The sequence below is a fragment of the Grus americana genome, chromosome 2 (assembly GCF_028858705.1).
Source record: "Grus americana isolate bGruAme1 chromosome 2, bGruAme1.mat, whole genome shotgun sequence".
In the NCBI taxonomy this organism is placed as follows: Eukaryota; Metazoa; Chordata; class Aves; order Gruiformes; family Gruidae; genus Grus; species Grus americana.
This window is the reverse complement of record NC_072853.1, coordinates 34,719,901-34,791,989: the sequence shown is the minus strand read 5'-3', so window position 1 is coordinate 34,791,989 and position 72,089 is coordinate 34,719,901. Positions and strand designations below refer to the sequence as shown.

The following is a 72,089-nucleotide window of genomic DNA, read 5'->3' as shown; positions in this document are numbered from 1 at the left end:
ATGTGTTGTGTAGTTCCAGGTGGAGTAAGTGCTCAATAGGCTACTATATAGCAGACAATAAAACGAGCTAAGGTCCATTCCCTGGCCCAAGGACAAGTGGTATGGCACAGCTTCCATCCATGTGGCCAGCCTCTCTTCCCCCCAAAACAAGATGGTCTCACCCACACTGCCTGTTGGCTACACACGCAGGTTTGTGCTGTCCTCTCAATCATGCCCGTGCTTTGTCTGTATGAGATGTACTTGCCATAAACCAAACTAAGCCTGGGAGCATATGAACAACTGAACTGTGTGGATGAATTTTGGTCAGTGCTCAAGCCTGTGCCCAGGTCTTCTTCAATATATTAATGCAGATCTAATCATCTGCAGGATATTAATGATTAACCAGATATTGTTACTAAGACTGATGGTCAGTGCATTCATGTAATCTAGGAAGGGGGACCACATAACCATGTAAGAGAAAGCCCTTCCAGTTAAATTACAAGTATCGAGTAGATTGTAAAGTATTCCAGACTAAAATATATCTTGAAGTCAGACATGGGAAGCTAAATTAGTCATGGATAAGCATTGATATGTAATGAAAATAAAGATGTCGGGGCTCAGTGCTACAAAGTGCAAACCTTTTTTGGAAATACAAACACCTTCCAGGGTTTACCCTTCTGTTGTGGTTTAATTCCAGCTGGCAACTGAGCCTCATGCAGCTGCTCACTCACTCCCCTCCAGTGGGATGGAGGAGAGAACCAGAAATGTAAAAGTGAGAAAAATTGTGGGCTGAGATAAAGACAATTTAATAGGTAAAGGAAAAACTGCATGTGCAAGCAAAGCAAAATCAGGAATTCATTCACTACTTCCCAGATGTTCAGCCATCTCCAGGAAAGCAGGGCTCCATCATGCCTAACAGTTACTTGGGAAGATAAACACCATCACTCCATATATCTCTCCCTTCCTTCTGCTTCCCCCAGCTTTATATGCTGAGCATGATGTCATATGGTATGGAATATCCCTTTGGTCAGTTGGGGTCAGCTGTCCCGGCTGTGTCCCCTCCCAACTCCTTGTGCACCCCCAGCCTTCTCGCTGGTGGGGTGGTGTGAGGAGCAGAAAAGGCCTTGGCTCTGTGCAAGCACTGCTCAGCAGTAACGAAAACATCCCTGTGTTATCAGCACTGTTTTCAGCACAAATCCAAAACACAGCCCCATACTAGTTACTATGAAGAAAATTTACTCTGTCCCGGGCAAAACCAGTACACCTTCCTTGGCCCTGAGATGTGGTTTTATGATTTTCATAAACTTAATGTGATATATGCATGACTACAAACCAGAAGTAAAAGATGTATTGGTTTCATTAATGCTTTCAATTTGTTTAAGCCAACCCATTTTGCTACTTTTTATTTATTTACTTTTCTGCATGATTAATGTAGTCCTGAGGCTGAAGCTATGCAATGACATTTGCAGACATGGGAAAATAGAAGGTCTCACTGGTTTAATCACATTTTTGCCCAGGTTTCTGGTCATGAGACTTTAGACTCAATTATATAATCAGAACACATAACATCAAAGTTTATGAATACCTGGATAAAAGGCCCCAGTCACTAAAGGTGAGATCCATAATTCAGGTTTTTTTTTTTTTCAGAGGAATGTTCCATGTAAGGAAGGTGGAAAGGTATGCTAATATTTGATGCAAATCCAATACATAATCCAGTTTTTAAATACATTATTTCGAGTAGAGTGATTATACTCACTCCTGTGATTAGGTATGGTTTGGGTTGAAGTGATATCTTATCACTAAAATAAGTACAGAACTTGGAGAGACAGCATATAAGACAATTTGTAGGTAAAGGCCTCATTAATCACAGATAGTTTATTTAGTTATGTTTACTACAACACCCATTTACAGATTTACAGATTTGGAAGCCAAATGCACTGTAGGTGAGAATGTAGCTCAATAGGAGGCAGATTAATTCTACTTCAGTCTCCAGTATAACTAAGATGTAGGACTGAAGAGAACGTGTATCTGAAAACCAAGTGACAAACACATGCGTGAAGCCTAGATTCAACAACAACAAAACAAACCCAAAACCCAACCCAAAACAAAAGAAAAACAACGAAAAAAGCCTAAACCCAAAAGCTAATAAACAAAAAAATATTTAGCTTTCTGGTTATAAAAGATGAAAAAATGCAACCATTTTGGATATAGCTGCTCCCTGGTTCCCTGAAACTGTCAGGAACAGAACTGTGCCATGATTATTTAAAGTTGAACATCATCATATCTTATGGTGCATTCTTCCAGTCAGTTTATTCTGATTTCTATCTTATTTAAATCAAGTGCCATATAATCAGCTCCATCATACATGAAAAAAAAACCCAAACAACCACAAAAACAAAACCAAAGAAACACCTTCCCCCCCCATATTTATCTTGTTAGATAAGGTGTATAAAAAATGTTGAATAAAATCATAGAATCACAGAATGGTTTGGGTTGGAAGGGACCTCAAAGATCATCTAGTTCCAGCCCCCCTGCCATGATATTGTTTCCTTTTCTACTTAACTTCCACATAGCAAGATTAACATTAAATCTTAGATATTTAAAGATCCTATTGAAGTATTTTTCAGAGATGGGTTACAGTCTTACTGCTTTTTGAAAACACTTCCCTGCATATAACAGGGGACGCTTGATCACTAAGAGTTCATTGATGGTGAATTATTGAGAGTTCGTGATCAATAATACACAGAATTTATCATGGTGTGGTAGAAAACCTTGTTAACTGCAAAGTCAGTGGATGGAAGCCTAAAGCGGAATGGCAGCAAAAATGTGAAACAATTATTACCAACCTTAAATGTTAAAAATTTTAACTGTGGAAGGTTGAACTCATTTGCTCACCCTGGAGACACTGGAGGGGAATTATTCTAAGCGTGCATTTGGGGAGGAGGAAAAAGAAGATGGAGGAGAAAGACACTTTTTCACTTGCCTCTCTCTTTCATGAAATCATAACCTGCAACTCCAAAATGGACCCTTTGATTATATAATGTCACCTTCTGTACATTACAAAACACAAAGTTCTCTGTAGCTATGCTGTGTTCTCCTGTAAACTGTATTTTATTAATACATAACTTCTAAACCAGTATTTAAATACATCAAAGGATGCACAATTCTCCATTTTCTTTGCTTGTTCACTGTGATTTTTTAAAAAAGGGGCTTTATTGCCTTATACGAAAAGAGTTTAAATATCTTATGCTGATACAGGTATCCTGTGAGACCGTCGGGTAAAAGGTGGCTAAGAACTATGCAACATTACAATTGTTACAACTAATTTTATTTTCTTCCTACAATCTCAGTGTAGAAGACATTTAAAAGTATAAACAGAAAGCTTTGTTCCATCTCCTTCTACCCTAGAAAAGATCCAGCTCAAATTCCCTCTACTACAGCCTTGGGGTGAAAGTCCAAGTCATTTGTTATTTTGTCTGAGTATGACTGTCTGTCTCTAGTTAGCTACCACAAAAGCTGCCAGCAAATTCTGCATAGGGTAGGAAGCAAAAAGAAAAAAAAATAAATCAGTAAAACAAGTACAGAAGAATTTAAGAATAAGAAGTATCATATAAGAGGTAAGGTAGTTCCTAAGAAAACCGGCCAGCCAAACTGTAACAGGGATCTTTTAACTTGAGGTCATTTAGAAAGGTTGGGGGAAATGGACAAAACCTAATCTCAGATCAAGACCACTAACTTGGTCTGCACACTGGTACTGCTGCAATGGCAGTAGTACAGTTTGATGCAGTAGATAATGACAGAAAACCTCATGCAGCAGCTGGCAACATTTTAAAATGTAAACTACAGAATTATTACATTTCTGGTCACAAGTAATTTGAGTAGCATAGCATTTATAATTAATAGTGTTTTATAGTAACTACTGGTGACATCCTTACACAAGGGCATTTATCCTTATTGTTTACAAAATATTTACACAGTGATGCTCTTATGCAGGGATGGGAGATTAAAGGAAATGCAGATGAGGCTTTGGAGGGTTCATTTCTACTGCAGTTACACTGAGTGTCTCTGGGCAACACCCATTTGGCCAGGTAACACTCTTCGTTTCAATGGTTCTTAGCATCAGTCTAAGGCATGATAATATAACAGAATTCTCATCTTGCATCACTCTACTTTTTCAGAACTATGTATAAGTAGTCACAAAGAAGTAGCAGAATTTGGCTCTTAGGTTTAAGACCCACTGAAATATAGATTTATAGTTTGATCCTTTGAGGGCCGGCTAAAAGTATTATAGGATATTTAGATCTGGCCTGATGGCTTTCCATAGTTTTTCTGCCTTCTCACTGGAATAATTATCAGAAAATTCAACAAAAGCTTGGATAGCTTGTGTCAGAAAAGACAGATTGGAAGGGAGCAGCTATGGGAATACTTATCCTCTCCTCTGCACTTTCTCCATTATTTCTGGCTTATGATTATATGGTTTGTGTACTTCTTGCTACTCAGACAGGTTGTAGACATCTTTAATACCATGTTTATTTATATAGAGTTTCTTTCGCTACCAGATGATTATCAATCATTTACAGAGAGTATTACTTTAACTTATTTTTAAGGATTTTTTTTCACACATGTGGTAAGAATTACTAAGACATAAGTGTAAATTGCTATAAAATTCTCGTTAGAGGTCTTCAGCAAAGCTACAGACGCCACCGAAAACTTTTTTCTCCCCTCTTTATTTGGCTAGAAGGGGAGCTCTGTTTAGTTCAGTGTAAGTCATTCTCACTCAACAGCTCAACACTTTGGGGTCAGAAGTTTGCAGATTTTGTGTATGGTGCCCTGACAATAGTTTTTGATACTTGCTTATTTTATTATTATTTTTTAAATAAGCAAGGGCTATGGAATTTTGGAGCCTGTAGACTGTGTTTGCAGTAAATGGCTAATCCAGAAGCTTCTGTGAGTAAAGAGGGAGAGCCACAAAAGTATCCTGCATGTTGAATGGATCTAGTAGGGATTCTGCAAGTAGTTAGAATTTGTATTACTATAAACATGAAAAAGAATAATTAAAGCCTTAATGTAAAATTAACATAAATGTATTGATCAAGAAAAAATATTACAACATTAATGAATATGCTTCATAATTATTTATCTTTTATTTTGTGTAGCAATCTCTTAAAAAACCATGGGTTCTCATGTGGACTAAAAAATCATCCCCTTGTGATATGATTTCCAGTTAGTCCATATTAGTCATATCTAGTTTTGGAAAGAGTCCATCTTCTCTGCACTGGGTTTCCATTGCTACTAAATACACCACTATGTTCAAAGTTTGATGCTGAAACTTGATAGTAAAAGCACTCCACAGACAATGCAAGGAATTCCACTTCTGCCTAAGATTTTGACTTTCCATGACAACAGCTGCCCTCAAAACCAAGAGTGAACTGTCAGCCATAATAGTGAAACTAGACATTATATTAGCAATGATCACATTTCCAGAAGCGTCATCATGATTTAAGAGCAAAGTCTGATGGCTCAAAGTTCCTTGCTCACTTAGAAAATCCTACTCTAAAACAAAAGTGATGACATTTAAGAAAAAACCCACTTCTTCGATGTGTTTGAACATGAGAGTGGGACTCATGAAATAAAATATCAGGTATTTTCACTGATAAACTTGCATGAGAACCAGATGACAGCCTGGAATACACTTCGAATTATTGTATGCTTCCATAACTCTGATCATTTCTGTCAGGTTTCTGACACTGATTTTGCTAAATGTAAGCAGGTCAAATCATTTGATTATCCTTTCTCAGCATAGGTTTTCTGACCCATCAGCTTTTTGCATTTCTTCTGATTTAATCTTTTGTGGATGTAGATAACTAGACTTTTTTTTTGGTTTTCCATAAAAGAGGACTATATGTAACATTATTTCCCTGCTGTCTGCTGACTACTTTTACTTCCTACATCTTTTTCATGGCCACGTCTGAAAGCAGTTGGTACTTGGTATTGTTTTCAGTAACTTATTACTGGATGTTCTGTTATTAATCCCAAATGAACTTGCTTTGGACTACTGAATTTTTTCTTCTTTTCATTTTCTCCTATCTTCAAGTCGTCCAACTCTTCATCAGCAACAACACTGCATTAGCACACACTTCTTTTTTTCTGTCAAGAGCATGAATGAATCAGTCTTGTACCAACAACAAACTTTGGGAAAGTCTATAGACATTCTGCATTGTCTAATAAAGGTATTTTCAGTACTTTTAGATATTTTCACTATCTATTTTCAGTAAGTATTTTCTATCCTTGGTCTTCCCTTTAGCCAAAATCCTTACCTTCTCCAGTTGTTCAGCAACGTCATTTCAGCTCATAATTTCCCATATGACATTATATCATGTACTTTATGTTTGAGCTATGATATTTGTTTCATTAAGAACACAATTTACATCATCAGCAAAGAAAGGTAACAGGATGGTTTATCAAAACATAACTTCGTAAGTTTTTTTTAACTTTTTGACTTGAGTCTATTATTTTATTATACTTTTGCTTTTCTCTAAATTCATTGTCTAACTCCTTACAAAATATTACGGTTCAACTTACATGTAGTTGCCTCAATCACATCCTTTTTCCTCCTTTTCATATAGGTGCAACATTTTCTATTCTCCAACCTTATGCTTTCATCCACAATCTCATTCTTTTGAAATTCCTACCCTACCTGCTAATTATCTCACAATTTTTGAATGGATGATTATCCAATTATTTAATCTTGACTGCATTGAGATGTCTGAATTCTAAGTCAAGTTCCATTCTGATAATTTTTGTATCAAAATTTCTTTTATTCAGTTTACCTGTTCCATTTAATATTGAAATAATCACTCTCATTGAAAGCTGAGGCAAACCATTTAGTATAGGGGCCACATCTAGATTATCTTTAATCTTAACCTTGGCCCTTCCTTTTTTTTTTTTTTTTTTAACTTATTCTCTTTTTATTTATATTCCCAAAGTGCCTTTCTTTCCTATTTATTTTAATATTCTTTAAAGGTCTAACTCAGATTGACTTTTGGCTATTCTTACTTTATCCCTAGACTTCTTGACCTCTAAGAGATGATTTCTTGTCTGATCAGTCCTTTTTTCCATTCCATGCAGCTCTCTGCTTACTCCTAATATCCTTTGTTTATTCATCCAGCTAGGTCTGAAGCTCTTCTATGTACTTTTTTTTTCCCCAAAAAGAAAGCATGTTATAGATGCTTTATGGACCTCTGCCTAAAGCCTTCCTCTATATACAAGTCTTGAGTTCAGTCCAGATGGCTTACTTAACTAGTATTTTTCTTTTTTAATCAGATCTGTGCCATTGGAATAGAGTTGTTGGCTTTTTTAAATTTATTTTAAACTGAATCTGTCAATGAACACTCCTTGCAAGGTTATTTTCTTATTCCTCTATTCTATAATGTCTTCAGGCTAGGTCTGTAACATGATTCTTAGTTCTGTCAGTAAGTTATCACATTTTTAAGGTCTCATAATTAATAATAGCATTTGTTTTCCAATCTGTATCTGTGAAAGCAAAGTCTCCCACACTATTACAGCTCATAGAGCCATTGCTCTGTAATGGAACTGTAATGATACCTCTCCACAGCCACACTCAGTGTTGGCTTCTAAATTTCTATGAACTTGAGACCAGTACAATTCCTTCCCCCCCCCCCCCCCCCATCAGTAAATCCCAGTGATGCTTCACCTGTTTTGTCTTTATTCTTTTATGTTCTGGATGACTTAGATGTTCTCCATGTATGACTGCTGTGTTTCTGTTAGTCCATTTCCAATCCCATTCCATAATTCTGCTCTCTTCATTTTGTTTCCTGAATTGCTTGCATGTATATGTAAAATGTCTATTTATTTCTGTTCCTCCACACTATTGATCAAATCGTGTTTCCTACACAGACAACACACAGTCATTTCTTCATAAATTAGATAATTTCAACTACTGTTAGTTTTAATATTGTCTTTCTTTAGACTGCCTATCCTAGAAACAGTGAAATTCCTTTTTCCTTTGCCATATCTTTTTAAATTGATTTTATTCTCTTTTTAATAAAACTTAATGTATAGGTTTCATAAATTTCTCAATACATGTACTCTCATCATAAAGATCTTTCAGTTACCACAACTTCCATTCAAAAAAAGCTCTATCCATATACTGTCAGAAATTTCTTTTTCCTTCCTCCAGCTTTCACTTCCCTTTCCTTTGTTCCCTTCAGCTAACCATCCTGTCTACTCTATTCCTACTTACTGGTTTTCTGACCCATATTTCTTACCGTGCAGTCCAATTGTCCAAATCCTTCACTCCCTTTCACTAACAGACAGGAATGATTGTGTTTTGCTGTAGACCTGTTCCAAGTTCACCCACCTAAAACTCCCGAACTCTCTTTACTGTCTCTTTGAATAAAACTCTGGTTCTTTGGCCTCAGCGTGGCAGCTTATGTCTTTTGGCAGTATTTCTGACTTTGCTCATGCCAATGTCCTTGTTGTAGGTCCTGGCATTAGTAGCACAGATCTGGGCTTCAGACTTCCTCCAAGATGTTCAAGCAGGCAGATGTAATAAAAAATCTATAGGCCAAATATAGCCCATACAGCTACTTATCTGGCTTTCCAGGGCTAAAAGGCAGGATGAGCAGCTTTTTCCTAATGAGTTTGTCCTTCCAAGGCAATGATTGAACAGTCATAGAATCATAGAATCACAGAATGGTTTGGGTTGGAAGGGACTTTAAATATCATCTAGTTCCAACCCTCCTGCCATGAGGGACACCTTCCACTGGACCAGGTTGCTCAAAGCCCCATCCAACCTGGCCTTGAACACTTCCAGGGAGGGGGCCTCCACAGCTTCTCTGGGAAAACTCTTCCAGTGCCTCACCACCCTCACAGGGAAGAATTCCTTCCTAATAGCTAATATAAATCTATGCTCTTTCAGTTTAAAACCATTATGCCTTGTCCTATCACTACACTCCCTGATAAAGAGTCCTTCCCCATCTTTCCTGTAGGCTTCTTTAGGAACTGGAAGGCTGCTATAAGTTGTCCCCAGAGCCTCGCCTCTTCTCTTCTCTTCTCTTCTCTTCTCTTCTCTTCTCTTCTCTTCTCTTCTCTTCTCTTCTCTTCTCTTCTCTTCTCTTCTCTTCTCTTCTCTTCCCTTCCCTTCCCTTCCCTTCCCTTCCCTTCCCTTCCCTTCCCTTCCCTTCCCTTCCCTTCCCTTCCCTTCCCTTCCCTTCCCTTCTTCCCTTCTTCAGGCTGAACAACACCAACTCACTCAGCCTGTCCTCATAGAGGAGGTGCTGTAGCCCCCCTGATCATTTTTGTGGTCCTCCGCTGGACCTGCTCGAGCAAGTCCATGTCCTTCTTATGCTGGGAATCCCAGAGCTGGATGCAGTACTTCAGGTGGGGTCTCATGAGATGCTTCTTTTGATGCAGTCAAAACATTCAAACCTCTTGAGTAATCATGATCCATCAGAAGACATACACTGATGGGCCAGAAAGTACTTGGTCCCTATGCTACCTCACTGCAAAAAAAAGGAAAAATAATGAGGTAGGTAGAGTGTGCATATATGGATCCATGACATTTATAGACACTGTCCAGCTTTAACTAAACAAGGATTAAAAACTGCAGCACCTAGTGGCCTCACCAGCTGTCTGTGCAGTACCAGTAAAAACTCTCAAGTGCCTTTGGGCTGACTCTGCAGGTGTCTTCCAAAAGAACCCATTTAACTCCCCATCTCAAAAAATGGCATGTAACATATGCCCTGAGTTGCAGGAACTGTGTCAAATAATCCTTGTTTGTTTAGGGAGGATTCCTTCTTGAAAAATATTTCTTCCACAAAGGGGGGTGATGTGTATTTTTATAAACTTTAACCAAAAGATGTGTTCTGAAAATACATTTTCAATAAAAATAGTTTACTTTGGACTGATATGGCATTCATGTTTTTTAGCATATTAAAGTGATCTAGCATTTCTGAGTCCTTGAATGTCCATCTGTTGTTTTTTGGTTTGGTTTTTTGGGGTTTTTTTTGTTTTTTTTTTTTTTTTCATTGCAGAGAACATATTAAGACAAGAACATTAAAAAAGACATTTAAGTGACCTGAATGTGAGAAAAATTCAGCCCCATGCCTTTATTCCCTCTCACAACTCCTATTTCTTTCTCGGCTCCAAACCAGCAGACCCTGAGTGTATGGGATGGCCAATCCACTAACCCCCTGCCTCTCGTTCCCTTACTCAGCCCCGGCTGGTCCTCTTCTCTAGTCCTAAGCCAAAAGTGTCGGTCTGGCAACGGCCGTATTCCTGCAGGCCGTGGAGAGCAGGAAGAGTCACTAGCATATATAGCAGCAAGTAGAAGCAACGGAGCACATTTGAGACCTTTCATAGAAGTAAAGACACTCGCTGCTGCTGCAGCTCATGCCTAGGGCTTTGAAACGTGTCCCTCCTTCGTGGCAACGTACCTTAGCTTGAGAACCTCTGGTCTGAAAGCTCAGCTACGCTAACTGCTCTGGACACAGTAATACCAATCGCACTGTGAGGAAGTAAGAATGTGATTGGAATAGCAAATAAATATATACAGAAAAGAAGATGTTTGCTCTGATATTGCAAGGGAATTCATTTTCTTCCAAAGCATTTCCTGAAAATAAAATTAGGCTCTGTTACAGCCGGCATATTTCTGTAACCTATTTTTAGCACTTGTAGACACTGGAGAAACAGCAAAACTGTCTAACATTCCCTGCTCTATTGACTCAGCCTGAGCCTTTTGGAAACTATAGACTCTTGCAATGGGTGATACTTGATTTGATGCAATGTTTCTTTTGATCGAGAAATCAGAGATCTAAATCATGGCCACAGAAAACAACATGAGCTGTTACTGTTCAGGTCTCAGTTGCTCAACAACAGGTCAGGTTGTTTTCTGTGTAACTGAGACATGAACAGTCTCACATGTGGAGGGCACCTCATGTCTGGTATGTAGGTACTAACTTAACTTACCTATAGTTTAGTTCCGCTTCCTGCAAGGTGAAAAGAGATTTACTGGATGAATTCTCAGCAATATGGTACAACTTAATAAAAAAAACATTTTAAAATTGTCACATAAGATAATTCATGCATATGTTAGATATTTTTTTACAGAGCAGCAATAATTAGTTACAGGATTGTATCGGTAACATTTCAGCACTGACTACTCCTACAGTTTATCAGTTATTTAACCGTGAATGTATCAGCAATAAATAGAACACTGAAGCAAATATTTTTAACGTACATTCAAAGTAGAATTTTATTTAGCTATTCAAATAAAATCTAAATGTTGCTACTTAAAAAAAAAACCACAAAAAACCCAAACAAAAAGGAAATACAATCAACCTGCTTCATCATATAAAAATAAGTGCAAAGTATAAAAGTACTTCATTAAACAGAGTGTTTAGTTAGCTGCACATTTTTCCTGGGCCTGGTAATATTGAGAAATGGCATGTTCTCATCCTTAGATTCTCCTTCGTTTGCTTTGCTTTGAAACAACACATGAACAAAATGGCAATGTGACCTGATTAGGCAGGCTTTGTTTCATCAAACTAAGAAGTCACATATGTGAACTCAAAGAAATAAGAAGGCTTCTCTCTTTCCCAGTATTGTCGTATGCTTTCACAAGCACAACTTTGGGAGATGTAATAAAATAAACAGATTGTTTTTAAACAGATGTTCTTGTGCTGGTCTGCATGGGAACAACTGATATATGAGGGAATAGTCTAAGATCCAGTACAAAAATAATATTTAAATTGGAACAAGTGCTCTTGTGATTTACACCTAAAGTTGCTCTCACTCTGACAGACAGCCAAATGTTACAGAGAAAATATCCAATGTGTGTTCTCATTTTGAAGCAGCACAGAAGATTTGTAGAGAGAAAAGCATGAAGGGTGAAAGACACCTTACAGAGTTAGCTTTAAGAGGCAGTTCAATGAATTGTGATGGGCTTGTTGAGTACAGCTTGTACAAACAGCTACTCAAACTTTTTAAAAACCAAATACATTTTAAGGAACTAGTCTGGCTTTAAGACTAGGAGTTTCAAAAGTGTCTAAGAGAGCTAAATATTAAATTCCTTTTGAGTTTGACTCTTGAGCTACCATTCAAAGAACAAGATCCAACAGGGCCCCTGGGAGCTAAGAGCACAGAGCGTGTTGCTGGATCAAATTTTATGACAGCTTCTAAATCTCTCCCATACTTTGCTGACTGCTAAAGCTGCAGTCCAAAAAGAGATCACCTTCTACGCTAAAAGCACTCTTTGAGTGCTCAAAGAGAAGAATGAGAATCTACCAGATGGAAAACCAGCATGGGGGACATCCTGTGCAGTGGTGAATCAGTGATGGGGAATGTTATGAGCATGAGAAAAGTTTGTGTCACAGAGGACAGAAGTGCAGGTGAGCACAGGACATGTATGGAATTTTAGAGGGAAGGTAGGATAGCTGTTCCTGTGGGTCTTCTGTAAAACTGGAAAAGAAAATGTGCCCTGGCCAGGGCCACACTAAATGGTGGGACACACCAGTTCCCCACTGGCTCCATCCTGTAATGCTGTGGGGCTGCCAGTCAGTATGCAGAAAACCTTTTTCTAGGCAGCAAGTGTGATGCTCAGATTTGGGATGGACTAAGGACTAAATGTGACACATGATCTGGCAGAATTTTCGGACTGGCCCACAGAGCAGAGGAGTAGTAGAAAGGAGTTAAATTCCCCCAGAGGGAGAGAGTGTCAGTAAGGGGCAATCTATAAAATCCCATCTTACAGTTGGTCATTACAGTACTTATAAATAAATGAAGTTGTAAGCAAGTATTTACAGCTTTTATTTCATTTTGGAAGACGCTGCCATGTGGTATATGTGTTCTGTCCATATATGAGCTCAAAGATGGGTGACAGGTGGTAGTATTAAAGGCCTGGAACGAAAAAAGAAAGAAATGGCCTGCATCAAAGCAAAGGAGATAATTTCTTAGCTTTATTGTATGAAGTCAGAAATTTCTTAGAGCTCTGCAAGGAGTGTTTGCAGAGGGTGACTTAGAGATCAGGTCTGGTGGCAGGTCCTAGGTTAATTCTCTAGCTGCTGCCAAATCCCTCAGTGGGTCACATCATACAGTGATGGCTACCCCGGACTCCAAGGAAATATTTTAATAATGTTTCTCAAGTGGCTAATACAGTGCATGACAAAAATGCCTGTGCCCCTGCCAGTACGGAGCCAAACCAAACATACATAAGCCTGGGATGCCCTAGAGCTGATCTTATTGCCAAACTTCAAAATAAAACTCAAAATATTACAACTTCCTTTTTCCTTACTTTTTTAAAAAAATTGAATGAACTTTTTAGAAGAGAGAGGGGAAAATTGTAAGTGGAGAGAAAATGCTGCATGATCCCTTAGCTAGACATCTGGAAATCAGTCAGCCCTTCAGACAATCTCAGACTAGAGATCTGATTCCTTTATCTTCTTTATCCACAAGTCTAGTTCATATAAATACAGATCAAAACCCAAATTCTACCTTTGAAGACCCAGAAATACATTCCAAATATTTTCAGTTGCCTTTCTTGCTTGGCAAGAGATGACAACCTTGGATGAAATTATCTTTCCAGCCTGAGCTAGTCTGCAATTTGCAACAGAATTGATTTTTTTTTTCTTTTTTTTCTTTTTAAAGCAAGTATTTTTCAGGAACATTGGTGATTTAAATGGCAAAATGCTTGGGCCTGTTTTGCTTCCTGCTTTCCCCTCTTCAGCCTATAATTCCATAAGATTGCCACCAGATGGCCAAAACACCCAAGAGCTCTTTGGACCAAGTTCTCCAAAGTGCTTTTAAGAATGAGAGAGAAGATAGAATTTGCCATTTGAGCTCTGTATCATAGGCTTTCTCATTACCTAGGGTATGGTACAAGAGGTTCTTCATACTTCTAGCACTCAGGATTTAAATAATGATCCCATCTATGAACAGTGAGGGCAAAAATGTTAATAATGTATGTCTTTCAGATGGACATAATCTTTCCACAACATTATCCAGAGGTCAAAAAGGTTACCAAATTCTTATACTCATTCACAATTCTTTCTCTGGCCTAACTTGGCAATCCAAATGTTGTATATCATCTCAGGTCAATTACTATTATGTGATTTAACATGTTGGTGCCAAAGAGATATTAAATAACAGCAATCCTTTAATGTAATGTGATATACTTAATATACAAAATACAAAATACTTATGCCTATGTTTTCATACAAAAAGTGTAAGGTCCTTTAGGTACAGTTACAAAATACAAAAGAAGCTAAATTTTATTTGCATATGCAAATACCTCATCTTTTAGTACTGGCTAAAATAAGCCCTCCAGTGAGAGCCCAGTAAGAACTTTTCTTGAAAATGGCACTTTTGGGTTAATCTATAGCAACAAAAATGCAGAACAGCAAAGTAGCAGACTAAGAAAATTGCCAATGCAAAGAGGTCTCAGCAGGATTCAGCTCTACTAATTTCCTCATACTAATATTCTCAGATTGTCTTCATTTGGTGTTGTGACCAGAAAGAGCATGAGTATATGCCACGGTTCACAGTGAGTGAGGGTCTACGCTCCCGAGTCACCCTCACTGGGGACTTGGGCAAAATGTGCTGCAAGTTGCTTCCAGGCCACTTGCCCAGCGGTCTTGTGGAAACAGAGAAGCAAAGGATAAGGTCAGGGAGGGCTGGTGGGCTTCTGAGTCCCACCCTTACCTGGGATCAGCAGAAGGAGAACACGACTGCTGATGAAAAGCCCATTAGCTGCAGCTTCAAAAATCTATCTTTTTCTACTGAATATCCTGGGAGACTCAGGAGACTGAGGAGATGGGGGAGTTTCACAAAGGTTCCCTCTCAAATCGCTGGTGATAAACTAGTTTCCTTTACTGAAAAGCTATGGTCTCTCCATTGACTAGCAGGGGAAGCCAGGGCAAAGAGCCTCACCAGACTCTGTTACCCTGTGTGAATCCCTTCTAAGCTCCTAGTAGAGATACATAAAGTAAACACTGAAATTAGGACATATAACTACCCCACATTGATATGCTGATACTCTTTCTCATTCATACTTCCCTCATGGTAAAATAACATTTAGAGTCCTATGTTTTTAAGGTCAAAGAGATGTGTCTTGTTTTCCTGGCAGAATTTAGTGAGGTGCGTAAAAGACAATGATGATAAGGTTAATTCTCAGGGGTTTCACTCCCATGTTTTTGGACAAGTCTCCAGGAAAACATTGCATCTGGTGCAGATGGCAAATAGCAATAAAGTAATACAGTTTCAATTAAAATACTATCTTTCTCTGAGTTTAAAAATGGTGCCTTAGTCATAGGTCTGATCCCTGTGTTTGCATTCTGAATCATTTCTACTTGATTTATTGACAAAAATAACATTTTGCTACATTTTCTCCAGAGCCAGAAAAATATGAAAGATAGACGTGCACATTCAGTTCTATCTTTTCCTTCCCAAATTTGAGATCTTGAGGTTCCTATTTTGTGTCATTATAATAAGCAGCAGTTTGGGCACTTTTTAAAGAAACTCTAAGATTTACCCCTTGCTTTCCTACAACACAATTGAACTGGTACTGATCACTTAATTTCATGTAAAAAGTTTCATTACCAAATGCTCTAAGAAAACCAGCATAAATTGAAGAGTCCATCTGGACTTTAGGGAGTATCTAGAGTGCCAGAGACAGTATTTCTGCTTAGGAAAGTAGAATGCTTGCTTCATAAGTCATTCATACTTAATAAGCATGGAGTCTCATACTGCCTTTTGCAGCAAAGTTTTACCTTAAAAATTTGGGATGGTGTCATTTTTACCATAGTAGTTCCTGCTAGGCTGTATAAACTCAACATTTCTGCTACACAGATGTAATTCTCTTTACGTCCTATGTAAACAGATTTTTCTCTAAAGAGAAGTATTGAGAAATGAACACCAGCAGCCCAAGTCCTACGGATTTGCGAACCTTCTCTTAGTTGTTGTTCAAAAAATTTCTCAAAGTCTGCAGACTTTCCGAAAGCAACAATGTCAGAACATATTCACTGAAAATGACTGTAAAGAGTAAACTTTTGAGGAGAATGTACTTGAAATGAAAACATGAATTGCAGAAAGAGTCCTGAGAAATACATCTCAAGATCACTCAGAAGATTCATGAACTGTTTGATAAATACAATCTCAGCGTAAGAAAGCATCTCCCACAGGCTAATGATCGCGCAATGCAGGCTTTTCACAGCTCTGGTTATTATTGCCTGCTACCTGTACACTCTAAGTCGTAGCATACTGACAAAATTAACTTGAGATGCGAACTTTGACAGTACAGTGGCATCCAGGGGTTTCTTTTGTACGAAGCTTACATTACTTTGGTAGGATGTGGCAATTTTGTGATGAGATCACTACAGTAAGTAAACTACTAAAAAGATGGGCCAGTTAAAAATACCCAGATGTCGATGGGAAATGCTTCTTACATAATACTCCCTGGGGTTTAGTGGGCAATTTTAAATGAGGACATTGAGCAGTAATTTAAAATATCATTCAGCAGAAAATTAAATGTCATTTGTGTCACAGTGATACCCAGCTTTGGAAATCTTCACTTCAGACTACTTTTGCCACTCAGTTTCTCCTTGTGGATGGAGTTTGAGCACACCAAACTTCCTTCCAGTTGTCATTTGGCAACATTAGCGTAGTACCATCATTTTCAAACGATTTACTCTACTTAGTGCTGATGTAATTTATATCTGAATATGGCCCTGAGTGCTGGTATTAGTTTGGGATAATTGTTTTTTCAGATTTTAATAAATACATGTGCTAAGCTCATTACAGAGTGTGTTTGAACTATCTTCTCAAGTATTATTCAGCGTTTGAAGCAGCAAAATTGCACTTAAGTGCCAAAAGATGAGCAAAAAGACCTGTTTCTTATTGATGCTAATCCAGGTGTGAGAGCAACAGCACTGAACTCCAATAAAGTAAACTGATGAGCTTGGGGAAAGACTCAGGTTTCATCTGGTTCAAACAGAGATGAAAACATGAAAGAACAGAAGAAATGATTTTCAGCACAAAATTTGGTGTGACATAAATGATATTTATCTCTTTTTTCAGCTTGTTAATACCCTTTTATTATTTTAAATTACCTATTTAGAAATATTTTAGGATGAAATGACAAGGGGTATTTCCAGTTAATCTTAGAAAAAGGTTGGTGCTTCTCCTTAAGCCAGTTCATGCGTCATACTGCTTTCATTTGTCCAGCTGCTAATATAAATGATGATCTGTTGAAGTGCATCTCTCTTGGCAATATATAAAGCTGGCAAGGATTTCTGGACAGTTGCGTGCATTTACTTTATGAACAAGTACACCATTCTGTGTACCAGCACTCACTACATTGCATTAAACAGTTTTTTTCAAATACAGAGTGACCTTCTGAAAGATGTAACTAACAAATCTTTTGTTGCAGGGATCTAGGACTTGCAGTGATTGTGGTTTCTGTTTTGTCAGGGCAGATAAGTTTGTTTAAAAATTTTGAGAGGGAGAAATTAAGCTAATTTGAGAACCAACAAGGGAATGAATGGCCTCCATCTTCTTTGCCCTGTACCATATCTAGACTTATTGTAAATATCTGGAATTAAACTATGGTCACATTTAACAACAGACATCCTTTGACTTCAGTGTATCCCAGATGACATCACGAACATACGGTCTTCTCTGTTCTTAGAGCAAAATTTGGCTACCACCGCTTACGCTGAGATAGTAACCAATTTTGGGATAATGTGAGTATTTTTTTTGTGGAAAATCTTTTGGAACTGCTGATTTACCCTGGCTGCTGATCCGCTCCACAGGCTGGAGGTGGATGCAAGCTCAGTTCCTGACTGATAAAGACTGAGGCCTGTACAAGGAAGACGCTGTTTGTATGTGGGTTGGAGTACCATGTTTTCACTCTCTCTTTTCAATCTTTGCGTCGATTGCAGGCTATTCTGCGAAAACTGGATCTCTTTTCATGTCTCGAAAGCTAAGATGTTACAGCATATATTGGAGTAGTCTGTGTTTGCTCGTATAGATTTTCTTAATGGAGAACACTGAAACTGCAAAGAAAGAAAGTGCAAAAACTTTTTTTTGCATTATTGCAGGTTTCCCTAGTTGCCGGTCCATCCTCTTCTGCACCTATGCCATAGCATTTTTATTTTTATAGCCGTACAGAATCATGCTGAAAATCTAGAAATGTTTTTTTCAATATGAACATAATTTCAAATAATGCTTTGGCATGGAAAAGGTTGTAAGAAAAGTACCCATAAAATCTCATTTTCTATGTCACTGTATTTATAGCACCACAATTCACTGATGGCACAGCACAGTGATTATAAACACAGCAGTCAGAGCCTAATCATTCCCATCAGCAGTGATTTTACTCATCCTCAGACGTCCTTAAATGTACCATCTTCGAGCTTACACAGCACAATCTACCAGTGTTTGGTCTATTGAGAAATATGGCTCTTGACTTTAAAACAGGGTGCTCAGCAACTTGTCACCCTAGAATTTAAAATAACTAGAGGAACCTGCACGGTCACCATGTAACTCCTGGTATAATAACTTTTGACTGCTAGAGAAAGTGCACAGACATAGAGAAAGTGCACAGGCATGAAGAAGGGTTCAAAGTAAGGTTAAGGAGAACAAGAAATGAAAGGTGATTTAGCTAGTTGCATTTGTTCTTGTAAATCAGTAATGAATCACTGACCCAGAATCATTTTGTAGGATCAGATTTTCCTGAAAACTTTGAAACAGAGTACTGGAATAAGTATAGTCATTAAAGATCACACTCAATTCTGCAGAAGAATGTGGGTATTTCCCTGGATGTTTTAGCTGTATTCTAACTTGGGTATTTGTATTCAGCTTCCTTGTCAGGAAATGCTCTGGTTTTTAATCTATTGGTGCGGTTTTGTTTTGTTTTGGCTTTTTTTTTCTGCTGAAAGTATTTTGTGCTGACAGGAGCACAGCTGGCTTTGGCACAAAGAAATGAAAAAGTCAGTTCAAGATAATGGTGGTGGATTGTCAGGTTTGTATTTAAGTTTAGGAGGCTAATGAAAATAAGATGCTCATCTTCCTATGTGTATCTGGAGTTTGCACCTGCAAGTAACAGTTGACCAACTGTTGACTTTCTGGCAGATCTAGCTGCTATGATTTATGCTAGCATCTGACTTCAGAGTTTTAGTCTCCCTAATTTTCAGTGTGACTCAGGTGATGTAGACACTTTTAACAGTCAGTTAACTGAAATTGCAAACAAAATTGCAGGTGAAATAATTTGTCCAAAAGGTTAAAATATTTGGAACACATAGAGATGACTCTTTAAGACTGAACAAGATGCATTAGCCCTGTTCCTCTGAAAACTTTCCTTCATTCCTGTTGGCCAGAACTGTTTTGTACTATCAGGGTAAGGCAACATAGTTCAGTTTGTGATATGTTGTGTATTACTGAAATTCCCTCTCAGTTGATGTAGAGTATGAAATTTGCTTCAATAAAGCCTCTGTCTTCTCTCTAGCGTACTGACAGTGACTCTGATCCATCATTTCTGTACATTTTGAAGAACTAATAAAGCCAAGTTGTGAAACATTTTAAGGTGAAACTTTCTGATCTGAGGCTCTCCTTTCCGAAGACTTCTATGGAAATAATACAGGTTGCAGTTCTTAACGTACGCTGGGATAGATCATATTATCCCAACTTCAGTGTTCCTTTCCAGTCTTAAACAACTCTTGAGGGTGGAAGTAAAAGCCAATAACATTTGGCTTTTATAGGTACAAATTAAATTACAATTTCAGCTAGCCTTGGAGCTGTGTCAGAACATCTTGATGGTGCCTGTGACTTTAGCTTTCTCCGTGATTACAAGATGAGCAAGTAGTGTCACTCAGCATCACTGATTCTTTAACTTCTGCATCAGCAATTATCAGCTATTTTTTCTAGCATTCAGGAAATACTTGCTCTAATTAAACTACTTCAGTTATTTAATATGCCAACGTAATTTTCAGCCTTGCTTAGGTAGTCTAGATGTGCCCTTTACATCGTGTTTCTTTACATCATTGTGTTCTTTAACATATGCAGTGTTGGCTATTAAAAGCCTAGGGTTTTGCAGTCAGAAGTGCCTGACTTCAGGGGCCAAAAATGGGAACAGGAGGATGACTGAAATAAGAGTGGCAGCTTTTCAGTGCTGAGAGAAACTATTTCTGTATATGGCTCGTAAAACACTTTATAATCTTCCTAGATTAGTTATTAGCAAATTAATAAAAAGAACACACACAGTAACCATGCAAACATAGAGGCCAAATGAAACCCCAGTGTAATCAGTGAACTTAATTGATTTCATATGAGCTGTTCCTACCTCCACTTTAGTTGTCATTTATGCGAGTGCTTAAATTAATGTAGTGAAATCACTCTGATTAGCACTATATAAAAATGTCTGATAAAACAATGGCTTTGTTTTACTATATTAAAGGATTTTAACATCAGAATTGATTACATTTTATGAACTTGAACTTTGATCAAGAAAGGAATGTTATTTTCTTACCAAAAGATCAGCATTGTTGTATACAGCTGGAAAAAAACTTTCAGAAGGGCATCAAAGAAAAATATTGTGCTCTGTCTCTTGTTAATACAGAATGTGGAATTCCAATTTGCATTTGCATCACTTGGCAAACCTGCTGTAAAAACAAACTCAACACCACCATTCCTCTTTTTTAAAATATTTTGTCTAGTTGTATTACCAGAGATCTTTGTCAGAGATCTTTGCTTGAGGGTCAAAGAGGCCATTGTATTGCCTGTATTCATAAAAGTGTAAATAATCTAACAGGACATAGAAGATTGACATGAGTTGAAGGTGTCTCCTTTAGTCTTTGCCAGTTTTTTCCAAATTGAATGCAGATGTGTTTAGGGGAAAACTGCTGATGATAGGAGTGATCTCAAAATGAAGCAGTAAAAGAGTTACCTTTCCAGTGACAATATTTTTAATTCAGGTGATATAAATTACTGAAATGCATCTCTCTTCAAATCTTTCAGCCCCAAGGAATAAGCGCTACAAAATTAGTTGTAACAAATCAGCAATAAAAAAAGACGTCTTTGCCCAAGTCCAAACACCTTAATTCAGGATCAAGCTTGGTAAAACCGTTGCCGCCATTTCTGTTCAGTGGTAAGAAGTGCCTTGTATCCATCTTGTCTGCCTCATAAGGTACGGTTTGCCCAGAGTCCTTCCGGTCAGCTCACTGACAACTGAAAAGTGCCATTTATCCTTCTTCCCCAATGAACGTTCACATCAAGATGCTGCAGACTTTCTAAGAGCCAGTGAGTCCGACATGTCTTGCCTGAAATGGAGCTAGTTCATTGCAGTTTTCAAAGCAGATCACAGGACCGAGCTTCATTTCTTCTATCAATTTTAATATGAAACATAGAAACAGATGTGAAATTTCTTTAATATGAAAGGACGCTTAGTTCAAATGCAGCATTACACGTTGCTTGGTTTTTACACGGTGTACTTTCCACGTCTTTGTTGAAAATAAGGGCTTTTATATATTGTTTAAGAAAACATTTTGTGAACCACATTTGGTCCATGGGCTGCGTGTTTGAGTTTATATAGAAAATACGAAACAAATGAAAAAAGTTGATTTACCCGGGATCCAAAGTGATTGGGGTTTCTCCACCAAAAATGTCAACATTCAGGAACAAATTCATGTAAGGCAAAAATTCCAGAGGTAACCAACATCAAAAGTATGTCTGAGGCTAACGGCTTTCTCTTTCTCTCCATATCATTAGGGTTGAACTTGCTTGAAATGCTTATAACAACATTTTTTAACAGAAGACAACATATAACCATAAGCAGGAAAAGAAGAATATAAGACTCATGTTTCTTCTCACATAAATCTGATACCTTGCTGAATATTGTTACATTTTTCACTTCACAATGACTGTTGAACCGTAGGGAAGCAGATGAAACGAGAGGGGAAAAGTGCATAGAGCCCAAGCTGCAGACAGCTCTCCTTCACACATCTACAAAGGGGGATTCGTCCTCTGAAAGGCCTGTGATTGCTTGTCTTATCCTTACACGGGAATGACTGAACCAGGGACAATATCACCTCAGAAGTGGACAAAAAATCAAAACCTTTTCGATTACTAATCCTTCCTTGGAAGGAGGAAGAGTGAAGAAAAATTACCCAATTTACATGAACATGCTCTTTATCACAGGATATAGTGCATTCTGTAAAATATAAGTGTTCACATTTCTCATCATCTTTGTTGCAAGCACACCAGGCAAAATTACAGTCAGGATTCAAGCAAAACCTACAGACTTGCTTTTTCCTCTCTAAAAAAAGTCTTTTAGATGGCAACTTCACAGAATATAATTGTAGCTGGATAAGTAGTCTGTGTTTTCTTATTGACACCTAGTAAATGGGAGTGGTGTTTTAAGTTTAGAGTGGTTCAAAGGAATAGTTTTCAATGTCATTTGACCACTTTACCTGTGGACAAAGCTAAACTATACCACATCGTGAACAAATAATTTTACTCAGTCTAAAAGCATAGCACTGAAAGCTTAACACAGCAGGCTTTTCAAAAATTTTGGGAACCAGAACATGAAATCATATTAGAAATCAGAGTAACTTGACCTAAGTACAAAGAGAGTTAACAAGCTCTTCCTAAAATGGGAAGAAGCCTTCTGTAGATACAGGGTTCTTTCCCCTGGGTTCTAGTGTCATATATCATAGGGTTGAGACGAAGTTCAAAGTCAGACAAAGTCAATATCTTTGACCTTCTCTTAGCAAAACAAACACTAATGGTGAGTGTCAGTAACAGCTCTAGCAATGAATGTTTTTCTCAAAGGGTAGAGATGAGTCAGGGACCCTGCTCTCCCTGCCTTTCTGAGGGTGAGTTTCCCCCACTGCTGGAAGACTGCACTTTAAGTCAGCTCAGAAACTGAAGGAGCATAAGTGTACTGAAAAGCAGCTCCATGGACATGGAAGGTGAAGAAGGAACGATTTGGATCACAAGAGTCTTGTAGTTACTGAACACATAAGCCAAGTTTTTGCCTTATGACCATACATCCTGAAGGAGGAGAATCTTCCAAGAAGCTATCATTCCACATTGATTCCCATTCACAGTCTACCTTTTCTTTATCATGTGCTTAAACAAATATTTCTTCATTGTGAAGTTTTTTTCCGAGTTTGTAAAAAGTTTAGCATGGACATTTTTGGAGAATTTCTTCTATGGCATCTGTCCTTTTGGCTTTTCACTTGCTACCTTTAATCAGTTTTACTTGCCTTTAACCACACTTTTTGATCCCTATCTTCCTGCCTTTTTATTATAAATCTGTCAGGTAGATCTTCTGAAACAAATCTAAGCCTTGTCTTTCTAAGATTTTGATTTACCTTTGCATTTAGTAAGTAGGAATCATCTTCCTGACAAATGACTAAATTTATATTCATTTTCTCTTTTTCTTCTGCCGTGCACCATTGTGAAGATACTGGCTACATCTGCTCAGTTACCTCATCATAGGTTCTGCCAGACTGCTATCAGGTCTCCCCCAAAGCCATCTCTCCTCCAGGCTGAACAAAGCCTACTCTTAGCCTCTTATCAGGGCAAGTGCTCCAGCCCCTGATCATCCTGGTGGTCCTCTGCTGAAGTCACCTCAGCTTACTGGTGTCTTTATTATATTGGGTGGAGTGTATGTGGGGAAACTGCACGCAGTACAGTATTCTGGATGCTGTCTAAAAACTGCCAAGCAAAAGTGAATAATTGCTTCTGTTAATACATCCCAGGAAGCTGTCAGCCTTTGATGTGAGGACACGCTGCTGGCTCATATTAATTTTGACTACCAAAACCCCAGCTCTTTTCCACAGAGCTGCTCCCTGCCAGTATCCCAGTACGCCCAGCTTGTATCAAGGGTTTCTTCCCAGCTGAAGGATTTGGCATTTGTCCTTGCTGAGTTCCTGTTGCCCCATTCCTCCAGCCTGTCTATAATTTTTTCAACCTTTTCCACTTCCAATCAAATACAGTAGGGCTTCCCCTCCTGTTCAGTTGAGGTTCAGCCTCTCATCTCTGCTGGGTCTCTGACATCTTCCCAGATGCTGGGTAGTCTGCTCTTTGTCCCACATCTCCTTAATGTGGTGGCCTGACTCCTCAACCAGCGCATGGCTCCTGCAAGTGAGGACACAGGCTCCCACCATGTCAGCCTGTAGGCTAGGATATGGATGGCCACATCTTCCCTCCAGAGCTCTGCCTGGATCAAGACCTCTGCTGTGCCAGAGGTAGCTGCTCCATATAGGGCCAGGGACAGTGCCCTGTGGTTGTTACCAGTGTCACATTGTCTTCAGTTACCAGTTTGCCTCCACTCACTCAACTGCACAAATTTCTGTTCTGGGAGCTGCAGTCAGGGCCTGACAGTTATACGGGTCTCCTCCTAGCACTAGTTGGCTGCTTGACTCTCCCAAATCAGGAGGCAGCTGAAGACAAAAGATGTATGCACCTTTTGGCCATAAATAGCAGACAGAAGTATTTAGAAACTGCTAGATCTGGTAGAAGAAAAAATGTGGAGTAGCTACCTTTTCCTAGCAACATCACTCACTCCAATGTTCCTGGAAGACTTCCTAGAATCATAGAATCATAGAACAGTTTGGGTTGGAAGGGACCTTAAAGATCATCTAGTTCCAACCCCCCTGCTGTGGGCAGGGACACCCTCCACTAGACCACGTTGTCCAAAGCCTCATTCAACCCGGTCCTAAACACCTCCAGGGATGGGGCATCTACAACCTCTCTGGGCAACCTGTTCCAGTGCCTCACCACTCTCACAGTAAAGAATTTTTTTCTAACATCTAATCTAAATCGACCCTCCTTCAGCTTAAACCCATAAAAACCCATAGAAGTCCCTAAAGATATTAGAAGAAGGTGTCAGAAGATCTAGAAGAAGAGCCTGGAAACTACTCTGCAAACTATTGTGTCTGTTAGCTTCAGTTTGGCATATTTTAGCAGTTATCATTTATGTTAAAGTTACATTCTCCTAGCAATCTCATTCTCCGCTTTGGGTCCCTGATTCTTATTATAATTTAGTCTTGAATTCGGGATTCCACAAAACCCAAAATTACATGTTTAACTCAACAGTCTTAAATCCATTGTAAATGTTTGAAAAATTTCATCCTCTCTTTGAGTTTTCACAGGAAACTGATATCTTTCAAAAGGCTCTTTCTTTGTAGGAGTTCTGTTTTCCTAAAATATCTGTAGTAAAGTCTGGTAACTGCCTTATGCCATTTCACTTTTCTGGAATAATAAATGTTCCTCATACCTCTATATATACAGTATATATATGAAAAAAACCAAACCCTTCTGCCTACCTTTTTTTATTTTAAGTTGATTTATTCATCTTTATGAAGAGATTAAATCCATGTTTAAATTTTCTGCTGCATTTCTGGGGAATTTTTACTGCATTGAAATGCTTAGCTTATTAGCCATTAGGCATTTAATAACTCACCACTTCATCTTTGATGTTCTGAGAAACTGTTTTTTCCTCCATTTCCTTAGATGATGTGGGAAACTTGTGTCAGAATGTCTTCCTTATAATGCTGAGCAAGTTAGCAACATAAAAATAAAAAGGTGGTGAAGGTGAGAAAGAGAGAGATCTAAGCAGACCTCTATCACATGAAAAAAATGGTTAAAAATTGCAATACTCACACAATACTACTTTCTATCCCAGGTCTTAAAAGGTTATCTGTTTAGTACAAATAGATGAAACAGAAGAAAGACAGGAAGGCATTTAGAGACACAGACTTAGACACTTTCCTGAAGTTCTAAGTAGTAAACTACATTGCCCAGAGTCACAAAGCAGGTCAGCACCTCATCCAGAAACTGATGTTAAATTTTTGTTACAAGACAGTGAACTGGCCACTAAACCATACTGCTTTCGAAGTAAATATTTAGAAACATTTTTAGGTTTAAATTTTTCCTTAAGCAAAGTTTATTTGGGCATATTCAGGTCAAACATTATTTAGAAGGTTCTTTTGCTCACAGAAGCTGGATATGAAGGAAGATGAATCCTCTAAAGGTCAGAAAAAATACTGCAGAGTATACACACCCATTCTTCAAAACTAGTGCCAAGTTGCTACATAACTTTCCATTAAAAAAAAAAAAAGTATTAAAAGTCTTGAAAATTACACAATGCTAGAATCAGAACCTGATTTGCAGTTGACAGATGTTGAAAATCATTATTCTTTTTGACTTCAGTATTCTTCAAAGTTCTAAAAAGGATACTTCAGTCCAGCAGAAATGAAACGTGAACTTCTGCACTTGGAATGAGAAATGTTGCCTTTTTTAGTATTGGTATACACTGTATTTTTCAATTGCATTTTCAATTATAAAGATGCTCAAAGCACCATATAAAGGGACTACTTGATCAAGGAGATATGAGAGAATACAAAAAAAATGCTTAGATTTGGTCACGATGAGCCCTCAAGAGAAGCACTGCAGACACTACACTGATGGTTAGGGAGATTTTGTTTTATAATTTATCTATCCAAAGAAGTTAAGTGCTCATGCATTCATCTGTTTTCATTATGCTGGTTATGATAAGATTCCTAAAAGAACACCATAGCAATGCCCAGAGTAGTGAAATGTGACACAATAACCAAAAGAAATTCTGCCAAATGTATGCTTAATATGACAAGTACACTTAACCTAGTAAATTCTTAACTGTTCTGCTTCTCTTCTCTGCGGCCAGTGGTTTCTGCTCATGTATTAGTGAAACTACTGATTTTATCAGTGCCTCAAAGTGTGCTAATTACCTCATTTCTAAGAAATGTTATATTATGCCTGGCGTAGCTCTTTAGCATCCACTCTACTCAGCAGTAATTTCTTGGCAAAGCAGAGTTCTTGCTACATGTAATTAGCATTTCCTCCCATTATAAATAATTATTCCTCATTTTCTACTAATTCTTTTCTAGGCTGCTGCTACTTCCAATAACAATAGATGAACCTGAGTAAATTGTTTCATGAGCCTTCCATATGCCAATTTTGTTACTGTTGCCACCCAAACCTGTGCCGTTGGCTCCACAGTATATTAAGAATATTAGTGCTTGTGCTTGATGGAAGCTATATTTTAAACTTGTTTGGAAATCCAAGAAAAAATGTTTAATATGGTTGTCCACATTGTGCTTGTTCTATCTTCTTTGTTTAAAGCTTTGATTTCTGGGTGGAATTTGGATCTAGTACATGTTGATATATTGGACAGGATTCAGTTCAAGATGAAGACACCAAAAGTGGTGTCTATATATGAGCTGAGTGCTTAAGCCCCCCATGTAGTCAACAAAGATATGGTAAATACAGTCACTGACCTTGAAAAAGTTACTTGAGCAACCTGCCAGGGTGGGTGTCTGATGCAACTTGAGATGTCCTCATCTGGTCACCAGCTGTACTTCAAAAAGGCACAGGTCTTCTCAAGTCCCATGTCATATCTGTGAAGCAGACATCTCAAATGCCTGGGCATCTTAAACGAAGCTAGAAGTCTATGTCTGAGCAACAGAAAATCTACATTGGTAAGCTGAAATTGTTTCTAGGCTCCACTGTTCCTCAGCTGCCATTATTTTTTCAGGAGCTTAGATAGGTCTTTGGACACTTATAGTTAGTTGTTACAATCTTAAACTGAAAAATACCACTATAGGCCTGATTGGCTTGTGATTTCAGACTTCATCTATGACACCACTGTAGTTGATGACGTTTCTGTCACCATCCTGCCAGAAGGAGGTAGATATTGCCAACGAATTTTTGAAGAAAGGATTTGTTTCCTATTCTCACTTCGCTCTGCTAAAAAGGCCATCTTTTCTTTTTTTTTTTTTTTTTTTGTCCTTGCAATACAGTAGGAAACTTATTTTCTTTCCCAGGATGATCCAGAAGTAGAATTAAAGCCGTAATCTAGGACCCGGCAGAGCTCAGGTCAAGGATCTGCTCTCTACATGATTCTTGAGTAACTATGGGTATGCTAATTAGCTTCTCAGTGCTTCATTGTCTCTGTGTGATGGCTATCAGTATGATGAAGTATCAAAAATACAAGGCAGAAATTTGAATATATCAGACTTTTTAATCTTTACTGTGCCTGGAGATACAGAACAGGAAAAAATATGCACTTTGGGTTTTAATTTTATGAATGAATTGTCTGGCATTAAAGTTATAATATCAAAAGTATCTGGAATCCCAGGCAGGTATTTCCAAGGTAGTTAGAAGTAAAATAAATTACACTAAACATTTCAAGCTTAACTGTCTAGTGTTATCAACCAGCATAAAATTAATTTGGTGCAGATACACTATTCTTAAATGATGACAATTCAGCTTCTATGCAGTAATAATTCCTTTACCAAAATAAATGTCAGTCAAAATGATAAAATTAATGCTACTTTGTTGAGTAATGGATGATTAAAAGATCAGAATTTATATTCTTAATCCAAGGAATACACTGCAGAAGAACCATGAGTGTTGTGAGTCATCACTTTTATGTGCAATGAAGATAAAGACGGTGTATTTCATAAACTTACATCCTGTTCTCTTTGACCCATGCCTCTGTACAGCCTCTTTCCCAGATAAAATCTAGGTCTTATGCTAACATATTGTATTGCCATTTCCGCTTTTTCCTATGTGTGAACAGTTTCTGTGAAAAAGTATATATTTTCTAGTCAAACCTTATAATCTAGTCCATTTCCTAGAACTGAGAGTGTCTTTCAGAAGATAAACTGAGTTATTTTTCTTTCTTAGTTTCTTCTACGTTCTTGATTGTATAACTTTCTTCATTGGTAACATTTGCCGACATTAAGTACAAGAATTATTGCCCTTTTTTTTTTTTTCCAGGCTGCTCAGTAACCGTGTTGTGGCCGCCTCGGCTGGCACATTCTGTTCTTAATTAGGTTTACAGATATTTTGACTCATTCCACGGTCTCACTAATGTCTCTCTCTGGCCTGTAATCATCTTTTGTCACTGGTCTGATTGTTCTCTCTTTGGCTTTTCTGAGTGGGCTGAAGAGTCAGGAAATAGTTCTTTTTGTGTATATTGCAGATGGTTCCATCCACTTCTCATTTTTCTCCTTATGCAGACATCTTTGATGCTTCTTTACTCTTCATCATTTTATCCATCCCTCTCCTTGGTGTGGACCTTCATGAGGACTTCAGTTTGGCTTCATTTGTCTTGCTTGCTAATTTTCATTGCAAGTCAGGTCCTTGACTCATTTCTTTCCGAAGAAAACTGAATGTACACACGCATGTGATTGTCTAAGATACCTAAGTTGAGAGTTACTATTGCTCTTTCACTATTTGCCACTGCATCTTATTTGAGAACTTATCCGTACAACAGGCTTGGGTCAAGGCACTCTTACGCCCTAAGGACTTTCATGTTCACAATTTTTGTTATTGTGCTTGTTAGTATTGCTCATAACCTTATTTTCTACATTTAGATGAGTAGTTACACTGACTGCCTGTTAGACATGGAAACAAATAATTAGGCAATAACCACAAGCAATGGAAATAATAGTATAAGCTGGCCTGTTCTTAGGGAAGTCCAGCTCAATTTTACAGCTGTGAACGTTATGCTTTAGAGAAGCTGTCATAGCAACCTCCAAGCCACAGGGTGAGTGTGAGGAAATAATTATAGCAATCTAAAATGTGACTAACTAGTAAAATCTACCCTCTGAACTTCCTGAGATGTTAAGCTGGTGTCTTCCCTTTGATAACTTATTACAGCTCAGATGAAATTAAAGGACCTGCGGCAATTCAAAGGAGCTGAGAATTCTTTGAGTTGTATTCAGACAATGGGAGGATGGTTCTTGACATTAAGATAAACAAATATGCGCTTCATTTCAGAAGAAAGAAAATGGGATGAAACGAATCATCCAGCATCTAGTTCTGCAAAGACAAACGATGCGTTAAAGTTTCTTGTATAACCATGTAAAGGAATACCTGCAGCTGTAAGCAGCAGTTTTGGACAGGTTGGGTACACATACAGTAACGTAACTAGCGATGACACTTTATCCTTACTTAACACCTTTCATCACAAAGTACATTACCAAACATTAGTTACTTGAGCATTACAACATGTCTGTAAAAGACCATTATACCATTATAGAGATTGCACACAGAGATTAAATGGCTTGGGTTAGGCCACACAGTGAGTGAGTAGCGGAGGCAAAAGGAGAGGGTGAGTGTTGGCTGCCAGCCCTGCGCTTTAACTACTGGACTTCACTTCCTTAATACTTAATTCCCATATTGCTTCTCTAACAGAGCTACTGAAACTTTAGAGCACTCGCTAAGTTTTGGTGCAATATCAAACCGGTTGTATTTCTCTCTCCTCGCTCCTTTATGATGTCGCAAAATATTGTAATTACATTTTTAAGGGTCTCATTTTACGGGTCGCCCCAGGTCACCTAGCCCTGGTGGGGGATCAGCCCAACATTGTTTTGCTCCCATCTCTGTCCCCAGTACACAATTGCTGGCTGCTGCAGCTTCTCTCTGCTAGCTTTCGTCATGGCCTCAGTGCTATGCCCTTAGCTCTGCTGTGTGAGTGGCTGGACCATTCTGTGCCTAAATAATTCCAGCTATATGCTAGTTAATGTGAAACAGATGTCTCCCAGGCACTAGCGAAAGCTTTCGGTCCTGCTGCTCCCGTAGTTTCTCACGGCAGACCTTCAGGTAACCGACACTGGCTAGCCAGGACCTGCCTCGAGTTTTGTCCTGTGGCTGTGCCTCTCGGGGTGAGCAGGAGAGGGAGGCAGACGGAGGGGGAGCGAAGCGGGCTGCAGCCCGGTGAGGAGGGAGGAGCAGCACCCCGGGCATCCGCTGTGCTCGGCGATCAGTGGAGCGCGGGCTGCTCAGCCGCGCTGCCCCCCGCCTGCCCTCCCGCTGCCAGGCACGGCTCGGGGGAGGGGGCGGCTGCCCCACGGGCTGCCCCGCGGGACGGCACGGCGTGGGACGGGACGAGACGGGAGGGGGGGGACGGCGTTGCATAGGTTCCGTTTCCTGTGACTGGGGCAACAGCGGTTTGCAAACTCCCTGCGCTTCATGCAGCTCCTCGGGTGCACGAAGAGCTGCGTAAAATGTTTGCCAAGCCAGCATGATGCTTGTGAAATGAGGGGGGAAAAAAAAAAAACCCAAACACGGAGAATAAAAAAAAAAGGTAGGAAGTACCGAAAAATAGCGAGTCTTGCGTGTTCCCTCTTTGTACTATAGAAACTGGGGGTGTGACTGACTATCCAAACCACCTCCACTCCAGGGATGCCACCCAATCGCTGTCTGTGTGCTTTGCACAACTCCTCCCCTCTCCTTTTGGCTCAGCAGAGACCTTTGGAGAAACTGCCTGTTCTGGCTCATACAGACTGTAACATATAAAAGCTGTTAGCAGCTCCTGTGGCCAGAAGCTTCAAAACCAGCAGAGTTTTGTTCTTTGGGGGTTTGAAATAAGAGACACTCCTTCACAAAGGTTCTTGTCATCACATAGGAGAGTGCTATATATACTGGGAGAACAATAGGCTGTGTTCTTTTTTGGTATTATCCAGAGGTAAGCCATTCAGCTCAATAAGTTTGCTTTGCATGCAGTTTTATCGATGCTCATCATATTTTGATGAAGTTAAGGTTTGAATGCTATTTCTAAGATGTCCTGTTTTCATGCTTTGTATGTTGTCTTTTGCCTACTAGTTTATCTGTGCCACATTGTGTCAAAACAGTCCAGGCATATGGGATAGGTATAGCCTAGGATGTATTTTTCATTTTCAGTGGAAAACATTCTGTGAGGTTTCTTGCAGTGACCCCACTTAGGATTTACAGTTTATGGACTGATCTGGTGTGATAGCACTGTCACTATTTCAAGAATACTACTAGCTCTGGTCATGTAATTCATGGTATAATGATACTTCCCTTAGTGTGTTTGTAGTAAGAACATATCTCTTAGTTATAATATGGTTATTGAAAATTGCTCAGTAACACGTGTTCTGACTAGATTGTTTTTATGATTGAGCTGACAGAATTATTTTTCTGATCACAGCCTGCCAATTCACTTTGTCTTGCTACCCAGATGTACAGAATCACATCTTTGACATCTTCTCTTCTACAGATCTGTTTTCTACTGCCCTGACTTAAAGCAAAGTACCTCTGTGGCCTATCTTTCTCCTCTGGCCCCAAAATGACAGTAATCGCTGCAATCAGTTGTGCTTTCTTATTTTCCATTCTCTGTGAAACAAGTGCATTAGTGTTACCCAACTCCACTGACCTACTCCTGTCAAACAATAATTTCACTGACATTGAGACAGCTTTGGCAGCTCATCTGGACTCTGCAAAAATTCCCAAAGCCAGGCGGAAGCGCTACATTTCACAGAATGATATGATTGCCATTCTTGATTATCATAATCAAGTCAGAGGCAAAGTCTTCCCACCTGCTTCCAACATGGAATATATGGTAAGTGAACTTTGTTTATTTCAGAGTAAAACAAACTGTAAGTCAGTGATTTCATTTTCTTAAACAAATTGTGAGGGTTTAGTTAAGTAGACAAATTATTTTGAACTGTTACTGCTTACTAAAATGTTCTTTCCTTACAGTTTTTAAGTTGCATTAACATAAGCAAGCAAAAGCTAAATACTGAACTCTGAACCTCTTACTTGCCCTGTTGAATTTTCATTTCCGTGAGTGGTCCCAATGAAGCTTCTGGGATGCAAGTGAATGAAGTTGTGAGTTAACTGTTGGCCTGAAGAATAGTATGTGATCACAACATGTTATTGCATGTGTTATAAGTGCTAAGCATTAGTAGCCCCATTGCTTTTGCGGAGTACACTGAAAGTCATTGCCCTGATGTATGCAGAAAGGTAGCTCAATGAACATTTTTAATTTCTTTCGCACATAGTACTGATGGAGACAAGATGGTAAAACTGTGTTAGCAAACTAATTCATCTGATGCACTGTTTGTCTCATGCTCATGTGTTTTACTTACTGCATATTGTTTGTGTGCACCTAATACTTTTATTTTTCCATCAAATGCAATGCTGCTTTTAAATGTTTCTCCAGTATGTAGGATTTCAGTGTGCTCAGAATGTTATGTTTGTGGCAGGCACCTTTTCCCCTTATTGGCAAATACTCATTATGTGAATTATCTGTTCCTGCAGGTATGATAAAAGTTACTCATTCACTGTGATTTCGTACTTGGCACTACTAGCTAAAGCAGCGTGTTTGTGATTTTGTGTTCCAACTTTGAATGCATGCATACTGTGGACCTCTAATGTTCCACTTGGCCAAGCAAAATTTTTTTTACCTTCTAAGTAAGGTATTCATACTGTTTTGAAAGCACAGACAAATTGTGTCAGCACTGTAATATCTGCTTAAAGTCACAGAGTTTCTCATATGACAACAGACGGTTAACAGGTTTGAGAAACAGGACACCATCAGCTTGACATAAAACGGGGATAATAGTAATAACAACTCCTCCTTTTTAGCAGCTAATGACTAAGAATTTGGATATCTTTCTATCACAGATGTTACCTAAATCTGGATTTGATCATATAATCTGTTTAGCACATCCCAGCAGCACCTCAGAATGCTGAGTGCACTCAAAATGTTGCAGGATGAAGGCCTGTTGCTATACCATAGGCTGAGTTTGAAGTTTGGTTAAGTGGAAAGGTCAGAGAAAGAAAAAACAGAGAAGTCAGAAGTCAAGCTCAGTCATCATTTTCATTGCTGTGCTCTCCACTGACGTTTCCTTTGATTCTGCATAAATAAACTTTGTTGTAATGTCTGAGGGAATGGCAGCCTACCATGCCCTTCCTTGGCTTGTGTGTTTTAGAAATGTGCTCCTGCAGTTTGCTTAAGTCAAGCCAGCACCCTGTCATATTCCCAGGAGTTTTGTAAGTGCCACGTTCTTAGCCTGTTCAGTAAAAAAAACCAACAAACGTCTAAAGAGAACGCAATCTTCCCTGATTGAATCTATTTTAATGCATTCATATGCATAAACTGCCAAGATTTTACCTATATTGGTTGGGTATTCTGCCACAGCTTTGCTCTGCAATGGTACTGTGCAAGGTGTGGTACAAAATCAAGACTGAAGCCACGCTCTCTAGAAGTTACATGCTATTCTTTTCCTTGCCCTTCTTACTGTTGCTTCTACCGGTACCAACCAGCCATAGGATGTACCTGTGTTCCCATCAGCATCAGCCCCACCAGTAGTCTCAAGGGCAAGGTCTAAGGCTTCCCAGTCTGAAAGTACTTTGTGACTTCATGCTGCAGAATTCAGAGCAGCACCTCAAGCTACACAGGTAATGATCCAGAGTGCAACTTGAACTTGCATCCCCAAGTGGTGACCAGCCTTTGCCCCCAATTCTCTTTCAGAATTTAATCAGTCTGTGTGTGTCCCATTTAACTTTACAGAGCAAAAAAAAGGTCCAGTGAGCAACATCACACATAGCGTGGTCTGCTTTTGGTTTTTAGCCATGGCATCATCTGTTTATCAACTTCAATAAATTTATCATCAACAACTTTTTCTCTCTGTGGCTACAGAAAGGCTTTGGTAGGCAAGTCTTATAGATGACATGGTGGTGTAAGCCATACCAAGACTGGGGACCCCTCTATCAGTAACGCCCATTTAAACTTACTTAGTCTGTTCTTTGGTCTGTATAATTTCAGGGTATGGCACAGCATCTGTTGGTTCTTATGGGCACATAAGATTGCCGCTGTTGTATATAAAAGATGTTGTGTCACTCAATACTTATATTCATAAGATGGCAAACACATTGTCATTACCAACAGATAAGGTACACTGTGCTGAAAGAATGTTACAGAGTGTCCGTTTGTGTCCTGAACGCTATGGAAAAGTGCAGTGCTAGTGATGAAAATGGCCTTTCCCATTTCCCCTAACAATGACTAAAAAGGATGTCACATGTCAGAGAGCTGGAATTACAGATGCAGGAGATTGTGGAAGCTTCTTGTAAGTGTGTTGGAGAAGGACTAAGAAGTTTGGAAGCACAAGAAAAAGATGTCTTCTCATCTTTCAGTGTCCACAGTCATATTAAATTGTGTTTTGTTCTATTTTCCTAATTCTGTTAGGAACTCTGTTCTTCTCATGAATGGCTGTATCACATTATCACTTCTGTACAGTTCCATTTGCTTTTTCTCTTCCACTGATAAGAGCTTAGGGTTTAGCAGTATGGGTTGGTTCTTGTGATTCCAGTTTCCACACCCAATCCTGTTTTGTGATTTTCCCCCTGATACATTCTTCTCCTTCCCCAATGCAGTCTGCTTCTCGCACATTCAGTGCATTTATAGATACTTTGAACTCCTTGGGCATTGTTCTGTCTGCCTCTACTGTTGTGAAAGTTTGTGTGCTGTAGGACTTTGGATGAGAGGTCTTGAAGAATGGCTTTGAATGCACATGCATTAGGCAGGGGAGGTTCAGGTGAACACTGCAGTAACAGAGCTGTGGGAGTGGTTTAATTCTCTCTGGGAGAGGTGGGTCTGAGTGCTGCTCCAGCCTGTTGTTGTATGCAGCCTCCAGTGTAAGGGGACAGCTGGGGAGTCAAAAGCAAGACAGGAGGCATTGTTCTATTATCAATACTCAGCAGAAGAAACAGGTGTGTCTAACGCCAATGTGACTTTGGGAAATCTTTCTCTTGGAATATTAGCACCCTATGAGTCAGGCTGTAAAGTAGTCCTCCTTTTGGTTCTGGTTCTGGTATTGGTGATGCATTCAGTTGGAAGTTTTTCTGCAAGTACAAATCTAGAGTTCGTGCATATGTGAAGGAAAGTGAAAGAGAAGAGAAACAAGAACTTTCAGGCCTATAATGTAGAAGTAATGACCTCTTCTTTTAATGTGGGTCTTCTTATGATATCCTTCATTCTTCATCCTAAGACTGTCATTCTCCAGTCTTTGCTTGTGCTCTAAAAGCTGATGCCATACCTGTGGAAAGAAAGATGACACTATCCTTATGACCTGGCAAAGGATGAAAATCATCCACTTGCCTTGCATACTTTTTCTGGAGAAAGCAGAAAGGTTCCATGAAATTCATGATTCAGAAGAAGCGAGGTGTAGAATTGCCTGCAGCTCTCTAGTGTGAAAGGTATGTAAATCTGCAAATACATAGGAATTCAGTGAACAAGCAAATCCCTTTCTCTGAATGCTAATTCTCTACTACAGAAGCCTGTGTTGCCTTTCTGGAACATCTCAGCTACTTGGTAGGCCAGGAAAGATTTGTAGTATGTTGTCAGCTGAAATTTGAGTCTCATAAAACATTTCATTTAGTATGAGTTGGTACTATCTTTAGGCTCCCAAAACATTAATTAATGAAGTAACTGTTCCTGTGAGAATCAAATGTTATTTTTACCTTCTCTACAATCATCCCCACTTGAAGCCAGTTTTTTAAAAGTCCGTGTGGTCTGTGTTGTAACCACATCACCGTGGTTACAACCTGCCTTTTACAGTTTCACAGGCACCAAGCAGAAGCAGTAAACCTGATAGAACTGGACCTTAATGGGCTTTGAACACTGTCCTCCATGGCATTCCCATAGGCAAAGTGGGAAAATCTGTTCTAGTTAGGAGTACTCTAAGGGGATCTGAACAACTTGTTAAAGAGTCATACCGAAAGACAAGGTGTGAGAGTAGTTCACTGCTGGCTTGCAGGGTAGGGTTCTGCAAGGATGAGTCCTGAGCCCAGTACTGATCAACATAGTCATCAGCAGACTGGCAGTAGCATGTCTGAAGTATGATAGATGGAGCAGGACTGCACACTCAGAAGCATGAAGCTGAACGTTTGTGGAATGCTATCTGAAGACTTTTTTTAAGAGCAGAAAAATGCTCTAGATAAACTTGACCCTGCTTATGTGTAGAAGATCTTCTGATATAGTTTCAATTCCTTTTTGTTCAGTGATTGCATGAATGCATTTTTATATTTGGGAAAATCTGCCCCTCGGTGAACATGTCACTTTGTAGGACTCAAAATAGTAAAAGATTTCCAGACTAGCTTGAAATGAGTTAGTTTGGATACCCAGGAGTTATTTCATGGCAACATAGCATAAATATAGTTTCCTGTGAGCCAGTGGCAGAGGAGCTGGAAGGGAACGGCCAATCTGGGCCTGAAAGACCATAATAAAATGAACTATTGTTCTAAAGTAATTATGTTCCAAAATAAACTCCTGTTGCCATGTGAGGGAGTCCATGGGGGAAACCTGTGCACTCTGTATGGCCCGGGGTGATCCTCTTTGCTGAGAAGACGAATTTGGAGACTTTGATTCCTGTCCATGAAGATCTGCAGACTTACAAAGTCAGGTCAGAAAAGCAAGACAATAGTCCATTTAGTCATCACAAATGTAAATAACTGCATTATTATTTCACTCCTAAATTTGAAGGTCTTGATAAAATTTTCTTGCTGTCAAGGTGATCTTAAAAATGGTCTGTGAATATGCAGTAGGTGATGGGTAAGACAAAATGAAAAAAAAAACCCAAAACAAAACCTACTTCATTTTTTCCAAAGTCCTGTTTAATACCTAAAGCCTTTCATATGGACATGGAAAGAGTGAGTTAATTTGGTTTTCTCTCCAATTCAAAAGCATTTCTGATAAATAAGCTTCTCAACTTGTTTACCTATTTTTTGCTGTTGTCAGTGTGGTTTCTTACAGACCATTCTAAATCTTAGAGGACATTTTGTTCTTGAGTTGTTTGCCCTGGCTCATCTACATGGTCCCACTGAAATCATCCGTGTCTGTGAGTGAGGATTGCAGGGCTAGTTCCTTCAAGATTTATGTCTAATGAGTTGGATAGGATCTCTTAATTCATATAGTTTATCCCTGCCCTGTTGCAGGACTTCCTTCTGCATTAAATACATATGGTTTTCATCTTGTCTACTCCTGAACACATATAGTGATGCTGTCTCAGTCACATCTCTTGGCAAATATTTTACCTTAGGAATAGAAATGATTTCCAAATGTCTAACCTAAATATTTTCCCTCTAAAACTAAGATAATTAATCTTTATATGCACTTTTTAACTGCCCGATATAATTTATCTCCTTTTTAATTTCAAACATTACTTTTTACATACTTACTGACGGTTCTCTTGGCATTAATTAAGATGCGTGCATGTGTATAATGTTTCCTTAATTTCCATGTGCATGTCTTACAATACTTCTGCATATTGGAGCAAATTAAAGCTGCACTCCATTTACAGCTCCTTTGTTAAATCAATGAGCAGCACCCTTAAATGTCAAAGCAGATTAGGCCCATCATTTTCACTGTGCCTGTTTAAAGGCACGAGTGCCATAATGCAATGGAGAATTTATGCTAAAAGTTACTGGCAGCCTACTTTTTCCATTGAATAGCCCTGTTCTCTTAAATCCTATATACACGGTGAAGGTTGAAATAAGTAATCAGACGGTGAGTCAGGGTACAAAGATCTTAATCTGCTTTTCATCATGCCAAAGCACAAAGCAAATCTAAGTATAGTCCACTCCAGTCTTCTGGGAGGAGAGATCTCAAGGAGCTTGGAGCTTCCCCAGCATAGTTCACCTATCCCAGTTTGCCATGGCTTTTAGCTTGCTCTATGCTGGGAATTCACAAGTGAGGTGAGAACAAATGAGGATGTGGTGTGTGTAATGCTGAAATGTGGTCACTGGTTTCAGTTTCTCCCTCCTACCACTTGTGTTTCTGTTTATCCAACTGAGTATGTTCCTTCTGCCTGGGGCCATAACCCAGCACCAGGAGTGTCTGAAGACCATGGGCTACCAAATTCTGGAATATCATTCTTCTCAGAAAGTTAGAAGAAAATAGAAAGAACTGATGTGGTTTACATGGTTACAGTTAGGAGTGCCTGTTTGCATGACAACTTTGAAAGGAAGCAGTCATTTTATGGCATACTCAGCCTTTTTCTGCATCAGAGGAAAGGCACGGCAACTGACAGTAAGCTGAGAGAGCAAGATTAGATGGAGCTTACTTTCTGCTAATTGTGGCACAACAGAGTTACCTAATTCTCTTTTGCCTCACAGGTGAGTTTATCCACTTATCTATTTCCTACTGCACCATTGTCAATAATGCAGCTCTGTACTACTCATTGGATGCTGCCCATTTTTCTAGCGGAGTTTCATCTACTCAAGGCTAGGAACCCCCGTTCAGTCTCAGTAACTGGTGTTCATCCAGGGTCAAATCAAAGTGGATGCTAGCTAAAAGAAGTACAAAAGCCACCAGTTATGTTCAGAGTGAATGACAGAAGGGACCTTTCCTGGAAAGCGGTCCTTGAAAATTTTGAAGAACTTTCCCCAAAAAGCTAATGTTGATAAATATTGTGATAAAGAATGACTGTGTTAAATTTGTTTTGGTATTAGAGCTCCTTTCCAATGTTTTATGCATGAGAATTTTAAAGCATCCATCTTGATGGTGTTTTAGAAAAGAATATTTACATTATTTAAATTTAGTATTAGCAGAAAGCCTTCTAGGAGTTTAAGCAAACAAAAAACAACCTAGTAAAGTCTCAGATAGAAAAGCAGCTTGCCCAGAGCCCTCAGAATTAGACATTCCTTTATTATTAAATGTAGCACCTCTTGAACTTCTTGGCTAAAAACAGAGACAGGGCATTTTTCGCAAGAATCTTGATCCAAAGTACACAGTACTTTGTTTCATACATGAATGGAGATGATAGTAACCTTAAACCTCTCAACATTTTTATCATCTTTCTGTACCTGAAAAGAAAATCTGAAAGGAAGAATAGACTATCCAGGTCTGTGGAAATGTGTATCCTAAAGACAGCAAAAGATGGAAACCTCAGGATAACCTCTTGTTTGCTTTTTGTACACAGAATACTGTCTTCAGCACAAGCACCTCCATGTATGAATGCATCTGCAGGTGTCCTGGGATGGGGTTTGAGGTTTACTTTAACTCAACAGAGAATGAACTGGTTTTGCATCTCTGTCTGTACAGTGATATCTGTTAATCTGTATCCAGAGAAAGAATCTTAAACTGAGCTTTCTTCTGAGAATAAAGAACTATTGTTCTTATTCTTCATCCTGCAGAAAGAAGAAGCTGCTATGTGCTTTTTTTTGTGTCATGCTGCTATATCTTTCAGTTAGAGCTACTTAGAAAATAGTAAGTATTTTCTCTGAAAACTTTTAAAGAAATTAAGAACATTTTTGTTTTAATGAAAAACTTCAGTGGTTAGTAACAAAAAAAGTAAAAAATGTGGATTTTTTTTCATATAGAAGAGAAACAAAACACCACAAAGAAATACATTTTTCATTCACATTTTGTGGTTTTGAGAAAAGGCAATTTCCTTTGATCATATTTAAAATGATAGAGGTCAGACACCTTCTTCAGACTTATGACCAATTGTCAGGGTGACAGGGAGCTAGACAAAGTTTGGTCCTTTTTGTTACCACTTCTGAGATAAGCTCTTGCCAACTAAAATACGCCTTGCAGTAGGTTAGGAAAGCACTGAATATTTTAAGATATGTAGCTCTGATATTTAACTTTTCCAAAAGCTAAACAAATAATAGCATATCAGGAAAGCTTATTGTTATTAAATCTGACAGCCTACCAATTTTCTTTGTTTCTTATTGTTTAAAAGCTTGGTGCCAAACATGAAAAGAAATGCAGACAACCTTTAGAAGAAACAAATTGACTATTAGCAGTGGTCAAGCTTCAAATGATAGCACTTTGAATTTGGACCAAATAGACACCCAGGAATATAAACTTCTGTATAAAATACAGACTTGAATTTTCATAAGAAAAGAATTTCTGGCAATGAGGTTTCTTGGACATCTGTCTGGTGATGCCCTGATTACTATAAGACAGACCTTCTAATACTGAGCCCTTCAGAAGTGTGAATCAGATGTTTGGAGGTTTGGTTATATGAGAGTAAATTGACTATAAAACACTGCACAATTTTACTTTGAGTTGCAGTGGACTATTGGACAAGCAGCTTGATATATTATCCCTCTATTTATTTGCAAAAGAATGAAGTACAGAACGGCAATTCCCATCAAGATTTTTTTCTCTAGAGGGTAAACTTTGGCAATTTTCTATGTAAACTTTCTAATTAGTACCTAATGCATTTGGGAAAGGACTTGCACATGTGGTAGGCACCAATTACAGTATGGACAGTAAAATTTCTAACAGGTGGCAGTTGAGAGCAAAAAGTATTCATATTCTTAGAGAGAGAGAGACAGCCTAGAGTCCAAATGATCTCAGAGCCCAAATAAATATATAGTTTGCCAAATTTGTCTATAAATTCCAATGAGCTCATATGTTTTCATCACACAGTATGTATTGAAAAAAGTGAAGGCAAAAAGACGAGGCTCTTTCAGTCACTCTGCTGAAAAACCATGCAGGCAGAAGGGCTGGTGGGTTGTTTTATTAAGCTTTGTGCCAGATTTGGGGTAGTGGACATGGTGGGGGGTCCTACAGAAAGTCTCTGAACCCGAAAATGCTACAGGCTTGACTATACAAAAGAGAAGGGCAGAAGTTGTGCAAGGGACTCCTGTGTGCCCTGCACGCTGCTGTGGGATTTCTGAAGAAAAGGCCACTGCACGTGCAAGCAGTACGGCTGGTGCAAGGCTGCACGGCTGAATGACCCGTGAGGACAAGACCTGCGTGTCGGAGGGTAGCAGCCTGCATCTGCTAATCCTCTTTGGGACTCGCACTAGCAGCTGTGGAGTGCAGCTGCACAGATGGGCTGGAGATGTCGGATTTCATCCCTCAGCTTCCCAACATTTTTCTCACAGGAAGAAATCGCTTGAATTGAGGTTTTCTTCTTTCCCGCTTGCTGCCATTCTGGAAGTAAGAGCTTCTGACGTTCAGCTGGGCAAACAAGCAGAAGCACAGGGCTAATGGAGAATAAGATCAGAAGTCTGAGGCAGAAAGTTTACTTTTTTGACTGAGCACTGCTAAAAGAAGGTCCTACTGGCCACCTTTCTGAGGTGCATAGGAGCCACTTGGATTTGTTTGTGGTAAATAACAATTGGAAGATGCTAATATGAGTCCGCAGTAAACATATATTAATGACAAGTAAGATGCCAAAACTGGCGAACAAATTCCACTTTCTATTACTGCAAAATGTGACAATGTTGCCATGCAACTGTATTCAAATTGCGTATCCCAACATTTCATTTGCAATCTTACCATGTAGCTGCAGTAGTGTAAAGAAGCTGTGGAAGAGGAGAGTGATTAAAAGAGCATACTTCACCTTTTCACTCTGGATTTGTGCTCAAACCTGTACCTGGTGCTTGCCCCTCCCGCCATACGGTTGGTGGCCGCCAGCCGAAGGGCTCGTCACACTGCGGCTGTCGTGGCATTACGGCCAGCAGCCCTTGCCCGATGGACACACAGGGAATTCATAGGAGGGTAGTGAGTGACCAGGATGTGTATGTTTTACTTAAAGTACTTGTTTTACCACTGAGAAACATACAGAATATTATCCTAACTGATATGTCATATTAAAAAAAACCCCCACCAACAACAAAACCAAGCAGTAAAAGTACTGAGTGCTGCTGCTGGTATTTAATATTCAGAGCAATGCTCTGCTGAGGTTCTCTTGTACTCTTGTGCAAGAGAGGGGAGCTTCCTTGCTACTGGCAATAAAACTAAGCCAGGAAAGATTAAGGATTCTGATGGCAAAAGAAGAATGGAAGAATACTGCGTATTCCGCTCCCTTTGTATTTAGATCACAAATTCTTGCTCCCTGTTGCCATTAAGAACCATTTCAGAGTACTTGCAGAGAAGAGGAGAGTTCATTGCCATTTGCGTCGTTAATAGTGTCTGTCTCTCATACAACAAGACACACATAAAGACATAACAATACTAAGTCAGATATTTTCTTTTGTCACTGGAAATCTGCATTCTGAACTTCAGGGAAGAAGGTATCTGATTAATCTGAAAACAGATTAATTTTTGCCTCTGAAAAAAAGAAATTAAAAATGTTTCAGCTTTCTCATGGAAAGTCATCCTTGGCTAAATGGTCATCCCCATCTGAGTAACAATTATCTTTTCTCCACACATTGCATAATGAAGAACCAGACTACCAAAGGGTAGGTTGGTATTTTTTTCTCACTCTCCATATTTGCCAGGAGTAATGGATCTTAACTTCCTCTTTTTCCAAATTCTGAACTTTTAAGAACAACTTACAAAGGGGTGCAATTCCAGGTGACAGTCATTCTCTCTCAGGTGTGGCATCTCTAGTGGGGGCAATTAAAACATTAGTTTTCAATTTACCTTTTCAGCTCTAAGTATATTACTGGTTTAAGTATCTGTTTTACTTGGGAGGCATTCTACTGCTTGAATCAATCCTTTTTGTCTACCTGTAAGAAAGCTGAAATAAACATTTTATCTGCATGTACTTTACTTTTGAAGTAGTGAGTCATCAGAAAGAGACAACGTAACATCACTCTTAAGCAAAGTAACTGCAGTGAAGCGTTGACAGATCTTACCTATGACTTTGAGAGAAGATAGTAATTGCTTTCTGTGGGGAAAAAAAAATCACGGCATGTTTTGCAGAACAAACCAATCAGATCATAAATCTGAGGATTGGTATCAGCAATATGGAAAGTGAAAATTATGAATCGTCTTTCTTTTTTTCTTTGACAGTGTGTTGAAAAGATGTAATAGAAATGGATGCCCATTTTGATATTTAGAGAGCAGCCAGATTTTTTTTTCCATTGTAAAATTACAAAATGTTGAAATTCTGCTTATTTTTCAAATAGTGAGGAGGTATCTTCTTGCAGAAATGGGAAACCATTCATTAACATATTCTGGTATACATAAAAGAAATTTAGGAATATAACATTTTTACACTTGCCGGAGTAAGGATTGTCTGCTTTTAAGAAAAGCATCCATCAAGGACTTTGGACGATCTATAACATCCCATCTCATTTGCATCACTCAAAATATGAGAGGAACCCTTGACAGAGTAAGCAAACCTTCTCTCTCCTCTCTTTTTGCTAAATGTTAAAAAAGTTCTCTCTAAAGCAATGAGAAACCTTAACGCATGTGATCAAGAAGCTAAGGTAATAAACATGCATGGCCACTTCTATGACTGAGCTTTTCCTCCTATTTCAGCAAATTATGAAAGTAATATTCATTCAATGAATATGTATTATGTTTCTAGCTCTTCCAGCTATGGAAAAATCTCAGAAAATGACCTGGTGTAGCATTTTCTCCAGTTGTTGGCATCCTTTGGATGGCCAAGCTGAACTCTGAGAGACACAGACTGCTTCCTAGAGCCCTGTGGACGGCAAACCGACATCTCACAAAGTCAGCTTGAAACCCAGTGTTTTAATACTTTGTTCTAGGCAGAAACGTTGTGGCGTCTGTGTTTGGACCATCTTACTGAGACAGGTTAATTTAAGGAAAAACCACTGTCAATGTCATGAGCTTCACTGATATCCAGAGGTCCTGAATCAGACCTCACACAAGAAAAAGATTTAGTTTCCAAACCTTCATGTAATTACACAGTTCAAATATTATGAAGCCAGACTAAAAGGACTCCAGCCTGTCATGCTGCAAAACTGAAGTGCTCCATGGAAACAGGAAGTCCTTACGAAGGGTCTGACATTAGCTATTTCACCTAGTCATACTGAAGGCCTGTAGTGAATATATGCCCCCTGCTTTACTAAAGGTACAGATCCCAAATGACACAGTTCCTTGATGCCATCAAAATCCCAAGACCTGATGTTTCATTAGCACCAATGATGGGCTCCAGGCCCTGAGAACGCTGCTTTGTTTTAGTCAGTGGAATTTAACCATGACTTTACATAACCATCATTCACAGATATTCTCAGCAAAGTTTCCATGTTCAGGCTGTGCTAATAGATGTTGCTGTAGTGCATTTAAAACTAGGAATATGAAAGTTTTTACTTGTCAAGTAAAATTACCACAGGATAAATGTATCCAGAGTAGCAGTATGTTTGTAGTAATACAGCAGTCCTTTAGAAAGTTTGCGTTAAGAACAAGTGATTCAGATTAAGAGTGCTCCATTTAATTTGTTTTCGTAAACTTGTTCAATGTTTTCTACTTACATATAGTGAGGTTGCCGTCTGAAGTCCCTTGTTGCTTTCAGCTTTACCTCCTGTTCTGCAACAGGATTTGCCCCCTAAGATGTGGGTTGAGCATGTTGTCAAGAGAAAGCTACTCCATTTAAATGATTGATATTAGGAGTGCAACTTTGACTGTAATAAGAATGAACAGAATAACTGTGTTTCTAAGTTCAAATCACAGTTAAAACCAGTTTTGTACACCATTCCTCAAATTAAAGCATAGCTATCAATGGAGGAAGGGAACAGCCAATTATTTTTCAAAAAATGTTGTGGACGGATCTTTGTAATATTGTAGGTGCTTCTCTTCTTTTTCTTCATCATAATGTTTATTCAGCTTTACTGTCATTTTAATACCTAAGAGGATAGTTGTGACCAGGACCTCCTGTTCCAACAAAGCTGTTCCAACAAAGAACAAAAGGGCAACTCCATCCCTTCTGCATATAAATTATCTAAGAACAACTGAGAGACAGCTATAGAAACAGCTATAAAAAGGGAGGGTATGAGGGAACTGTGACCCACAACATTAAAAGGCTTCCCTTGGGGAAGGAAGCTCACTTTTTGGACTTCAAGAAATTTCATTAAAGAGATTTTGTTTTACATTCCATTGCTTATTATACATTATGGGAATAAAAGAATTTATTTTACTATTTGTTTACAGAGTGAAACAAACAAAAAAACCATCTTGGGTGAAATTCTGGCCTCACTGGCAAAATTCCCGCTGACTTTATTGATGCTAAGATTTTAGTCCTAGCTCTCAACCAGCATGTGCTGTGTGAGTGTGGAGAACACCACAGAGCTGCCTCATAAAGCCTCATAAAGTGGTCTCTGGTGTTGAAACTCCCTGTGTAGAAGCACTGTGGCCTGTTCCCTATATTCAATCCGCTTGACAATTTTCAAGCGAAGTGTAGTTTTGAAGTGTAGTTTTGCAGGGAGCAGTGCAGAGAGCACAGTCAGACAGCTTTCTAGGAAAATAATCTTTGGCTGAGGAAAGAGAAATAAATTGGCCAAAGGATGTTCACTTCAAGTTGCCAGTGGAAGTGTGGTGAGATGCTTTAACTCTGTCGCAGCTCAGTTAGACCCAGTTGAGGAGCGGGGACGGTTTCCATGCTGGACAAAATCAGTGATCTGGAGAGTTTGGGAGGGGGAATCTTTATACTGGGTGAAAGGAAGGTGACTGCTCCCCCAACTACTAATGACCTAGAAAATGACGATTTGCTATCCCCAGAGAGAGAATGAGCATAGTTTGGCACTGGGAGTCTGCATGATTAGCATTTGAGGATGAGTCACCTCCTCGGAGCTTGACCCACTGAGTATGCAAATCTTTCTCCTTTTTCCCTTTTGCAATTTTGTGTTCAGGCAGCTTTCTCTAACATGTTTAATAGAAACAGTGGATTGGCCATCATTTCAGAGTTTATAATTTTGGGGTTTTTAAATTCTTTGCTAATTACCTTGAGCTTTTTAATTTCTCCTCACACGTAAACTGTCCCTCTTGCTTTCAAGTTACTTCAGTTTCTCTTTTTAGGATATTTTTCTATTTCTTTATATGCTATTTATCTATGTACAACAATGAAGCCTCATGGGTTCAAAAATCTAAATGTCTTTGTCCTGTTCTCTTACATGCCCAAAACAGGGGACTGAACTGAGATGCAAATTGATGCAGATGTGGACTCAGGATCAGACTTCTTTCGAAAGGGGTGAACTAATGGTACAATCTCATACAGTTCAGAAGATTTTAGGTCATTACAAGATAATAATTGTTTTGCTTCAGCCTGTATTAATTATTTGCTTTTTCTCATGGAGATGATCTAGAGCTAGTCTTAGAGGGTCTGGGAACACCTTTTCTTCTAGGAAGATAAAATAAAATAAAATAAAATAAAATAAGGAATATGAAGCACTTCCTCCTCTCCCATGAAATACAAATGACTTACATAGCAGCAGAGGACTCTGTGCAAAGGCTTTTCACCAGTCTGGTAATGAAGGAATGGAGAAAATTAAAAGATGCTGCATATGCTCCCCTCCCCCTTATTTCTTATTCAGTGGTTGCTTTCTTTCTCTTTCTCTCTCCTTTTTTTATGTTTGCCAAAAATTTCATATGTCCAGAGAGTGGTCAAGAATGAATAGATAATGGAAAGCACAGCACACTATATATCACAGTAATGCTTACCTGCCAAACCCACAACTTTTTAACTGAGTTTGAAACAACCCCCTGAAAATTTACGGATCAAATACCGCAGATGATTCCTGAGAACCAGAAAATGAAGCTGAGGAGAAATGAAAGTGAACTGGCAATGCTCTCACTGTCCAATGCAGGGGCCATGCATGGTTTAGAGAGGGCATTAATAGCGAAAACCTAACCCAGTCTTCACATTTCTTTCAAACACCTAACATACTATTTTGCGAGGCAATTTAGTACGCAAAAATATGCTGGGTGGAAATCAGGAGCCCGGTGCTATTTGTGCAAATACAGTACACATTTAGATTATTGTGGGACTGCAGCCAGGTCACTTGGGAGCAAGCACGCAAACCTCATGTTCAGCCTCCTGGCAGGGAGCAGTCGTGCCAGAAGCATGATTAATCCCAGCAAAGGAGGGTGTTTATGGGGTGTCACAGTCCTGGCAGAGCTGCCCCTTATGGATGCACACCAGGCAGCTGTGTTTGGACCCACGCGCTTGGATCCATGTGCTCCTCCATTCCCCTGGGCCTGGGCAGGCTCCAAACGCCAGTTGTGGGCCCGGCCTCTCAGGCACACTTCCCAGGCACGCTTTTATGCTTGTACCTACCGTTACCCCCTCTTTAAGCCCTCTTTTTGGGACCACTGCTGTACCACAGAGATTATAAAGGGTTATTTGTATGCTAGCCACGTGCAGCTGATTGACTTAATGTCAGAGATACAAAGCAGAACAAATGTCTGTACACAGTTTTCTTCTTCTTGGGCCCTGGAGCGTTTCCTGGGTTTTGGGTGGTGCCGTAGCAGCCCCGGGTCTCCTCTCTTGTACCCTAGTGCTCCAGCTTAGCCTTCTCTTCCCAAGTTATAGGCTTATCTTTAACTGCTCCGAGAAACCCCCTTCATTTTTCAGAGCTGAGGTCAAAGTATTCCCTGGCTTGAAGACTATTCCTTCTTTGCATGCTGCTTCCTAACACTTCTCTGTTTTGTCCTTTTACTGGCAATTTGCTCTGACTTTGTTCTGGGACCTTTTATGAACAGGTGCAAAGTAAATCTGCTCTGCTTTAAGCACCATCCATCTTACTTTCCTTAAGGTGGTTCCACTTGAATGGAAGATCATTTGCGTTAAGGGTTCATATTGACCTCTGTTGCACTTCTTCAGCTTTAATCTAGGAGGTACCTCACCCACTCCATATTAGCAAAAGCTTGGTTCAATGATCTAGCAATTTCATACAATTTACTAAATTTTGTCCACTTCACTTAGACAAATTTCACAAACTACCAGATAGAGTCAGGGCATGAATTACTGTCCTAGTCCATGATCTGTGGTCAGTCTTTTCACTCTACAGGTTTGCAAAATTAAAATTATGAATTCAGTGTTAGAAATCTTTATTAGCTCATAGAACAGAAAATATTTGTGATGTGGGCCGCCTTATCCTTTGATAAGTTTATTTATGATTTTTCCTTTTATTTCATACCTGAGAGAGCATACTCTTTATTTCGTAGTCACTCAAGATTTATGAGTTTGGGTTTGTGTTTAAAAACTGTGATGGGCTGGCTAGGCAATTTTACCACATTCTGTTCCTGCCTTTCTACCTGCAATTCGCTAAAACTGTTCTGCACCAAAACACTCCACTTTGGGGTATTCAAAATTCATATCTAATTCCAGGATCTAGAGCCTACCTGAGTATCACTCAGATACTAAGATATACTAGGAATTCTGTGTACTTGTAATATAACAGTGAGATATTCTTTATCTGGAGCTCCAGTGCTGTGGTAGCTTCTATTGCTGATATCTCCATTATTGCTGAGGGAAGTCTGTTTGCTGTGGAGAAAACAGTGGACTTACAAAGCAAGCATATAAATGAGGCAGATAGAAAAGCATATAAAGGAGGCAGTGTTTAAGGTCACTTGTCATTTTCCTACCATTAGAGGAGAACTTAAGAAGTCAATTTGTCTCTTCTTACAGAGCTGTTATGGTTTTATTCCAGGCAAGGAGCAATGTCAGCTCCCATGCAGAATAAAATGATGAAAATGATGAAACTCTTACCACACCTGGAAACTATCCATAGTCTTTGCTTTTGCAGAATCCCTTTTCTTGACCTCATGGCCTCAAATATGAAAAGCTGCCACACACACTCTCTCTGGCTATAGATACTCCTGATATCCTATTTCAAATGGTTTTGGGTTTTGTGGGGTATGTATTACCTGTGCCGAGTTATTCTTCCCTGTGTGCCTCTACATTGCTTTACTTTCCATCTGAGTTCCATCCAATGTTTCACTCCTCTCCACACATGGATCTCATCAATACAGAAGGGAAAATGGTAGGATAATGCCCGTTCAGGGATGGGCTTTTCACAAAAAAAAGGGAGAGATCTGAATACTTGGCTTCCTCTGATTATGTGGGTGAGAATTCTGTCCAGTGTTAGGGCAAATCCTACTAGGTCCTGTACATGCTGTCCCACAGTTTTCTGAATTCAAGAGCTCTCTGCCTAGGTTACACATCTGATCGTAGAATCATAGAATCATGGAATGGTTTGGATTGGAAGGGACCTTGAAGATCATCTAGTTCCCACCCCCCTGCCATGAGCAGGGACACCCTCCTCTAGACCAGGTTGCCCAAAGCCTCATCCAACCTGGCCTTGAACACTTCCAGGGATGGGGCATCCACAGCTTCTCTGGGCAACCTGTTCCAGTGCCTCACCACCCTCACGGTAAAGAATTTTTTTCTTATATCTAATCTAAATCTACCCTCCTTCAGCTTAAGGCCACTACTCCTCATCCTATCACTACATGCCCTTGTAAACAGTCCCTCTGCAGCTTTCCTGTAGGCCCCCTTTACGTACTGGAAGGCTGCTATAAGGTCTGCCTGTCGCCTTCTTTTCTGCAGGCTGAACAACCCCAACTCTCTTAGCCTGTCTTCATAGGAGAGGTGTTCCAGCCTTCTGATCATCTTCATGGCCATTGTCTGGACTTGCTCCTACAGCTCCATGTCCTTCTTATGTTGGAGGCCCCAGAGCTGGATGCAGTACTGCAGGTGGGGTCTCATGAGAGCGGAGTGGAGGGGCAGAATCACCTCCCTCAACCTGCTGGTCACGCTTCAGGATACAATTGAATTTCTGGGCTGCAAGCATACATTGCTGGCTCAAGGGTTACCTGCCCTTGCTTCCACCCTCTGTAGGCTTCCTTTTTCTGTTTGAGTTTGTCCAGGAGCTCCTTGTTCATCCATGCAGGCCTCCTGGTGTTTTTGCCTGAATTCCTCTTTGTTGGGATGCATCGCTCCTGAGCTTGGAGGAGGTGATCCTTGAATACTAACCAGCTTCCTTGGGCCCCTCTTCCCTCTAGGGCTTTGTCCCATGGTACTCTACCATGCAGATGCATGAAGAGACCATAGTCTGCTCTTTTGAAGTCCAGGGTACTGAGCTTGCTGTGTGCCCTCCTTGCTGTCCTAAGGATCTTGAACTCCACCATTTTGTGGTCACAGCAGCCAAGGCTGCCCTTGAGCTTCACATTCCCCACCAGCCTCTCCTTGTTGGTGAGACCAAGCTTCAGCATGGCACCTCTCCTTGTTGGCTCCTCTATCACTTGGAGAAGGAAGGTGTCATCAGCACATTCCAGGAACTTCCTGGATTGCCTATGCCCTGCTGTGTTGTCCTTCCAACAGATATTGGGGTGGTTGAGGTCTGCCATGAGGACCAGGGCTTGTGAGCATAAGGCTGCTCCTCATCCATCCCCAGGCAGAGCTCCATGCACTCCAGCTGGTTACTGACATAGGGGGTGACACCCCCTCCTCATCTCCCCTTCCTGTCCTTCCTAAAGAGCCTGTATCCTTCCATTCCAACACTCCAGTCACAGGAGCCATCCTACCACATCTCCATGATGCCAATAAGATCACAGCCCTGCAGGCGTGCACACGTCTCCGACTCCTCTTGTTTATTCCCCATGCTAGGTGCATTTGCATAGAGGCATTTAAGTTGGGCCCCCAATGAAGCTGACTGACTGGCTGGAGTGTCTGGAATTCCTTTATGCTGCACTTCAGGTGATCTCCTGCTGACCTGTGATCCTTCTGCCAGCTCTGGGCATCTATTGCTGGCACTGGCATCAAACTGGTAGGGGTGGGATGGATTGAGGTTCCTCTCCCCCTGGCAACTTTCGTTTAAAGCCCTCTTCACCAACTGGGCAAGCCTATGACCAAAGATGGTCTTCCCCTTCTCTGAGAGATGGACCCCATCAGCCCCCAATAGACCAGGTTTCTCAAGAGAGTCTGTGTTATGATAGTATATTTGTGACTTAAAATACTTGCTTCTCGTGTTCTTGCACTGTTATCACTATTTGTTTTTTCTGTTCTACTGCTAAGGATATTTTATTTTGTCAGGTTTGGGATGAAACTCTTGCCAAATCTGCAGAGGCTTGGGCTGCTACATGCATTTGGGACCATGGACCTTCTTACTTACTGAGATTCTTGGGCCAGAACCTGTCTGTAAGAACTGGAAGGTAGGCAGGTACCCTGCAAAACAGTTATTTTGTCAGCCTTCGAACAGCCTTTGAGATTCCAGATCTTAGACTGATTCAAGTGTCATCCAGTATTCTAGCAATAATTTATATCCATCTATGTTATATTTGGCTTTTATTGCTTAATACTGTGCCCCTACTGGTGTGTGGAGAAATATGTATTTAGGTGACTTGCATCAGAGACATGAGCAGCAGAAAGTTACAAAATACCTAAATCTAAAATGACCTGGTTTTCTTTCTGTCTTTTAAACAAACCCAGGTATCGATCTATTCTCCAGCTGGTAAAGCCGTGGTATGATGAAGTGAAGGATTATGCTTTCCCTTATCCTCAGGATTGCAACCCCAGGTGCCCCATGAGATGTTATGGACCCATGTGCACCCATTACACACAGGTTATATAAATTACATTCTTCTATTCAAAATCTACCGTCCAAAGCTGGACTTTTCTGTGATGTATTTATAGCTCTCTCTCAAATAAATGTGTGTATATATATATATATTTCTTTTCAATTTGGACTTCACCAATAATAAATATTTATTCAGATGGTTTGGGCCACTTCCAATCGTATAGGCTGCGCAATCCACACATGCCACAATATGAACGTCTGGGGATCTGTTTGGCGACGAGCTGTTTACTTGGTATGCAACTATGCCCCAAAGTGAGTTGCTTTCTTTTAATATTGTTTATTTTTATACTTCATGCATGTTTTGGTCCTCTCATAGGACTGCTTACTCCTTTTTCTGCAGCTTGACCTCTATTTGTGCTTTTTCTGCGGGCTGCTCCTTCATTCTAACTTTACATCTGAACATACAGAAAATGCATGACTTTGGGATACAAGGATGAAAAGGAAATAACTTGATGTGTATGGAAGAAAACCCAAACAGAAAACTTGTTTTCTGTTATTTTTGTTATTATAATTCTGTCTTACTCCTTTGTGCTGACTGCACTTTACTTTCAGTTCCTTATTTCTTCACACTGTTATATATACTTACGGTGAGCTAGACTTCCTCAGGTAAGCAATCCCACTGTAGATCAGGCCCTTGATTTACTGTCAACACATGTTGTTGCCCACAAGATAGCTTTGCTTATGACCATGCTGCATAAGGGCATCCATAGCATAAGTTTCCTACAAAGTCCATCTACCTAAGCTCCGTGTAATCTCATCTTGCCTTCCATATTAGGGTCCTTCAAAGTCATAGACACCCATAGGTGGCCCTATATCAGGTAGCTGTGCAGAGATCCGTGTTAGGTTGAAATGAAGAAATGAATTTTCTCCCAGCATTTCCTAGACATCATACCAAGCTTACATCTGGGTGCAGAATGAATCAGTAAAGTGTGGCTCTGGGAGAGCTTTGATTTGAGGTCTGGTTTGGATCAGTGCTTCAAAAGCAGCATGGACAGTGTAAATGGCTGGTTTCTCTCACTGTATAGTATTAGGCAAAGCCATAGTTCTTTACAGAAATCTAAGTATAATTAATTGAGCATGTTTTCCATAAACTCGCAGTGGCACAAGTCCATTTGTGGTAAAGAATATGCAAGAATATGTCATTATTCTAGTTGTTACACGAATAAAAGGATTTTTAAAGATTTTGCAACTTAGGAAAAGATGGGATTTTGTAAGAAAACTGACTTGGGAAAATAACCCGCCTTTGGAAATCAAGGAGATTTCTCTGTCCTTTTGTCTTTAATATCTACTAGAAAAGGGTGGTAAGAAATGAATGTGAGGGAGGAAAAATCAGGCAGCAAAAATTGTACCTGACTTTTAGCTCCACAACATAGACAAGGTGAAATCAAAGTTTATAAGAGAAACCCAAATATTATTTTTTATATATCTCCATTTGAAAAAAAATACTAAAAATTACATACTTCCTAGAATACATCTGTCGTTCATATATAGGAAAAGAATGCTTTTATACATTAGGCATTATTGAAAACTGATGCATTGTTTGTGTACCAGTTAACAATGAATTAATGACATTTTATATTTTCTCAGTCTAAAAATCCCACTGTTTCTGAAACAGCAGACCAAAGCCTGGAGTTAGGAGCTTCTTCTCTGGATGAGATTTTGAGTAGACCTTTGATTCATGGGTGGTGGAATTGGGATTTTCACATCTACTTCTTGCACAGTCACAAAAAGGATATTGAGTTGTCTGGCCTGGCTTAAGTTTATATTCCTAAGATTAATTAAGTTGAGTTAAGGACGTTGGGCTTAGAGTCCTTGGGCACACATGCAGAAGTCTCTTTGCCAGTCAATAAAGGCTGTGTCCTTCTGAGTAACCAGCACATCAGAAACTCCTCTGAAGAAGGGGGTGAATATTACAGCCCCGACTTGAGTTATTACGATTGGAATTTGGCAAAGGTTTAGGATTTAGAACTCCAATAGTTTTCACCGATGCCATACTGTAATGCTGAAAAATATCTATGCTTCTGAAATCAGGAAAAAAATGTTAAGGAGGATAATTACAAAGTTTAGAAAGGCCCTGCACCTGGTTAGCTAACGGACTCATACAAATCACCCATGTGTTGCATAGAAAATGAAGCAGAAATGAGCTTTCAGCAAACTCTTTGTGGATTTCCATATCTGTTATCAAACTAAATATATTTCCTGAGCACTCAGTCTGCTGTACCCATTTGGAAGAGAAGTAGGAATGAGCAAATTATTTGAGAGATTCCTACTTTCTTCCAAGGCACAACACAGACCAGGGCTTTTGATCCAATGTTATTGGCTGGGAGGTGGGGGATGAGAAAATGTTTCATAAATAATTGCATTACTCACTGCTATACCACGTCACATGCAAACTAGAGGAAAGTTCTCTGCTCCGTGAGACATAACATTTAAATAAAAATCTAATTTTAACTTACTTTCTGCCTACATCACGAGTGTTACATGAATCTCTACAAGCCTGGGGTTTATATAAGCACCTAAAAGTCTGGATGCATTTTTCAGATGTTCCTAGATCTTTCAGAGTTACCTCTTTTCACATGATCACTATCCAGACTTCTACCCCTTTCCCTCCCGGGCTCTATTACACAGCTCTATTCACCAGATGGGACCCATCCTCCTCCCATTAACACCTACGAGACCCCTACAAATGCCCAAATACAATTCTTTTCAATACAATACTGGTGCAAAGAGTTTTTATCTTTCTCTAACCATGAATTCAGTCTCAGAGCTTCACAATGGGGACCTTCGGTACTGCAACCTAAGAATAAGATTTCGCTTTGTTTTTCCACCTTCCAAAAATAAGCTTTTAAGACAACTGCCAGACAAAAAACTGCTCAAGGAAAATGTTGCACCAATGCTTATGTTGCTAATTTCTCATAAATATAGCCCCCTGGTAAAAAAAAAAAGCTCTGTTCCAGGCTTGGAGAGTCAAAAATCTCTTGGCTGTAGCAAAATCAGGAAGACTGGGACTTCACCACAGAGACTAAAGGATATGGAATGGACCACTGGTCTGGGGTGACATAGTCATTCTCCTGCTGGCTTTTGGGAATCAGTAGATCAATGTTTGTCAGCAACCTACAGAAATATATTAATGTATGGTTTCAGTAACGGGGCATTCATAGGATATCACTGAAGATATTAACTTTAATCACTCAAAACAAGTATGGTTAATGATTTTTTTTTTTCTTGCTCTCTGAAATTACTAAGCATTCTTTTTCCTTCTTTATTTTCAGGGGGAATTGGATTGGAGAAGCACCATATAAAGTAGGAGTCCCATGTTCGGCTTGTCCTCCAAGCTATGGAGGTTCTTGTACCGACAATCTTTGTTTCCCAGGAGTAACATCAAACTACTTATACTGGTTTAAATAAGTTAAGGTTTACATTATTTTTAAAAGAAACACATGGATGAGTAACAAGAAGCTTGTATATTGAATTTTGCACATATTATATATAGAGAGATATTGTAATAATACTCTGATGTTTTCTTTTTGTATGCTTTTGTATAATTAGCTTTTAAAGTATAGTATAATTTGGTTTTAACACTTTGGGATGTAAGACTCACATTAACCCTTTTAGAGTAACATTTTTTAAAGGAGAGCAAACTAATTTTCACCTTAGCAAGTGTAGCTTCCTGAAGATTAGATTCTATTAAAAGCACATTAAAAGATAGAATATGACTTCCTTTTAAAAATAACAGCTCCAGAAAGAGAAGGGTCATTGTTTAATACTGTGCTTTAAAAATGGAGTGTGATGTGCAAAGCAACAAATTGTCCTCACACTCCCAATGGTTCCTCCCGTTTACACCTGTGCTTTCACCTGCAATGTCAATGGGACTCTGAGCAGAGGAAAACATATGTGCAAGAGAAACTGCAGGATATTACCTACCTCATGCACAACATCAATTTTATGGCGTTCCAAGAGTTCAGCACACGGCTGCTGCTATCATCAACGATGCCTGTGTGCAGACAGGAAAATTAGAGAGAATGATGAACCACACTGGCCAAGATGCAGTGGCTGTAAACTCACATGCCTAAAGTCTTAACGAGATAGAAAGCTACATCACTTTAAATATACTGGTATAATAACACAGTATAAACTCTACCTTCCTGTGTTTCTGAACACAGTCGTAATGGTATAAGTGTGCTTTGCAGCAGTATATTTATTCTTGTACAGGAAGGTATAGAATCACAGAATGGTTTGGGTTGGAAGGAACCTTGAAGACCATCTAGTTCCAACTCCCCTGCCATGGGCAGGGACACCCTCCTCTAGACCAGGTTGCCCAAAGCCCCATCCAACCTGGTCTTGAACACTTCCAGGGATGGGGCATCCACAGCTTCTCTGGGCAACCTGTTCCAGTGCCTCACCATCCTCATGGTGAAGAATTTTTTTCTTATATCTAATCTAAATCAACCCTCCTTCAGTTTAAAGCCATTACTCCTTGTCCTATCACTCCATGCCCTTGTAAATGGTCCCTCTCCAGATTTTCTGTAGGCCCCCTTTAGGTACTGGAAGACTGCAATAAGGTCTGCCTGTCGCCTTCTTTTCTGCAGGCTGAACAACCCCAACTCTCTCAGCCTGTCCTCATAGGAGAGGTGCTCCAGCCCTCTGATCATCTTTGTGGTCCTCTGGACTCGCTCCAACAGGTCCATGTCCTTCTTATGCTGGAGGCCCCAGAGCTGAACAGAGTAATCACAGTACAAGTAAAGAAATATATTGCTACAAAGCAACGTATATCAATAAATGACATCCATACTGGCTTTTAACACTGTAAGTTTTCCAGTATATGTGCCATCCCCCTGACTGAAACTCAGCCAGGTGAAACTTTCAAGGAGAGATCAGATGTAAAAGTAGAGGAGAGGATTTCCAAATAAAAGACATCAGGCACCTTTAAAGCTTCATACATATTTGTGACGAATATTTCAAAATTGTGAAGCAATTGGCAGTGTCCTTTAAAATATGTTGTGCTATTTCCTGAAAATATCTGTACCTTTCCTGCCAAAAACTGAACACCTTATGGGTGCTTACTAGAACATTTATAAAAAGGACCTATACTTTAAGCTAGAATATTAGACGAGTAGTTTTCTTGAAAAATAGACTATAAAAAGGAGGAAATCGAATGTCTGCCACAACTACTATGTCATTGAAATAACCTTGAGTTTTGGCTTTATGTTAAAGGCAGAGTGTACCCCACTTTAAATATACGTGTTTAGTCTGCTTGCACCGCTACATTTAGAACTCTGAAATGTATGAACTTTGAAAAGCATTACTGAGTAGAGCAAGCAGAACAGCAGAGGATAATTTCACTAGTGCTACATATGTATGTGTCTTTAAGTCACAAATTCAGTCCTTTTGAGGGTGTTTGAGACAGTCTATTACCAGAATATGAAATATCACATTGGTAATACAAAAAGATCAGTTTGAATTCTTCACATTAGTTATTCTTTTTCTCTGGCAAGATAGCTGTGTGGTGGGAATGGGCTCTACAGCATATGAAGTGTAACAGCCCCTCTCCATCCATAATCTGATCCCTCAGAGAACATCAGCAACTGATCTGTGGCTTTTCAGACATTTCGAGTTAGTGACACTTCTGTATCTGACAGGACAATAACTAGACAGTATATTGTCTTAAAATGTGTCCATGTTTTAAAAGAACAACACTTGTAATATTCTACTAACTTTTATTCTAACAGTTACAATATAAATGGTTTTCCTTTTGGTTTCAAAGGGGCTTGGAGTTGCACAGTGCTCAATCAAACACTTTGGCTGAATAAAATCCAGTCCTGTTTTGAGAGTGAAACACAACCTGTTAGCTTTATCTATATACACACTGAAAGAATTCAGTGAGACAAAACTATTAGGTGGGTCAGTAGCCCTCAGCCAGCCCAGTTTTTGACAAAGATGCATGGGACAAATACATTTTTGTTCTGCACTAGAAATCTTATGTAGAGGTAAAGACAGCACAGTTAAAATAGTGCATCTATCTATTTTCAGTATTTTCTTTTTATTTTTTTTTTAATGCACGATAGGAAGCAGAGCATAAGCAAAAGTTCAGGTTAAGTGATGAAGCCTACAACAGTAGGTCTAACAATAAATTACTATGCACTTTGGAACTTGCAACTTGTATGTTGTATGGTACACTTTCCAAACAGGACTAGGCATTGTAAATTAATTTATAGTTCTGTAATTCAGCTGAAATTATTATAACGGGTATATATGTTATCGTATCTGTTACTTTTTAAGTTGCTACAAATACCTTGACTTTGTGGAATATTTTGTTTTCTGTGGATATAGAAAACTTTGCTTTTAACAAACAGCTATGCAGGTTTTTTCACAACATCCCATAATGGTGCTAGGGATTAACTATTGTAATCACACTGTAATTGACAGCAGCAAAAAATGATCTGGGTATAAGCTATTTCATATGAGCAGCTCCTGATAAAACCAGCCACAAGCACTCAAGCATTAGCTGAATATTTTTCATTGAACAGGAGGATTACAGCTCATCAGATATTTGATTACCACATGAGATTTGCCCTTCAATTTTATTTATCGAAGGCCTTTCTGTATTACCTATTTGAATCACCCCAATTTCTATTGTCTTTTTTCTCTTGGGTTGGGTAATGACAATGCCGGCAAAGCTCTACTTTGATTGCCAGTGTCAGCACTGCCTGATTGATTACCTGACACCAAGTGCTGCTAGAACAAAAGTAGTGAAATGTGCGGAAGACTTCAGGTGTCTTTGGCAGTATATCTGCTCTGATACATGCTGATGAAAATTCCTGATGTGTTCAAGGTTATGCTGAGGCAAACTACCCCCAGCGGCTGTTCTGCTAGCCTTGAAGATTTGTACTAATTCCTTCTGAGCAGAGTGGTGTGCCTTTAAATACAGAGAAATTAGCTCAGACTTTTGTTCTGTTCTAAATAGAAAATTATGAAAGTATACACACACTAAAATAAGGCTAAAAATATATTTGGTCAAAATACCATGAGAGGGATAAGAGTAAAAATGAAGTAATTGATATCATTGAGTGCAGCTGTTTATAATATCTGCTTGTGATTTTTTTGCCTCATTTAAACATCTAAGATGATGGGTAGCAATTGATACCTTTTGGTGCTAACCTATATGTTCTGGTGCTGAAGTTATACATTATTTTTGTGGAAGATGAAATTTACTTCCAATATTACCATATACACTCTAGTGTTTGTGAGATCTTTTTCAGCTAAACCTATCATTTACTACCACTAGGCCAGATTGGCTTTCAAAGCTCCTTTTTATGGTTGTTTCAGGCTCTGATGAGAGTTTTATGTGCATCAGAGAGGAAAATGTATTCCAAAACAAACAGCACCCTCCCCTCATCACAACAGTGAAGGGCCTGTGGAACAAAGTATGGGGAGAGTAAGACCTCTGACAGTCATGACTTCAAATTGATGCTGAGCAATTTTCAGTGATCCCAAATCCTCTCTCTGGGGTAACAAATGACTTCAGAAAATCTAGACTTGACCTTGCACACTTATCCTTGGGAAGCTGTGTGTTCCTCTTCTCTGAGATCAGTTTGTTCCCCTCTGAATTCGAGATGAGTTGGATCAGGCCTCAGTGAAAACCATGGGAGGTTTAATATAACTTTTGCAGGAGTGAGAAAGTTGGATTCCATGAAAGCTTCACAGGCAGCAAAATTAGACTTCATGTGTTATCCCCTACCAACGCTGTGAGATACTTCTGAAAGAGGAAACCTCCCAGAGCAAACGTGTTCTATACTACAGCTGGGACCTAACAGAAAGAAATATATCTGTATCTATATCCATATCTATAGACAGATGGATAGATAGGTAGATATGTCTGTTTATATATGATCTTCAAGGATCAGGTTGCAAGCATGGATGCCCTCTTGTAGTGGAGAATGCCAATATATTGGTTCAATTTCATGGGAATCCAAAGGGGTTTAGGATTTTTTTAAAAACAAGCACATGCAAATTTGGTTCGTTTCTTTTAAAATTTTTGGCCTTGATTTTAAAGACATGTGACTTTGTCCATTTTCTTTGAGAAATGAGGTCCATTGCATAACTCCACCATTTCTTAGTTCTATGTGATTTCTAAGTACAGAACTCAATAACAATTGTATTGGCTGTCGGCTGCCTATCATACAAAGCTTTATGAGTATGAGGTAAAACAGAGCTATTCAGATGTCAGCTGAATTTTTAGAGGCATTAATTCAGATGTAGTTATTGAAATGCAGGAAATGGGAAGCCTCATTACTCAGATACTAAATTCTAATGATCCTTTATAAAATAAGAGTTTTAAAGGCCCAAAATACTGTTGGAATTTGCCCATTATTGCTAAATTTTCAAGACAAAACTGTTGCTTTCCTCACCTAGAATTAAATGATCTCATAGAATCCGAGCACATAGTGTTTTTATGGTGCTTTTTAAAACTGTGCAAAATAGAAAATTTGTATACTCTGGTTGTCAGATCATAATTGGTCTGATGGGCTCAAAGTGCACAATGCTTCCCATTTGGATTCATAAGGAGATCATTAAACTTCTTTCAGTAGTAACCTGAAATAACCACAGCCTTCTCAAACTCCTTTCTTTCAATAGAAAATAAATTGAAAATCAAGAAAAAAAGAAACAATCCATCTGGTTAATTCAACAGATAGGCAACAGCCCATCTGGTTAATTCAAGAAAAGAGAAAAAAATCATTACTAATGATAATTTCAAGACTTTCTTGCTCCTTAACCTTAATTTACTGAGTTTCCCTCAGGATATAGTTATTTTCTGTTAGAGAAGAAGCTTTTGCTAATATTGCAAGGCAATGCATTTTTAAATTCACACAAGTTAATGGAACAGACATAAACTTTTGATAGTTACCCCCACTCTGCTGAGCTCCCCTGAGTGCAAAGTGTGATAAAACCAGACTGAAATGGTTGCAGTTCAGTATTATCTCCATGTCTTCTTCCAAAATAAAAATTCAGAGTGGAAAAAGATGTTATGATTCCTCCAACTTTTGGCATCTTATCATTTGGCAATCAAGTTCTAAATTCTTTAAAAATCCTTATACTGACAATCCATATAAATTATGCTTGGGGTTTTTTTTGGCCAGCAGGAGAAGAGAGGGAATATCCCTCAGGTTATATATTTAGCTCACAACAGCAATCATTATTCAAATCACTGGGCTGTTCATCATGCTGCAAACTCGCTACAGCTTCAATACATCATCATGTAAGACAGGAAGTATCTTAGATACAATATTTAAGGTAATAAACTCGTTTCTTAAGAGTGAATGGTAATATTGGAATCTAATAGCTCTGAGAAGTTAAACATCTTTGTTTCATGTAGGGTGCTCTTAACGTAATTGAAACGGTGCTTAAAGGCAGGGTTCATTTAACAAGTAAACTATCTACAGTTGCTTTTTTCCATATGCAAGAAGGAAAGTTTCTTCTGAAGACTGAAGATGTTGAGTATTGGAAAATGATGACATTTCTACGCTTTCTATCTGAACCCAAGCCAAAAAAAATGTTCAGTGTTTATACAGTGAAACGTCCTTTCCCCCCCTCATTATGTATTTTCATCATTTCTTGTTTAGATTTTTTTGTGATAATTGTGTGGGTGGGGTTGTATCTGGTTTTTCAGAGAAGAAAGCTTGTTGTGTAACACATGTCTTGCAGTGAACTTATCAATATAACATTTCTTTCATATTGTCATATGATGCTATATACATGTTATACCAGAGATATAAATTTGTATCCCTGTTTCAACTTCTAATACTATGAAACTATAGAGAAATGTACATCATTTTGATCTATTTTGTACCATCTATGCATTTAAATAAGTAAAAATATCAGTATTTACACTTGATGTTCTTTTGAGGCATCTTTTGTTGTTTCTTTTGTTGTTTTTTTTTTTCCCCGGAAGACAAGAAGTTTACAGGGAGATAGTAAGAGACATATCTAAACTGAATTTAAATTCACTTTGAATATATTTATATAAGTGCATATGCTTTACAACTGAGCTCCATTATATACTTGAAATCTGTCTTTATGTATCCACCTATATGGATAGGAGCCTATCTTTTGGTATTGAGAGCCTGAACTCTTCATCAGAATTAGTGGTCAGGAAATGTTCTCTTATGTGCTTCTGGTCAGGAAGAAGAATCCAAACTGTGACTAAAGGAGGTACCCACAGAAAAGCAGAGAGGTACCATTATCAATTTGGCCAAATTCTCTTCTATGTAAGAAGCCATACTGCAGTCAGAAAAAGAGTAATCCTTCAGAATCTGAGTAACTCTTCTTCCTCCCAAAGTGGTACCAAAGCTGTAAAAGCTACATTTGAAAACAAAAAGCCAGAAATATATAAAGCTATTTCATGCTGACAAGGGAGAACAGAGGCAGGAAGAGAAGGCAATTATAAAATACTAAGAATTGGCATTGCAAAAGCTATTCAAACTGTGAAAATCCTTGATCCTCTCTGGTTCATCCTTCACAAGCTGGACACAACAAAACCCACTTTTCTTATAATTCAGCATGACACAATTTTATTTTATACATCATTAATTTAGAGACTCAGCTGGGAGCACACAATCTCACAAAATGGGAAATAGAAGGAATTTCTTTCAGAATGCCACAATGCATTTTCTCTAGTATGCTCTTTTTTGTTTAATGACATTGTACGCTTCTCACTGCACCTGTTTGTGATGTAGAAGTTCACTGAAATTTGGGATTAATATTATGTGTAATTATGAATAAATACAGCTCAAGCTGCTGTCACTCTCTGGGCAACTGTAACAGGATTATGTCAAATGCCAGTAGCTGACCAACAGTATTCAGTGTTGTTGCTCATCTCTCCCTGATCTGAGCCCCGTACTGTTTGGACTACAACAAAAAGAACAGTGGTTTTGCCTAATTTCTTATTTCTGGATGGAGTGGATTTGGTTTCTTTTTCTTATCTTGCTTTTCTGTCATCTTTCTCTTGACCTATGAATTGGACTGCAGTTTTTGGAAAGACAATGCTGAGGCTCATCAATCCACTATATTCTTTGTCATTTCATCTCTGTTGCCCTTTTATCTGGATCTGAGACTCAAACAGAACTGACCACTGAAGATTCCCACTGATGCCCCATCTTAGTCTCCTAGTTTGCTAATCATGGTTTCCATCAGACCTTCACATCTTGATTTTTCACCTACAGAAACCAGGACATGGAGGAGCTGACATGCATGTAACTCTCACCCCAATATGGAGAGTGGATGTAGCTGGGAGTGTGTGATCTCAGGTGTGGAAACCTGAAATCAGTCACAGACTCCACAGTTCAGACATAGCACAAGGTGCTCTAAACTGTGACTTCAACAGGAGGAACAGTTGTCAGGAGGCAGCAAGTCCACATGTTATAGTGGTACCATGGTTTGGAGTGCCTTTATGTTACTGCAGTGGTTACTGTCAGTCTGAGAACTTCTCATGTAAACTAGGAGATACAGTTTTCTTATTTTTTTGAGAAAAGGTCTACCATACCAACAGGGTGTATATGCACAGGGTGATAACTCCATATATTCACAGGTAGTCAATGTGGCATCCAGCCATTCACAACCTAGGAGAGAGGCAGATAGCTTTCTTCTCATGAACTCACACAGTGCCTGAGAGCCCAATTATACCAAGTTTTTGGACTTGTCTGAGCCTCTAATTCTCAAGTCCCCAGTGACGTTGACATTAGAGGCATTAATCTGACATTCTTTGACCTTTTTTGGGTTTTGGTTTTTTTTGGTTTTATGTTTGTTTTTCTTTTGTGTTACTAACACAGTAACTTGAAAATTAATCAATCAACCAGGCAAATTTTTCCTGTGTCTTTAACATAGTCCCTTATGTTTGGGGGACCATTGTAGTAGTTGCATTCCTTAGGCCATGACAGGCCTTTACAGCAACATCAGGAAAATATGTAATGGAAAATAACATAAAGATTTCTCCTTACTAGATAATAGAGTTTGAGAATATATTTTCTGACCTTGGCAGTGCTTACAGCTTTTTTTACTTTCTGTGGGATTTCATCCTGAGCTCTAGCTCCATCATTTTGAATCCCCTTTGCATCTGAGGCAAGACAGGTTTATTCGATTTTGTCTGTGAAAGCTAGCATTTGACTTGCTCCACTGCATTTTTTGTCAAAATTTTTGAAAGTATGTCTGTAAGCCCTAAACTCTTTGAGGTCTTGCTCAACTTGCAGTACATACATCTGCAGCTACAGCCTTAGAGTGCTGTTTTGCAGTCTTTTGTAGACATTGGCAACAGTGAGGTGACAGTAGTTTCAACCAGCAAGGATCTTGCATAATGATGGAAGATTTTTCCACCCAGATCATATCCAAAGTCTCTTCTGTAACTGAATGTATTGAAATTCACTTTTATTAGCAGCCATGGCAGATGAGTCTACAGTTGGTCATACTGTTGTATTAGAATGTAGAACAGAGCACAGAGAGGGATGTGCTAATATTCATGTAGGAGGTGATGTGTTTTTTCATTATTTAAGTACCATTTTGTCTTCTCTAAACTTTTACTATCTCTGTGTCCATTTAGGCACTGTAGGCCCCTTGGCTTGCTGCTTTAAGCTGGCTTTAATTTTGGCACCATTTTTTTGCATCATTCTTCAGAGCCTTTGTATCTCCTCCTTGTTTGCTGGATCAGATGTGTTGAAAAATTCTTCATACTTACTGTGATCTACCTGCAGAACCTTCCATATAAACTTCTCCCCATGTTTGCTATTTTCATTACACAGAATTGGTGTTTTTACTTTTTTAGCTTTTCTCAAAATCTCCAGCTCTTCCAACAGCTGCATTCTAGTCATCCTCTTCTTCATTCCTCCCCAGTAGAAAGTGTAATTTCTGTTTAGTATGCTGTATACCACCACCGTTTTCTGTTTCCTAGTAAAAAATATATGTGCCAAACATAACTGAGATGGCAGCCTGCGAAGAAACAATGTCTCCCTATGGGTGTGCTGAATGTGCACAGACATGTGGTCTTTTTTCCTATGGGCAATGCCAGAATCCTGCTGATATATCAGACATGGAAAAGTATTTGGCATTAGCCATCTTCTGAAGGATTTTTCCCCTAACAGGTAGTGGAAAATATTCCTCTTTTACATATCTGTTTGATTATTTTGGGTATGTCCATAAGCAAAAATAAGCACACTGTTTATTAGTGACTGTATCTATTTTATCCATTCTTCTAACCCCAGTGTAGTCACCCGGAGCTGTATAGCAAAATGTAATGCCCGGGAACAGTATAGGTCAGTGAGCTGGGGACGAGGGGTGGTCCAAGAGTGCCTCAAAACCAGAAGATGTCTTTGACAGTCCCAGAATACTTTTATTTTCTTGCTGAACAATGCCACACGGGCCCCGCAGCTGGACCTCATGATGATGTTGCGATGTTTACATCTCCAGAGTCTATTTCACTTCCTTCCACAGCCATATCATGAAATTTTCACACCAAAGTAGCCTTGATGGTTGTAAGACAAAGCTCCAGCAAAAGGTCTGCATATAATACCTTTCAAACTGTATCGTAAGTCAAGAGCCATCTGTTTCATTGCTGGGACGCCATCTAGCACTTTTGGAAACCCAGTTTATGGTGACGGCACTTGTCACGGGTACCCAGATTGTGGCACAGCCTGGCTGGATGATGCACAGCAGTGGAAGATCCTCCACTCCTTGAAAACAGTGTCAAATTCCTCACCTGTTCTGCTTCTCTTCTTCCAAAGCATGAACTTTCTTCGTAATACCAACGCTTTTAATAAAAAAAAAAAGGTGCTCTTTACCCAGGTTCTGTTAAAGTTTCTGTAATTTCCATTATTTATTCAGCCAGGCCTGTAATTCATTTACTCTTTTGTGAGAATAAACTCAACCTGAATTGTATCCACTTATCTTCTATTACTTGTAGCTTCTCTGACAAAGTTGTGAGGAATGTTTCAGGAAAAATCGAAGCTAACTTTTTTTTTTTACTATCTTCCATTTTATTTGTATCCATTTATCCTTTTATTTGTATCCATCTTTCCATGTCAAAAAAATGTTTTGACTACAGTGTGCAATCTTTGATATATACATAGGTTTTCACTTTTGTTGGCTCTTTTCAGTTTTTTATTTCTCCATATAAGGTATTTTAATTTCATTTTACCTTTATGCCACTCTTTCCTTCAGGTGTTTTTCAGAGGTTTATGGTAGCCAATATAGCTTTTGATGCAGATAATTCCCCTCTCTCCCAACCAGGGTACCTACCTGCCCTCAGACATCATCTGTCTTTTGTGTCATCTTGACAGCCTGTCACTCATGCGCTGTGGATGCTGATGTCTGGATCATCTTTGTATTCAATAACCTTGCCCTTGCTCCTTGCAAGAGATTTTTTTTTTTTTTACACCTTTCTTCTCCTGAGTTGGTATCTTAGTATCTGCGGATAATAATAACAGCTTCGCAGAGCCCCCACCCTCACCCCCCCCACCCCAGTAGTGGTACTTTCTGGGAAAATCTCCTCCTAAGTGCTGCCATTTAGGTGTGTGTACTGCTACATAGACTTACAGCTATGGAGTCAAACAGCAACCCTTTGAAGTCAATGAAAGTTTTGTTCATTCCATTAGAGCTGGGATTTCTCCTCTGCTAAGCTGAGGACTTCTGCTTTTCCAGACCTTCATAAGTAATATCATTTTACCTCAGCTAAAGAGAGAAGGAACTTTAAAGATACCTGAAAGCTCTATCCACCTCTCCAAAATGTGTGCAAACATATAAAAGAGAGAGAGGAGTTACAAAAAGGAGAAAATAGAAAAGAGCAAAATGCCAGCTGAATGAAACTAAGGAAATGGAAAATAGAATTTTAACTTTGAGCCTTTGGAAATTTCTACTTTAGCACATGCTGTTTTTTCAATTTTTTTGCCATGAAGACATCATAATGTGGACCTCCCTTTAAATGTAAAGACTTATTTCTGACAGTTGCATATACCAAAGTTACAGAGCCAATAAAAGTCTTTAAACTGAAAAGAACAGAAGAAGTAAAATATCTGAGTTGGGTAAAAAATTAACTGTATCAAGGGTCCTTGTTTTCTAAAGATAAACAATGCTGGTTTTGTACTGAAAACCTTTTGCTCCTGACCGGTGGTATCAGAAATGAGTTTCTATTCTAAATTCCTACAATCGTATTTTATTTATTCAACATATTTTCTCAAAGCACATTTTAACTTTTATCATTTTGAAAATATTTTCTTCCTTTTCAATTAATATTATGGTATTGTCATGGTTTAATCCATCAGGCAGCTAAAACAACCCGCAGCGGGATGGGGGAGAGAATAAAAAAGAAAAAGGTAAAACTCATAGGTTGAGATAAAGACAGTTTAATAGGAGAGAAAAGGAAGATGATGATGATGACGATGATAATAAAAAAAGTGATGCACAACACAATTGCTCACGACCCACAATCAATGCTCAGCTAGTTCCTGAGCTGCACCACCTCCCAGACAACTCCCTCAAGCTGACTGAGCATGACGTCATATGGTATGGAATATCCCTTTGGCCGGTTTGGGTCAGCTGTCCCAGCTGTGTCTCCTCCCAGCTTCCTGTGCACCCCCCGCCTTCCCATTAGCAGGATAGGGTAAGAAGCTGAAAAGTCCTTGACTGCTTGGCAACAACTAAAATCTTCATGTCTTATCAACATTATTCTCATCCTGAATCCAAAACACAACACTATACCAGCTGCTAGGAAGAAAATTAACTCTATTCCAGCCAAAACCAGGACAGGTATATCCTTGTCAGTGGTATCCTTCCCAATATTAAAACAGTCTCTTGGAGTCTTTGCCAATCAGAAAATACTGGTTCTTAAAAGTGCAACACATGTTTTACTATTTATTGTCATATAAATTATGTGTTTTCAAACCAATATGAATTCAATTAGTTTTAACTGGTAGTTCAAAATGTTATTTATATGATATGTATTTTCAAAATTGCTCACCATTATGTCACCGAAACCCAGGAATAAACCTCGTAACACCAATGTAGTGTTAAAAAGCAGGCATTCTTTATTGCAGTGCTGGATGCACGGGGGATAGCTCCACCCAACGTGCATGCCAGGTGATCACCAACACACAGGTTATGTAGGATCAAAATATACATATTCATCGTTTTTCTCAGAAAAAGCAGTCCTATGATAATAATTTCTTGGAATTCATTTGCATATTCTCCTCCCCATCACGCATGCTCAGTGATTTGAGTCAGTGGTCTTCAAGGGGTCTCTGGTGGTTGTCAGTGGTCACGTACCTGTGTCCGCTGGACAACCCTCTTCTTGCGGGCATGTGCAGTATCATTGTTGTAGGTGCACCTGTCCATAGCAACTTACTTCATCAGATTAATATCTCCGAACCTACTGTTCGGTTTGCCAGGTACTGTACATGGAACATAGCAGCATTGTACCTTGCCATGGTCAGCTTCATTACCTGTTACCTTGGTTACAAATTAATTATCTCAAACTGATTTCTATAGTTTCTATCCCACAGTTACAATTATATTAATGAAAATCTTATTCCTCCTCACAAAGAGTGAGAGGTATTAAAATCATAGTCCATGCACCACGTGGTAGAGCACCTGGGTAAAAAAGGCAAGATCCCCAAAAGTCACGTGCTTACTTAAAGACCTGCTTAGACAAAATATGAGTTCCTAAGTCCAAGAAAGTGACAAATAATCCTTTCTTCCTACCAACAATGTCTGCATATGCTAGTGTAGAAGCACTGCCTGTTCATTTCTTTTCAATGGTGAAAGCAAAACTGAATTTTGACATCCCAACCATGAAGGGCTGGAGCCTTCTTCCTAGAAAGGAGCAGAGGGCTCAGGAGAGCTACAAAGCATGGAGGTGGCTCCTTCTGCTGGCTGGGAAGAAGAAAAAAGGCTAAAATGGTAGCAGCAAGTGCCACTTTTATAAATGTTTAGGGTTTTTTCCATACTGTCTATTTGCTAGATAACCCATATGTGAAGTAGGAGCCTTAGAGTTAGTTTCTTCCTTTTCCTGAGGGGATTCAACCTCTCTCACACTTTCAGTAGACTCTCAAATAAAACAGTTTACATGTGCAGAAGGGCTTTGTTAAAAGGCAGGTAGGTGAGCAGTAAGAAGCCACTGCTGCACAGCCAAGTATGCAAGAGTCATGCAAGAGGCGCAAAGGAAAACGAAAGTGGTGGTTTGGATACTTAACCAGAAGAGTTACAAATCCCAGCCCTTATTCTCAGGACTGTGGCTACTGTAGACAGCGATTTTGGCATTCAAAATGTATAACATTATGCATTTATTTTTAAACATTGAATGTAAAATGCAACATTCCCAGGAACACAGAATAGAATCCACCACCTGCTATGGAACAGTATGTGTCTTACCTGCGAGGAGGGATATCACTTTCTCTCTAACCCTTACATAGGCTGGATGAGCCCCCAAAAGAGCTAGGTAGAAGCTAGCTCTGAAGTGTGTGTTCACTTTATTCATTCAGACAGAAAAATTCAAAAGAGGAAGTAGAAATAAACCCAAATGCTTGTAAAACATTATAATGAGTATGCTCTCTTGGGTGTTTTGTAAATTTAAAACGAAGGAACGCCTCATCAGATAAGCATGGGTCTTTCTTACCCTACATATAAGGTGGGGGTGGGAGGGAAATGAGCTCTCTAGTGCTAGGGTCACTGAAGGCCAGATTTTGTTACTTTTATTCCAGCTGTGTAGTTGAAAGGGTTACTGACTGTATTTAATGGAATTAATGGCAAAGTAAGATAATACAATGGTAAAGTCACGGTGGCAAAACAAAGACTGTGCTATTTATCTGTGCATGTAAAAGTATATGCAGATCTGCATATATTCCTAAGCTTTCACATTCCTCATCCATGAGAAGTTTGGCAAATCTTAGCATCACTACAAAGAGTATATATCAATCCATAGAATTTACTTCATAACTTTTTTCCCCTGCGCCTTAGCCAAGCCTCACCATGTGTGTGCATTAGAAACCCTTGACAAAAGCCAGCTGAGGGCTGAAATGTTGGGAATTTGCCCTCTTCACCCTTATGAATAAATCTTTCTTTAAAAGCAAGGAAAAAATCCTCTTGGCTTGGAATATCTCAGCATGCTGACTGTGCACAAACCATGGCTGGAATAATCATGCATTAGTGTGATTTGTTTTTGTATTGCCTCCTTGTCATGTTTTAAAAAAAGAATACAAGTATAATTTCTTATTGCTGTGCACCAGGTGCTTGCCAGATAGTTAAGGAGGGCCAGCTGCTAGCTTCCAGAAGATGCCAGTGGAAGGACTGATAGGCATTTTTTAACCAATGCGTTCAGAAACCTATAACATTCCTGCAAGCAGTAGAGCATTTGCTTCCCTTGAGAAGGTGCGCTAGGAAAGCACTGAATGCAGTTTTAGCTGTCTTTTTAGAGAAGAGAGGAAAGTCAGCGAAATATGCACTATGTGATGAACTAATTCTTCATGGACCACCAGTGAGTGCTCTGCAAGCTACACTTTGAGAACTGTTTCTGTAAATGATGCCAAATGAAAGCATGGTCTGGTAAAACCAAAGAAAATAGTTCTGTCTGTCTCTACCTACCCATAAACTGTGCAATGAAAGCACTGATGCTTGTTCCACTGCTACTCTTGGCACCTAGGCTTATGAAAACTGCAGGTCCATGAAGAGAGTTTAGAGTGAAAAGAAGCTGCCATCAGAAAATCTAAGTGCAAGTGCTATCAGTGTTGCTGTTAAAGCCACTATTGCAACAGGATGATTTTCGTTTTCCTGCAGCTAAAACACTGTTCTCATTATTCGCCACTTGATGTATAACACCAGCTAAGCCTTCTCCTGTTTGTGCAGATGTTTTAATAACCAGAGTTGTTCTTTCTTGTTCTATCCCACCCCTTAAATTAAAAGGCTTTCAGTTAGTCACAACTCCATTGATCTGATCTGGCACCAGCCCAGGCAGCAAAGTTTGCCAGTGACTCCAGTGGAAGCTGGTTCAGCTGTGCCCAGCTGTGCGTGTCGTGGGAGCAGCACTGCAGTTTCTTCCTTCCCTGTCATCCCAGGCCACCATGGCTAGGGTCTGTCAGAGCTGATCAGAAGGAGGAACGTGGATGGAGAAGGCCACAACTTCATTAACAAAATCACAAGTGATATCTGAGGTGGTCCAGAGCAGGACTACAGTGCTTCTAATATGTAATCACAAAGTAGCTTTCCCACAGTCTCTCTAACACCCTGACTCTCCTCCTCTCCTCTTCTGTAGAAAAGATAGTGGAATAGGGACCTCACAACGCTTGTGCTTCTTTAGGTTTAAGGTCCACTAGCAAGATCCCAGTACTCTTTTGCTGCTGGTACTTGGACCTTTTATTTTTCTGTACAAGTTGCCACTTGGAATGACCTAAAATCTTCCTACAGAAATGAACAGCATTCAGGTCTAAGTCCTCCACCAATCTGGTTTTTGCTGACATTGTGAAGAAGGTGAAAAATTTGCCACAACAAAACCAACTGCTGGCCATAAAAATTAATCATTAGGCAGAATCAAAGTTTTTTAAAACTATATTGTACAAAAAATCAGAGAGTCTAAACCCTGAGGAAACAATTTTATGAAGGGGGTAATGAAGAAACAGTTGCTCTCTGTCTAAACTGTGGGAGGCAGAGATGTGCTAGAAGAGATGGCATCCAAACTAAGTTCTCTGTCTTGTGCTCTCTGTTACTTCTAGACACAGCCATGGGATGATAAATTTGTTCCACTTAAAAGTCAAGTCTGTGGCAGTCATTTCACTTTGCATTAGGAGGTAAGCTGACTGTGAGTATAGTCAACGACATAATGGCAGTATTAGCAGCTGAAATACTTAGCAAAGATGCACGTTCATAAAGAAAGCATCAGAAAAAAACTTACTTAAATACAGCTGGATAAATAGCTTACGTAGATAAAGAGGAAAGAGATTACAGTTCCTAGCATCTGGCCAGTCTCATTCTTGACATGGTCC

General features: G+C 39.2%; 1 protein-coding gene across 1 annotated transcript; it reads left to right on the top strand.

Moving 5' to 3' along the window:
- Positions 1-31,348: 31,348 nt before the first annotated feature.
- PI15 (peptidase inhibitor 15) lies at positions 31,349-61,972 on the top strand. Its single transcript, XM_054818095.1, has 6 exons — positions 31,349-31,513; positions 32,066-32,407; positions 51,537-51,655; positions 51,933-52,065; positions 52,217-52,332; positions 55,353-61,972. The coding sequence occupies exons 2-6, from the start codon at positions 32,135-32,137 to the stop codon at positions 55,486-55,488; spliced, it is 777 nt and encodes a 258-aa protein (XP_054674070.1). The 5' UTR covers positions 31,349-31,513; positions 32,066-32,134; the 3' UTR covers positions 55,489-61,972.
- The last annotated feature ends 10,117 nt before the right edge of the window (positions 61,973-72,089 follow it).

Coding starts and splice junctions, on each gene's coding strand:
- PI15 (XM_054818095.1), top strand. CDS start 32,135: ATGACAGTAATCGCTGCAATCAGTTGTGCTTTCTTATTTTCCATTCTC. Junction 51,656..51,932: donor CTGTCTGTAAGAACTGGAAG/GTAGGCAGGTAC, acceptor AAACAAACCCAG/GTATCGATCTATTCTCCAGC. Junction 52,066..52,216: donor TGTGCACCCATTACACACAG/GTTATATAAATT, acceptor ATATTTATTCAG/ATGGTTTGGGCCACTTCCAA.